This window comes from Nymphaea colorata, chromosome 12 (genome assembly GCF_008831285.2).
Source record: "Nymphaea colorata isolate Beijing-Zhang1983 chromosome 12, ASM883128v2, whole genome shotgun sequence".
In the NCBI taxonomy this organism is placed as follows: domain Eukaryota; kingdom Viridiplantae; phylum Streptophyta; class Magnoliopsida; order Nymphaeales; family Nymphaeaceae; genus Nymphaea; species Nymphaea colorata.
Window position 1 is genome coordinate 6,967,932 of NC_045149.1, and position 71,215 is coordinate 7,039,146.

General features: G+C 40.3%; 4 protein-coding genes and 4 non-coding genes across 10 annotated transcripts; 2 read left to right on the forward strand and 6 right to left on the reverse strand.

The window, feature by feature from the left end:
• Positions 1-413: 413 nt before the first annotated feature.
• TRNAS-GCU (transfer RNA serine (anticodon GCU)) lies at positions 414-495 on the reverse strand. Its single transcript has one exon. It is a non-coding gene; the product is annotated as a tRNA-Ser (tRNA).
• Positions 496-1,450: 955 nt separating this feature from the next.
• TRNAS-GCU (transfer RNA serine (anticodon GCU)) lies at positions 1,451-1,532 on the reverse strand. Its single transcript has one exon. It is a non-coding gene; the product is annotated as a tRNA-Ser (tRNA).
• A 294-nt stretch (positions 1,533-1,826) lies between these two features.
• On the forward strand, positions 1,827-4,245 carry LOC116265437 (pentatricopeptide repeat-containing protein At1g08070, chloroplastic-like). The gene has a single exon (XM_031646029.2). The coding sequence runs from the start codon at positions 2,025-2,027 to the stop codon at positions 4,116-4,118; it is 2,094 nt and encodes a 697-aa protein (XP_031501889.1). The 5' UTR covers positions 1,827-2,024; the 3' UTR covers positions 4,119-4,245.
• Positions 4,246-5,336: 1,091 nt separating this feature from the next.
• On the reverse strand, positions 5,337-5,418 carry TRNAS-GCU (transfer RNA serine (anticodon GCU)). The gene has a single exon. It is a non-coding gene; the product is annotated as a tRNA-Ser (tRNA).
• A 127-nt stretch (positions 5,419-5,545) lies between these two features.
• On the reverse strand, positions 5,546-5,627 carry TRNAS-GCU (transfer RNA serine (anticodon GCU)). Its single transcript has one exon. It is a non-coding gene; the product is annotated as a tRNA-Ser (tRNA).
• Positions 5,628-12,702: 7,075 nt separating this feature from the next.
• On the reverse strand, positions 12,703-15,783 carry LOC116265155 (late embryogenesis abundant protein At5g17165). Its single transcript, XM_031645680.2, has 2 exons — positions 15,320-15,783; positions 12,703-13,240 (listed from the first exon to the last, which is right to left on the reverse strand). Exons 1-2 carry the CDS (start codon positions 15,391-15,393, stop codon positions 12,949-12,951), a joined length of 366 nt encoding a protein of 121 aa, XP_031501540.1. The 5' UTR covers positions 15,394-15,783; the 3' UTR covers positions 12,703-12,948.
• A 9,877-nt stretch (positions 15,784-25,660) lies between these two features.
• LOC116265495 (protein NO VEIN) lies at positions 25,661-51,789 on the forward strand. 3 transcript variants are annotated; one of them, XM_031646118.2, is made up of 13 exons: positions 25,661-26,297; positions 28,489-28,826; positions 30,748-31,480; positions 34,960-35,070; positions 36,960-37,137; positions 38,767-40,553; positions 40,708-40,920; positions 41,180-43,417; positions 44,077-44,186; positions 47,831-48,230; positions 48,325-48,639; positions 48,756-49,013; positions 50,116-51,789. In XM_031646118.2, exons 1-13 carry the CDS (start codon positions 25,665-25,667, stop codon positions 51,181-51,183), a joined length of 8,382 nt encoding a protein of 2,793 aa, XP_031501978.1. In that variant the 5' UTR covers positions 25,661-25,664; the 3' UTR covers positions 51,184-51,789. The 3 variants fall into 3 exon arrangements, 2 of the variants coding, with proteins under 2 accessions (XP_031501978.1, XP_031501979.1); XR_004175079.2 differs by lacking the exon at positions 50,116-51,789 and having other exon boundaries at positions 48,443-48,639; positions 48,756-48,895; XM_031646119.2 differs by lacking the exon at positions 28,489-28,826 and having other exon boundaries at positions 26,185-26,297.
• A 15,486-nt stretch (positions 51,790-67,275) lies between these two features.
• Positions 67,276-70,038, reverse strand: LOC116266137 (uncharacterized). The gene is made up of 4 exons (XM_031647239.2): positions 69,452-70,038; positions 68,568-69,072; positions 68,269-68,470; positions 67,276-68,184 (listed from the first exon to the last, which is right to left on the reverse strand). Exons 1-4 carry the CDS (start codon positions 69,807-69,809, stop codon positions 67,387-67,389), a joined length of 1,863 nt encoding a protein of 620 aa, XP_031503099.1. The 5' UTR covers positions 69,810-70,038; the 3' UTR covers positions 67,276-67,386.
• Positions 70,039-71,215: the final 1,177 nt, after the last annotated feature.

Here is a 71,215-nt window from a genome sequence, read left to right on the forward strand (position 1 = left end):
CGTTTTTGAGGCAAGATGTTGTTTAGCTTGGCAATTAAATCGTATTCGGTGGTGGCCAAAATTGGGTTTGTGAAAAATCCAACTTTAACAAAACATCAAAATTCTGACATGCTGGAAGATTTTTACTCGAAATAGGAAACATTTCCATCTGAATTAACCAACCAAAAACAAATATCCAGTCTAATAAAGGGGAATCTGCTGATCCAGAAGAAAACATGATTGCCGGATTTTTCCTAAAACGAAAATAAGAAAAATAAATGTCTTGAAATAAGCAACGAAGAAAAAGCAAAAGATTGATTTAATGGACTTGGGTGCGTACTTATGAAGGGTAATAGTCTTCAAGTTACCATCACACACCTATTTGCGTAAAAATGGGAATAAGGTTTTGACAGCAAAAAAACTAAAAGAAGAAACGACGCCTGAGAGATTCGAACTCTCGCGGGGAAACCCCATGTACTTAGCAGGCACACGCCTTAACCACTCGGCCAAAGCGTCTACTGTTGATGTTTGATGTTTAATTTTTTATTTGATCCAATTGAACTTCTCCCCATCGTGAACCCATCTGCCTGCGATCACCATCCTCTTATCCTCCGAAGGAATAGCTCAAACAAATGCACGCCCCCCTTCTCACATCTAGCTTTGCTCACTCATTATATGCGTGGATGGTCTATAAAGTTTCAAAATGCCAAGTTGTAAAGTTCATCAAATTAATCCTCCACTGCTCTACATGAACTAAATGCTCTAGGGGTTGTTTGGCTGCAAGAATACACTATGAGTGTTACATAAATCTGCCTCAACAATTAAAGTAAATTTACAAAATGCTATTTTAGTGTTTCATGAATCTACTTTAAAAATTAAAGTAAATTTACAAGTCATTCATAAAGTATAAAGTGTTACATTTACCAAATAACTGTGTTAGCTCACTTCCAAACCTATGAAAGTGGTGCATAGCATCAGTACATTCTCCCAAACACATTCAGAGTTCACGTAAGAACACACATCAAGAACCCTCTAAAATGGCCAAATAAAAGTACACTCGTTTCTCTCATTTTGTTTAACTTTGTCTTTAGGGGCAAAGAGGAGGTTGGTTTTCCGACTACTCAACGAAGTACGTGTAACACTAACAAAAGCTTGTGTCTCATTTTGATGGGTTACCGAAAACTGCTTGTTCACGCTGCACAAATTTTAAGTGGGATTTGAAGTTGGCCATACAATGGGCGGCATTGTGTTCAAAGTACTCGCCATCATATCTCAATGTGTTCCTTTTCCATATTATAATAGGTTTTGAAATAACTCCTACAAACCTAAAGGAGGTGAAAGCAATGACCTTTTACACACAAAAAAAAAAAAAGAAAGAAAGAAACTGAATTAAAAAAATATTATGCACCGTCGGATTTTATAATACCATTTTACAAGAAAACGAACCTAAATTTTTTTAAAAAATGACATTCGACGCCTGAGAGATTCGAACTCTCGCGGGGAAACCCCATGTACTTAGCAGGCACACGCCTTAACCACTCGGCCAAAGCGTCGGTTGGTGGAGATCTAGCCAGCCGGTTGTTTTGTTATCAAATTTAAATATCCTAAAGTTTTCCACAAAAATGTAGTCTAAAAATTTGAGGAAAGTGTGAACCACGGATGCACGCATCTTTGGATCCCTTCATGGAGCCACTATCTTCATGACCGTCCTCTTGTCTTGGAAAGGAAAGTTTACATTTTGTACCCACACCAAAAAACCATTCAAGTGCTCTTTAACCAAAAAAAATTCTGGGTTCATGGTGACTCCAATGCTGTGAGTGAGGGACTAGTCTCTCTCTCACTCACACACATACTATCATCAAGGAAGGAAGAAGAAGACAAGAATACATAGAAATTTTTATGTGGTTTGAAGGCCAAACCGTCGGTTGGCGGTTGAATTTCCAGGATGAAACATCTTATATTCAATACACATATATATGTAATATACTTTTGCCCGGCGTAACCAGCATCGGTGTCCTTCGTGCCATATTTGGTGTGAAGCACGGATGGCTACGGCAACCAGCGGTGGACCATGTCTGGATCCCATCGTGAAGCCATTTTCCCCTCATCACCTTCCTTTCGTCCTCCAAAGGCTAGAATGCTGCAGAAGCATCGAAGAGCTCAAACAAATCCATGCTGCCCTTCTCAAATCCAGGTTTGCTCAATCCACTCTGGTCTTGAGCAAACTTGTGTCCTTGTGTGCCGTCTCGAAGCACAGGAACTTGGACTACGCCCGCATGGTCTTCAACCAAATCCACTGCCCAACTGTACACATATACAATTCCATGATCAGGGGCTTCTCTTTCGGCGAAAACCCAAGTGAGGCCATTTTGTTCTACAGGAAAATGGTCTGTCATGGGCTCTTTCCCGATAATTATACCTTCCCCTTTGTGTTCAGAGCTTGTGGTCAGTTGAGAGCTTTGAGGGAAGGGGAGGAGCTTCATGTTCATGCAATTAAACATGGTTTTGAGTCATACCCATATGTCAAGAACACTCTGATTCGGATGTATGCGATGTGTGGTGATCTGGGTGCTGCGCGGCAAGTGTTTGATAGGGTCGGTGAACCAGATTTAGTCTCCTGGACCACCATGGTTGGTGGGTACGCGAATATGGGGTTTCATAAGTTGGCAATTGAGATGTTCCTTCAGATGGAGAGGGCTAGAGTTGTAGGGGATGAGGTGACGATGGTGATTGTGCTTAGTACTTGTTCACAGCTAGGTGACTTGGATATGGGTAAGAAGGTACATAGGTACATTGTAGACAATGGTGTTAAGATGGACGTTTTTGTTGGAAATGCATTAGTGGATATGTACATTAAATGTGGGGACGTGGATTCTGCTTGCCAAGTGTTCGATCAAATGCGTGAGAAAAACATAGTTTCTTGGAACGCCATGATTGCTGGTTTGGCGCAACAAGGGCAGTACAAGGAGGCGTTGGCGATGTTCCGCAAAATGCAGGTCATTGGTTTTGAACCTGATACTGTCACGATGGTGGGGGTGCTGAGAGCCTGCGCCAGCTTAGGGGCACTTGAGTTGGGAAGATGGGTTCATGTGTATATGGACAAGAACCATACGAAGGCAGATGGTTATGTAGGAAATGCACTTGTTGACATGTATGCCAAATGTGGGAATATAGAGCAAGCAGAAGATGTCTTTAATGGCATGGCTAACAGGGACGTCTTCTCATACACTTCGATGATAGTTGGGTTTGCCATGCATGGGCTAGGGAAGAGGGCCTTGGCCCTTTTCAAAGAGATGTCTAAGGTTGGTGTAGCCCCTGATGAGATCACATTCATTGGTGTGCTGTCAGCATGCAGCCATGCTGGGTTGGTGGAAGAAGGCCGTCGGCACTTTGATGAGATGATCAAAGTTTATCGTCTTACACCTGAAATAGAGCATTATGGTTGTATGGTCGATCTCCTCGGTCGAGCAGGGCTTCTTGATGAAGCAGAAGAGTTCATCAAGGCCATGCCAATGCAACCAGACGCCTTTGTTTGGGGAGCTCTGTTGGGTGCCTGTAAAATTCATGGTAAAGTTGAACTGGGTGGACGCATCAGTCGCCTTCTCCTGGAGCTGGAACCGCAACGAGATGGCGCGTATGTCGTCATGTCCAACATATATGCCTCTGCTAGCAGGTGGCCGGATGTTGTGAACATCAGAAAAGAGATGAAAGCGCGCAAACTGAAGAAGACACCAGGGTGTAGCTTAATTGAACTGGATGGCATGGTGCATGAGTTCCGGATGGGCGATAGATCGCACCCCAAGACGAAAGAAATATACTTGATGTTGGAGGAAATCATAGACCGCTTGAAAGTTGAAGGATACAGGGCCTGTACCAGTGAGTCCTTGCTTGATGTAGATGAGGAGGAGAAGGAAAGCTCACTGCATCGTCATAGTGAGAAGCTAGCAATTGCTCTTGGTCTGATCAGCACAAGCGCGGGCACATCTCTTCGCATCGTGAAGAACCTCCGAATGTGTAGTGATTGTCATGCTGTGATTGAGATCGTTTCAAAGATCTACAGTCGCGAAATCGTCGTTAGAGATCGAAATAGATTCCACCACTTCCGGAATGGTTCGTGTTCTTGTTCAGATTACTGGTAATCACTTTCTGTTGTAATGCTGATTGTAATTATACCCGATGTAATGATTTCACCGAACCCAGCTGCTCATTGAAATTGATCAGACCCATCACAGGAAAAAGAATTGCAAAGCCTGAATTTGAACCCAACCTTTGGCATCCTTAGTGGAAGCATTTGGTTGATCCTCAAGGGTGTGAATTTTCTTATATTTAAAGTTCTAGTTGATTAGTCAATTTTAACAAAACTCGGAGCTTATGAACTTTCAAAAAAGTTTAGGTCTTTATATTGTTTGAGAATTTATCACACACTAAATGTTGAGGACACATTGATTTAGACAATTACTATTTCTTAAATATTTCAGTAGGCCTTAAAATTTAAAAATATCAACAAAATACTTTATTTATTAAAAAGCTAAATAACTGTGTCCTCCACGTCTATATCAAAACTCATTGATTTTTCTTTTCTTTGCAAAGAACAGATCTAAACAACATCCTTGAAAGGGATCTAATAACAAAATAGCACGATAAGGAAAAAGCTGTGGTTTGCCCTCTTATAGAACTGTGACAATAGGTTGTAGTAGACCCTCGACACCCAACCGAAATGCTTTCCCTCTGGAAGCGGAAGATGTAAGAGAAACTGATACTTGAACCGTCTTCATTTCCATATATCAACAAAAACTAGCAGATAACCAGTTAAAGAGATAATTGATCAGACAACTAAAAGTATGTTTTTGAATCTATTTAGCTGAGATTATACATTAGACTTCGAATTTATATCATCTAACATTATTCTTGGGTTGTAAAAACTAGCAGATAACCAGTTAAAGAGATAATTGATCAGACAACGAAAAGTAAGTTTTTGAATCTATTTAGCTGAGATTATACATTAGACTTCGAATTTATATCATCTAACATTATTCTTGGGTTGTGAATCCAATTTAAGCTTGTCAAATTGTTCACTTTCACAAGCCATCCTTGTTCTCCCTTGGTTCAATAACACTGACGAAGCTCAGAATCCAAGATGTCATAACTTTTCTGATCAGATTCCCAAATGGGCAAGTCTTTGGGCAACACAAATGAGGTTGTGTCGGAACATTAAAAATAGTTACGTTTGCTAGGGATTTGAATTGACAATCCCCTTATGTCTAGGCAAAATTTTTAAGTGGGATTTGAATTTGACCATCCAGAAAAATAAATCTGAATTCAATTTGTGTGTAATCTGATTTGAAAAAAGTTGAAAACGACGCCTGAGAGATTCGAACTCTCGCGGGGAAACCCCATGTACTTAGCAGGCACACGCCTTAACCACTCGGCCAAAGCGTCAATTCGTTGAGGTGAGGACTTGGTAGCAGGTGATCATCGATTTAGATTTAAAAAAAAAAAGTGTAGAGATAAGTGCATCGTTTTATGAATTGTCCAAAATATCAATCCTAAAAGTTAAAAATAGTAACGACGCCTGAGAGATTCGAACTCTCGCGGGGAAACCCCATGTACTTAGCAGGCACACGCCTTAACCACTCGGCCAAAGCGTCGATTGGTGGATGACCGGCCAGCCGATTCTTTGTCATCAAATTTAGACATCCTAAAGTTTTCCCCAGGCGTGCAGCCTAACAATTTGAGGAAAAAGTGAAGACGGCGCCTTATTGACGTTGATGCATGCATGATGTTCTCTAGATAGTGACTCCAATGCTGTCACACACATACTATATAAGGAAGAAGAAAAAGAAAACACAGAAATTTTTATGTGGTTCGAAGATCAAAGTTCTCCTATCCTATGTCTGTAGCGGCAGGAAGATATTCTTCCTTATGTTAGAATCTATGTTACTTGAGTGCGGGTGTCGGAGCGGGTGTAGCACATTTCAAAAAATTTAGGTGCGGCGGTGCAAGAAGAGTATTTTATTATTATTATTATTATTATTTATTTATTATTATTATTATTATTATTATCTTCTTTTATGGTTTTACCTTCAAAGTTCAAAATAAAAAATTTCAAATATAACAAATTTAAAATTAAATAGTCTGCATAGCACTTTCAATCATGAATGGACAAATGCACATGCACTTGAATAACACAATTACACAAGTACACATTAATTTACACAACCTGATTCATATACAAAAATCAAAATTAATTCAGTTAGTCTCCACCCAATAGTTTTGAAAGTTTGAAGACTAAGAAAAAAAGCATTCCAATAAAATCAAGATGATGTTATTAAGTAGCTAAAATCAGTTTCGTTATTGGGGAAAACTAAAAGAACATACAAGTTCGCCATTTATTTTATATTGTATAACAAATGACAACTAAAAGTAGTTTAAAATTCAGTAACAGGACATCGACAAAATTTTCTAACATATATTTCAAAGCACATCTAGGAGGAGCGAGGAAGACGCATGCGAGAGGCAAGGGGAGAGGTCGACGCGGGTGGTTGATTCTGTTAAAAATTAAAAAAAAAACCAAAAAAATTAGACGAAAATAGATTGACTCGCATTTGATCGCACCCAACTCGGGTCAAATGCGAGTCGGGTGCGAGTCGAAAAAGGACAATTTTAGTCGGGTGCGGTCAGCCGGTGCACCCGCGCCCGCACCGCGTCGACGCGGGTACGAGGCTAAGCAGGGCGCACCCTGGTGACTTAGGTTAGAACAAGAGTACAAAATATCCAGGTCTTCTTTTAACATAGAGTTTAAAGCAACACTGGAAAATAGTGTACTAAGCAGCAAGGTGGTCCACCTCTTATAAGGACTTGTGTTCAAATCTTGAAGTGGTCATTATCACATTTCAATGTGCTCTTCCTCTATACCATAAAAGGTTCCTAAACATGCTCCCCTAAACCCAGGGGGTGGGTACAAAGGAAACCAATGACCTCTGTCGGGAGCAGTGGAATGATACTCTCACCTTTTAAAAAAAACACTGGAAAACAACAAAATTTGGATCAGACTCCACAATCCAACAAATTCTATGTCTAATGTATGGACGAGATTTGAGCACCATGATTGATGGGTACTAACATTGGGCTTCATTGGTTGGCTGTATAATTGAGATGTTCCTTCAGCAGAAGACTATATTTTGAGGTGATGAAGGTAATGCACTAGAAATGTGTTTTCTTAAAGAAGTGGATAAATTTTGGGCTGCTAATTCTCTTTTTTTACTTGGGATTTCTGTTTAATTGAAGAGAAAGCTTTTGTCAAAGGAAAGTTAGTGTGCAGCTGAACCTTTTCTTTAGACAATTTTCTAGCGAAAGTTTGGTCATGTCTGACTGGAAGTAAAATAAATACGTAAAAAACTTTTCCCGTATTTGATTGAATGGGAATCTAGCCCTTAATGAAGAAGTAATTTCAGCTTTTCCCACTCAAAGAGTGCAAATCTTTTGGTCTAAAGTACGCCAAAAAAAATTATTTAGTAGAAATGTGAAAAGCTCATAATTTTTAATAATTTTTAATGATTTTATTTGGTACTAAAATTTTAAAATATCAGAAAATAATTAATTCATTAAAGTTCGTTAACTATACAAATTATTAACTATGCACCCCTCATTTCACATTCAGTCCTTTTTTCCATACTACCCACGAGTCTAGTGAATATCCTTCAACAACATCAAATAATAATATTATAATGATACCAAGAAAATTAGCGCGAGTCCTCAAAAAATCATATTCTCACCCTTGGTTTATGAAACCTGAAACATCAAAAAATTGACAGGAAGCCGGAATTCAGATCATTCTATGAAGTAATAGTTCAATTGGATTAAAAATATATATAACTGAAAATAGCAGCGGAAATTAAAATAGATTAATGAAACATGAAAATGAGTAATAAGTAACGTAAAAGTTATACAGTTAATCATGATAGCATAATCTGGTATCAAATATTGTGAAAAAACACAAATGCATCAAGAAAAAATTGATAAAACAACGTAAGAAATGAGAGAATGAACAACATGCATGCTTCTTTGAGCTTCCCTTATGGGAAAACATCATGCATGCTTTCGGTTCTTGAACCATGCTTTAGAAAATGTGTTTCTGCAAAACCAGGTTCCGGGGCGTTCGGTTATTTCAGATTTGATCTAACATGGATTTCATGTGGCATGATTTTGTTGATGGGGCAGAAAATCTAAAGTAAAATTTATACATCATCAAACTTAGGATCGTAGGTCTGTCCTGAGATCCACATTTGAAACTCCTACCTTCTCGCATTGAGAAAAAGAGTGATTTAAAATCAGAAGGGGAAGGGTCTGATTTTAAATCCATGTATTTTAAATCTTAAGGTTGTGTTTGTTTCACCACCGATTTGATATCCACAGTGATTTGAGATCCTTAGGATGCTAGATCTATGGATTTAAGGTCAGGTCTCCCCCCATCCGACCTTAAGTCCATAGCTTTTAAAATCCATGCTACTGAGATCCTCAATTTAAACAAACAATTGATCTCTCAAAACACATTTTTTTATGCAGCTTCGGATCTAAGATTTGAGGCTATCAAACGCAACCTAAGGGTGTATTCTATAGCTTCGGATCTCAAATCTGAGTTGCTTTGAGATTATTGTATTCGATGAATTGAGGTCAGACCCGCTCCCATCGGACGTGGAGGTTTTGGCAACATACTAAGGATTTCAAATCCTCATTTTTCTGCAGATCTGAAATCTGTTTGTTTATTATGTGGAGTCCACCTTAAAGGGATTTCAAATCAGCCTTGGATCTGAGATCCAAGGGCATCAATTTCACCCTAAGAATCTTAAATGATAGTCAATCAAAAGCCCCCCAAATGTTTCTGGTAACTATGATGTAAGATGCTTACACTAAAATGCTTCCAAGTACCATTTGATGAACTGTATAATCTTTTGTGGGTCCAATTGATGCATACTTTCTAGAAGATATTATGGAATATCCATGAATGCCCCAAACTAACCAAATCTAATTCAATCTTTCCCCATCCTCCAAAGAGAAACCGAAACAGAGAAAAGGAGCACAAAAAGCATCCTTGTTTTGTACTCCTACGAAACTATGACAGCATTATAGTAGACCCTCAAACACGTAGGACTATTTATTTATTTTTTTTGTTGGGATTGTTTCGATATAAAGTGAGTGAACGATAACTCTAGCTATTCATAGTCACCCAACCATCTCACAAGGTCGTCCATCCCCAAGTACATGGATGGTTGAGAGAAAAATAAAAAGAAAAATGTGTGAACTAATAATAGATAACAAAAAATGTCCACTTCTTATTTTTCTCTTAACCATCCATCACACACTCGATCGAATGGCTCTCGTTAGATGGCTGGGCGAATCTAAAAAACTAGAGTCGTCATTCAAATACGTATATAATACAAGTGAAATCCTCTGGCCTTCCATCCAATCACGGCCGCATAGTACATGCATCGGACGAGCGCGATTAACCATACCACTCAATGCAATGCATCAGGCGATGTATGCCTTATCTATGTGGCCCTGCCCATGTCTGCATAAAAATCAAGGAGTCAATTCCTTTGCAAATGAATCATTATAGTGTACAACATATTTTATTTTTCCACAAAAGTATTCTCCTTTTTTTTTTAAGTATTAAACTAGGGTATAGATAGACTCATACCAAACTATGGTACCTCTTGACCTTCTTTAACTTCAAGTTTTTAAGTCTTTAAGGGGGCATTTGGTAATGGGAGTGCTCGGTTAATCTTTGGAACACAGCATTCCATGAATGTCTTCTAAGGAAAACTAACAAACTAATGGAACTTAACATTCTAAAGAACACGGTGTTTATATTACCAAATGTCCCTAAAAAGTCGTTTGACCACACGGACATCTTGTAAGTGTTTCATGAATCTGCTTAGTCTCATTGAATAATAGTTCTAGTATCTAATGAACATGTCACTCAATCTTTGGGACAGATTCATGGGATACTTACAAAGTGTCTTTGTTGTCAAATGACCTCTTAGACACCCTTGTTGTCGCTTTTGTCTCTTAAGAAAAAAAAAACACTAAAAACTTGCTGCTGACATTGGAACAAATGGCACTTTTTGTTTCCTTATGACAGTAAGGGCTGCATGTGAGCTTTTGTTTTGATTACATCTCCACACTTTGTCTACATGAATAACCTTGGGACTCTATTCAAGTTTTTCTTAATTAAGCAAACTTCATCATGCCTTAAAGAAAGCGCTTAAGTCAGCTTAAGCCCAACAATCTATTAATTAAAATTTCATTAACACTGCATTGGGAAGACCGCCCACAGGTTTAATTAGCTTAAGTGGTAGCAGCAAACCTGTGGGCTGACCCACCTTGTTCTTCCCTAATCTATGGATCCCCAAAAGCTAAAACTGCTTTCACATTTTTCCTGTGACACTGACATCATGTGGCTGGCCTTTAGCTACTTGGACACAAGCCCTTCTTAATATGATGGTGTTGATTCCTTAAAACTGGCTTATATTCTGCCATACAAAATCATGAAGGGCCTACTTCATGCTATTTCCACTATATCTAACTACCTTTGTCTTTTTTCTCCACTGGCTGCAGGTAAGATTGAGAGGTTTTTTTATCATCTCAAGTCTTATGTGATCTGGGATACCTGAAAAGTTGAGATCTATGGAGCTAAGATCTGGAATGATTATGTTGTTTGCAACATTATGTATTAATGTAAAAAGTGGGGAAATGAAGTATGGATCTCCTTAATGTGATTCTTAGGTTTACAAAAATTGAATTTAAGAGTGTCTGTCAACATCAACCAATCTATTATCTATCAGATTCTCAGATTTAAAAAAATCTGCCAACAGAACCATATTCTTCAAAAGTGTGTTAAGAAATTTTCTCTCATTTAAGAAGTTGTTTGGCAAAAGTAACATGTTACTGTCTCATGAATCTGCCTTGTTTTTTAGAGCAGATTCATAGAATATTGCAACAAATGCCTCAAGAATCTGTGGTATTTTTTTGGGTGGATTCATGAAACAATAACAAGGTGCTAACGTTGTCAAACCATTCCGCAATGTTGCCTAACTAAAGGACGCTGAATAAGCTGCAAATAGGTCGGGCCTGTTATAGTGTTTATGTCATTCATAGCTTTAGATAGCCAGTTCAGTTCCTAAACAATAATGCATTTACCTATCACAAAAACTGCCACTATCTCTAATTATATGTTTTAGGATGTACATTTACACGGAATTTCTTGAATCAATCAGAGCTGAAAGAGTATTTCATCATACCATACAATTGAGAGCTGAAAGAGTATTTCGTCCTACCATCCGAAAGCTCCCACCTTTCTCCTCCATCACTCGTGAGTACTAGACATGCTTCTAACGAGTTGTGACGCAACTCTTAACAAGTCCTTCTCTCTCTCTCTCTCTCTCTCTCTCTCTCTCTCTCTCTATATATATATATATATATATAGGTAGACTCAAACTTGTAAGGTTGATAAACCAGCAATTATTTCGTCTACCACTTGGTGCATCTGGTCATCTTTTTTTTTATACAATATTAATTTTATAGATACGTTTCAAGAGAAATGTGCTCAGAAACATATTTTTTTAGTAATTAAATTGAAATTGTTTTTATAACATTAAAATTTTGATAATAAAAAGATCAATTTTTTGACAAAAATAATTGTTCTAGCTAAAGCTTATAACCTCCAAAAGCTCATCTGCGCGCAAGGTTGTACGCATCCTGTGAAACATAATTTGTTTAAATAGAAAGCTAATATGTCTAGTTCTTATCCCCGTTCTGGTGTTTACCAATTAATTCTTTTTATTACATATATTATTAAAAATGAAAGAAAATAAAATAATTAATTAACTAGATTTAAATTAATCAAGTAAAAAACAAGTAACATATCACACTTGCGCCTCCTAAATTTAATGTGCAATCGCCACCAAAGTCGATTCCAGTTGTCTGGTACCGGCAACATCGGCATTGCCGACCAGAATGATACGTCCAGTCTAATGTATATCGAGCCTTATCAACCGATTCTGTCTTCTCTATATAAAAAACAAAAACCCGATATGAACTAAAAAAAAAAAAAAAGCGAAAGGAATTTTCGAAGAGGGTCCACGAAAATGAGAGAACGAAGAAACCCATAGGAGGGAATTTATCATCAAGATGACCGGCGAATAAGATCCGACCCCAACTTAAAAAAGATAACGTCCCGCTATTGCCAAGGCCGACATGATTGTAACAGACGGCGACCGGACACGGATATCATTCTTGGTTTACCAAGACGACGATACGATCGCGGTGAAAGATGGCACGTCCTTCACAAGGCCAACCAAAGACGTGACATTTTGATAAACCCCGATCTCTCGAAATTGTCGCCTGGTACGTCAGACCGTCAGATAGCACGGCTTTGACCCAACGCTACGACTTTTGGATAGCACGCAGTACGCACCGGAAAACTTTAACGACCAATCCTGGTGGCCGGATCCCCGGCCTAAGATACCGGCGGTCATCCCTTCCCTGCCACATCTCCAACTAGATAAACGTCGAGTTGCTGCTCGCGAAAAGAATAGGGATCCCCCGGATCAGATCTTAGGTAAAGCCTCCGCAGGCTAATTTACCGAGAGAAACGTTCATTAAGAAGCAAACCAAGGAAGAACATCAAACCACTCTCTGTATCATCGCCACCAACCCCGTCCATAAGAAAAGGGACACAAGCAGAAGAGATAGTAGATAGGTACAAGTACATAGTTCGCCCGTACAGAACGACGGCCGGAGGACCATCGACGGACTTTAATGAAGCAAAAGAACGCAGAGCGTCTAGTGCAGGGTATATGCAACACACATAGTAAACAGTAACAGTAGCAAGATGGGAATAGTAACCGCAGCGGCGAGACTAAGGAACTACAGAAAAGACAGAACGGCGGCGGAAGGCGGTCGATCCATTTATCCCTCTTGGGTGTAGTGGCCGGCGTTCCTATCGATGTCCACGTCGCTGTTGGTGCGGAACCAGGCCTGCTGCTCGAGAGTGGAGCCCTGAGCCAACTGCGGAATTGGGGAGGAGGTCAGGCGTTCCCCGCGGTCCAGGTTGGTTGGAGGGCCGCCAGCCTTCTCCGGTGGGCCGAAAACGCCCGTCTTCGAGTGCGGAGCCCAGTACTTCTCCGCCTGTTGGCCGATCACATCGTCCGGCGTCGGATGGTCCTCCGGGTTCTTGTCATACGCCGACTGATGGATGTGGCTGCAAGCAACGAGTGGTCGGAAAAGGGTAGTGTCAGCAGATTGCCCAGTTGCAGGGAGAAACGGACAAAGCAAAAAAGCAAGAGAAGAGAGGACAAAACAAAATATCCTTTTGTAGCATTATCCTCTTCCCACACTTTGAAACGGCAGAAAAAATAACAGAGAAAGAATGGGTCCTTCATTTCACGAGCGGAAGACGCCATTTTCGTGGGTTTCTTTTTGCTTGGGAAAATCGATTAGGTCCAGAGTTACGCGAGTCTCGAAACAAAGTAAATTGCGTCGTGGCGGCCTTATCCCAAAGGCTAGAAGCTCACGACGAAGCTCCAAAAACAAGTCAATAATAAGATCAAAAACTCATCACGGGTATAAAGATATGACTCGCTAATAGAAACCTGAAATACGTGTAGCGGAAGAAACGGCAGACAAAGAAGAAGAAAAAGCAACGTGGTACCGTACGACCAGCGGTAGCGCGACAAAACTTGAGAAACCAATAGCGCAAAAGCTCACAAAGACAGCTTCCCGTCGACTGGCCAGCTTTCTGGTACCATTTTCTTCAGGATCGGTTTTAAAAGAACCAAAAAGCCAAGAAGGAGAGATAATTGCTGATTGATCCAATGGTTTAGATACTACATGAGCTTATTATCCAACATGGCAACCGGCAAATGAGATGAGAAAGAAAAGATTATTCATGACTGCCTGCTTTCTCAAAACTTCGTTGGCACCTAAAATTCATTGGATAATTGTTGGGAAAACGGATGATCAAGCAAGTGAGATTCCCGGGAGTTTGAGAGGGATTGCCTTCCAAACGGAGATGGATTATTGCAACCAATTTTCTTCTTGGTCCACTTTCCCCCGCGACAATTTTTGACAGGAGTGATTAGTGCAGAGGAATCCGAGTGTGAATGAAGCCAATTTCATTCCCAACGAAAGAACAAGGTGAAAAGGAAAAAGACACAACGGTCGAGGAATTAGTTCGAGAGGACGACGGTGAAGATCAAGCACCGAGTATCAAGGAGCCAAGAAAGGCGAGCAAAATGAGGGCCAGCCTGAAGTCTGAATAACAAATTCAAGAAATGGCCTACCAAAGTAGGGGAAACGCCAGCAACAAGAAGTCCGCATAAGAAATTTTAAAAATGGCCTGCAAAAGTAGGGGAACCGCCAGAAATCTCTGGAAGTATTGTCTACAATTTTAAAGCTTAAAGCAGAGAAATCAAGAGACACGTGGGACAGTTTAACGTGCTTGCGTGTCGGCAACAGCCAGAAGGTGGACGTAAAACGAAGGAAGTAGAATAAAAAACTGATTTCAAAAAAAATAAATGCAGAAAGTTCTACCATCATCAGCGCACTACCCTGTGGCTGGTGTCATGAAAAGCTCGGATCCGTAGTAATGGCGAAAGAAACCACAAGAGCTTTTAAGTTACGAAGAAAGAATTGACAGATAAGAACAAGAGCGCATGAAATCCAGTTCTCCGTTTGGGTGAAGAAAAAAGAGCTCATGGTTCTGTGAAGATCCGTCCATCTAGGAGCCGGAAAGCAAACCAAGAGGATCTCCCTAAATTTTTGTCGTTCTGCCAACAAAACAAGGTGTAAATAAAAAATAACCATTTCAAAAGCCGACGTTCTAGCAAGAGTTCTCTTCAAATCCGCTTAGTATCGCGACTAAGAAGAGAATAGATGAATAAACACACAGAAATAGAAGGAAAATTCACCAGCTTAAAGCTCCTCTTTCCTCTCCTCGAAGGCTGAGAACTATTCAGCATTTAAATATGATCACAGAGCGCGGAAAATTACGAACATTGATCCGAAGAAACAAAGAAGAAGAAAGCTTTCATACCGCAGTTGAAGCAAATTCTTCACAGGATCTCAACAACTAAAAAGCAAAAAAAAAAAAAAAAGGACCTTCTTCGCTAACAGAAAGAAGTCCTACATGCAAGGAAGCAGAACGAAAGCAAAGAAGCAAACAGCAAATATCCCGTCAGCGGCCCACTTGAACAAGATCTAAAGCTCTTAAGCCTAAAGCAGAAGCGATCAACAAGAAAAATGTAATCGGACAGAGAGAGATAGAGAAACAGAGGAGTACCGAGACGCCGAGATCTGAGCGAAGCGCCTGCAAATCCCGACGGAACCTCCCTTACGAAGAGTAATGGCGGCCATACAATACGCACGCAGGCTCTCTGCTTCTTCCTTTTCTTCTCGAGAGAGGGATTCCTTCCCCTGTCACTCACTCACCCGCTGACTTAAGAGTGGAGGAATCGAGAGAGAGCGACCCCGGAGATCGCCTCACCCGCTTCGCATTTATAGGCGAACGGAGGAGGGAAGGGCACTCGATGGGACGCGCTCCCGGTACTCCACCTACCCTCGTAACTGCCTGCCCGAGGAGAGGGGGTAGGAGTGCAGAGTTAACTGTTAAGTAATGGGGTTGGCAGCTCCGCCGTCCCACCACCGCCGGCGAACAGAATTCCGCCGTCCCTCTTGACGGTGACGAGCAGGTTCCGTCCGCCTCGGGGACCCTCGGCCGTCGAATATTCCGTCCAAATATGCGGGCCTCGCTGGCTACCGCCTTTCGCGCTACTTTGGAGTACGGCAGTTCCGGTACGGCTCAGCGCCATCGGACGGGGTTGATTTCGTTCACCTTAAATGACATTTATACCCCCCGCCCAATACCTTTGGCCTTTTCCTTTTTTGGATATTTAAGTAATTTCCAAAATGCTATTAATAAAGTTCGGTGCAGTAAAATATTAACATTACCACTTTTTTAAGACAAAATCCTTTTCGTAGTTGTCATAGTTCGTCAATCTTAAATAATTACATAGCATGAAATTTTAAAAAAGTTTTTTAGTTTATGATAATTTATTGAACATTTTATTTGCAGGTCCACGTAAAATCTTTTTCGAGTGGACCACGTGCATTTTGGCTTTGTAGACGGGTAATGTGCTGTCACAATTTCAATTTTAAAAATTAATTTAAAATTTTAATTTTAAAGGAAATTGTGTATAGTTATTTTTATTATATTCTTTTAAGGTTGCGTTTGATAGCCTTTAACATACTCAAGATATCTCAGCTGTATAGATTTTAAATTCATGCTATATATTAAAAACTATAAATTTAAATAAATTCATCAATGTGATGTTTGTGGTGAAACAAACACAAACACAAGAATTCCACTTTAGATAAATCTTGACTTTCTTTATATTGAAAGCTGAAAAACCATGTTTTGATAAGTCACTAAAATTATATATGTAAATTGAATTATCAGAACTCATTAAAAAAACTTGGTTACATATTGATATAATCAAAAAGCCCACTCAATGTTTTTTTTTGCATTTAAAAAATTAGAAACCAGGTTTAAACAAATCACGATTTCAAACCCATCCAAACGCTATCTTAAAAATATGGACATGCAATGATAATATGTACCAGCCAACATACCGAATCGAGATGACATTACTAGTAGTGAGTGATATTGACAACATTGATTGGCAACCTCTTATTTGAAGAAGAGGTTAGGTTGTTGACGAGGCTGAAAGCGATGTGGGCACCATGAAATGTTGACTTAAGAACAGCATTAATACGACTGCGCCCAATTCCTGAGCAACCCTTGGTTTGTCGTATTATTTGTAAGACCATTTTTGCTAAACAAGTCCATTAAATCATCACGACACATAACTGCCCATGGGCATTTAATTCAACCTTATCAAAAAATTCAAATATCTGTATTTTATTTATAAATATATAAGAAACAATATTTATAAAATTAACAATAATATTTTTGTCGGACTGAGCCTGACCCAGCCTGATTCATTCTATGGCCTAAGCTGGCCCGGGCCTGGGCCCTGGTGCCCATTAAACACAACAGGCTCAAGCCGAATTACAATAAAAAAAACATTTAAAACATACAAATTTAATGTATAAACACTTATTTATGAGGATATATATATATATTAAAAATATTTTTTAAATACATAAATTAGCAAACCGACCCAAAGCAAATTTTCAACCCAAACTCAAGCCAAGCACCTGAGGCACCTAGCCCGATGTCCACTCTTAATCCTGTCAGGTATGTAGGTATGTATTAACACAAACACATGGTAGATTCATAAAACATGGGCTCTATTTTTTTCGAGAATAGTTTCATTGAACCGTAACAATTTGTTATTGGTGCCAAACTCTCTCAAAAATTACAATTTAAAGGATTAGTATCTGTTAGTAAAAAAGAAATTAGCTCCAAAAGTGACTTGAATTCATTCAAAATTTCCACAAAATCGGCCATATTTGAAACATGCATGATGTCTGTTCTTGTCATGAGTTTGCATGGGCATGTAGGGCGCACCCAGGGGTGGAGCGAAAGGGAGCCTGCATGGACCTGGCCCCACTTCTTTTTTTTTTTTTGTAATTTACATATAAATTTTAAAAAATTTCACTTGTTCTATATAAAATTTTTTGAAAATGATATTTCGGCCACCGTTAAAGTTTAGAAACTTTAATTCGGTCGAATTGAAGGAAATTCCTTGATGAATTGTTATTAAAGTGTGAACAAATGAGAGCGAGGAACTGAAATGAGATGGGAGCAAGGGGAATGGGAATTTCATAAACAAATGCTCTCACTTGTTTTCGATTCCATCTGCAACAGATTGAGTGCATAATGACGTGCGTCTCCACGGCTTACTAATAGAGAGATTAAATAGCGAATCCTCTGGTGGAGAATCGGTCTCTTCAAAAAGAGAAAATTCCTCCGTTGCAAATGAATGATGGAAAGGCATTCATTTGGTGCAACTTCCTCCCTTGCTTTTTCTGAGTCGGTGTTTGCTTTCACTTCCTCGAACGGAAGAGTTCCTATTCTTGTTCCTTGCTGTCAAGATCAAAGATCTATCGTTGGTAATCAATCTTTTGTATCTCTCTTCCATTGCCACTTGCCGAAGCCAAGATCTTCCTTACTTGTTGCCACCACTATGGTTCTTGTCAGCAAGGGCTGAGCCAGGATTTTTTCTAGGGTCGAGCCAATACGATTTGCGGACCGGGCCAAGAGGAGCGACCGGTCGGGTCAAACTAAAAAAAATTGATTTTTTCAATGTCCCGGGCGAGCCCCCCCCTCCCTCCGCCCCTGCTTGTCAGTGACCAGAGGCGGAGGTAGGAATTTTTCATTAGGAGGGCCGAAACAATGATTTTAAACTTTTGCTTGGAACCAAAATATCAATTTTTCGAAATTTTTATATAGGCCGTGTTTTTTTTTTCCTTTTTTTGGAAAATTTTCTGGAGGGGGCAATGGCCCGTGCAGCTGGCTCCGCCCAAGCCAATGGCGAAGTTAGGTGTGAGCATGTGTAGACCAACTTATTTTCAGTAATAGGTTTGGACTGGCTACATGGTGTGCCTCCTAACCCATCTCAAAGCCTTATAACTGACCATTGGCAAATAGGGATGTCAGCGGTTTGAATCAAATATCTGATCAAAATGAAAAAATCAGCTATAAAAATTTAATATTCAATAAGAAATCAGATCGATGTAGGATTTAAGAAATGACATTCGGTTGGGTTCGGATCGGTTTTGGTTTTAAATAAATATTATATATCCAATGCTTTTATATTTTGAAAATTGACAAGATTCTATTCAAAATTCGAATTCAGTTCAAATGTGAAAAACCAGATTTGGATTGTGAAATCGGATTTTGGATTTGAATATGATTTTTCTTTATTTGAAATCGAATATGTCAATATCCAGAAAAACAGCTGAAGCTAAAGATATATCCTAATCGAACCTTGATCCATTGGCATTTCTATTGGCAAATGATTGTATCACCATTAGTCCATTCTAAATTATTATTCGTTTTTATTGCTATTATTTCTCTAAGTCTACCTTCAAAAGTTCAGTGGATGAATACAAATATTCTTATAATTTTAGATTTCTTCAATTATGATTTTTCAATGTAAGAGTTTTACAAAATTGTCATGAACTCAAAATTTGATTTTGTAAGTCCAGAAAATAAGAAAATATTATTTTAATCATGGTTAATATGTGTTGACTGGCACACTGTATTGTTTAGGATTATCAAATTGTATCAAATCATAAACAAACATATATATATATACATATATATAAACTTGAGTTGCACTAGTGACTATTTTTCAGAATTTTAAATAAGAGGCTGTGTTCACCCCACATGTGTTTGGCTTAGTAGTGTTGGACTTCAATTATAAATAGTCATGGCCCAAATTCCGTAACGAGTCAGTTCTTTCACAAAGTCAAAGCATGCATAGAGTCTCTCGGACAAAGGTATTTGAATATTACTTCGAACAAAGGTATTTGAATATTACTTCTGTCTTAAAGCAAGTCAAAACCTCGAAAACATAAGAATATGGTTAAGAGTTTTATACGGAATGTGGTTTCCCTTAAAAAAACATTAAATAAAAGTTTTTGGACCAAAATGATAGTAAAAAAAAAATCAGGAAGTCTAAGTATTGACATGTTACATTTTGTGACAACTACAACCATGGCTATAGTTGAGATGAATCATAGAGACGATTGAAATTCAATTATTCTACAGTTTTTTAACTTTACATTCATATATATCTAACATGGTTTTTTTACTCTCTTCTTAAAAGTAGGTTTCACAAAAAACGGGTTCATTCTTTGTATCATGCAAACTCTTTTGAACTAAAGCTTTGGAAGAATGCATATCATACTCATGCCATTAGATTTTTCAAATCATGTTTTGAAACAACATTTTGGTGAAACTCATTTTTTGCATCCAAATGTGTTTTATATCTTTTAAGCACTCATGAATTATCATACTCACACCATTAGATTCGTCAAGTGAAGCTTAAAAACTCGAATTTGGGGGATAATGAGAAAGAACAAGAGATTGATCTCATTCAAGCGTCGAGCCAGGCAAGGGCGGAGCCATAAATGTTTCATGAGGAGGGCGAATTAAAGTTTATAAATTTTTTTTACTATGAATGAAATATCATTTTTCAAAAATTTTATATAAAACAGGTAATTTTTTTAAATTTACATGTAATTTTTTTTTTTAAATTTTGAGGTGGGGCCACAGACCATACAGGCCCTACCTTGACTCTGCCCCTGGAGCCTGGGGTCCACCAGGTGCCATATCCTCCCCTTTTCCTTCCCCCTCAAAATAAAAAATGTATACATGTTAGCATATTTAAAATGTGTCAAAATTTATATTTAGGCCCTGTTTAAATTTAAAAACTATAGTTCCGCCCTCTTAATGAAAAGGACTTGATCAATCATGCCACTTAGTTGGTGGTGGAGTGATGTTTTTTTTTTTATAGGGGGCCAGTAAAATTTTTGAAGATTTTTTGCCAGAACCAACCGACATTTTTGAAAAATTTTAGAAAGGCCATGCTGACTTTTTGTGCCTCCAAAGGTCCAAAATGTTCCCTGCCCGCCCCTTGTTCTTTGGTGCTGAAACTTTTCCCAATTCCATGTGTCATTATTCTTTTCTTTCGAAAAATAAAATATAAAAGTTTATTTCTTCGGTCCTTTTCATTCTAGTTGTGCATATGGCAATCTTCATTGGCATCTGAAGAGAAGAGGGTGAAACAAAAAATTGTCAAATTGCATCAAATAGAACGAAATTGGTCGAGTTTTGAATCCGAAAATATTATTAATATATTTATCTAAAATTACATAAAATCTATATAAATAAGTGTAAAAAGTGTTTTCAAATTATTTATAAATAAAATAAGAACTATATATAGCATGTGAGGCTGGGCGGGCCGGTCGAATTCGGGCTTGGGCAGGGAAAAATCAGGCCCGATAGGCCGGCTTGGGTCAGCCCGGTTCGGCCCATTTAACCTGTTTAGATTAAAAAAAAATTATTTTTTTTGTTTTGATAATATATATTTATTATTAATAATATATTTTATAATTAAAACTTTATTTTTTAATTTTAAATGGCCCGAGCCCGGACCGAGACCCAGGCTCACAGGCCTACCCTTACCCGTATCAGCTTATGAATCAAACGGATTTGCCAATATTTTGATTGAGATAAGTCGATTCAGGCATTTTTACAGTAATTATGAACACATGCCATGGTAGTTGTTGTGATTAATGTGTCCGCACAAGACATTTTCCGGGGGACCATGCTATTTGAAAGGTACTACTGCAATTAAATGGTGAGGAAGAAATGGTTCCCTAAGACTTTAGATATGGTAAATAAGAAAAAACTAATAATTTAAGAAGTATGTGAGAGCTATTTGAATGAGTGAGGGAAATCTACGGCCTCGGACAAAGTCGAAGCTCCCACCTAACCCTTAATTAAGGTTAAACATGACGTTGGATTTTTCACAAGAAGAGGGAATATATAAATCGTGTGCACAACGATTATGTTGGAAAATAAAAATTAAAAACCTGATATAATAGCCATTAAAAAGGTAAAAATGTTGTCTTATTCTATTAATTAAGGGTGTGATTTCGCATTAGGACAATTTGTGATAATTTTTTGTGGCATGCCCTTAAGCTCAAGCCTTAAATTTTGTAAGCAAGGGGATTTTTTTTTTTATTTTCTCACCAACATTTTGCCTATGATTGTAGAAAAGAAATTCTTATTTATTTATTTTTTAATAAGGATCACATTTTTAATAAAGAGTGTCAAATAAAGTTTCTTTGTTCTCCTCCCTCTACCAGTTCTCAAAAATTATGGTCTTTTCATTGTACCATTATCAGGTGTGACCACAAGAGCGGGTGAGAACAAGTAGTGTCAAATAAAGTTTAAAGTGAACATGAACAAGAGAATACTTTAGCTGCAATTTTTTTTTTCAATACTACCTTTTACCACTCAATATATTCTCATCACTTTATCTTTCTCTCTTTTTTTTTACATAAAAATCTATTGAACTGTGATATATTTCATTGATTTTTAGCTTCCAAATTAATTTAGCTCCAACTTTTCTTGTTCAAGGTAAACTAATAAGAGACATTTATCACTTGCTTATAAAAGTATCGACAATCAATTGCGCAGTTTTTGTTAATTATAATCTAAATAAGCCTTAGCAGTTTTTGCTTGCTAAGGCATAGTTCGATTTTGAGTCGGGTTGCCCCTAGAGGCGTATCATAGTTGGTCAAACTAGCGAGCTGGTGAAAATCTAGTCGTTAGTTCAATTTTTATAGGCGCTACTTCTTTGTACTACAAACAATCGACATGCAACGTTCCAGCATATTACTCCCCACTTGTGTCTCGAAACAACCCCGAACCCCATGAATAGGAGGAAGGAAGGAAGGGCTTTGGCATCTTGGGCGGGTTTGCTTATTTGATCACCACTACTTTAAGTTCAATTCGTTTACCAAACGGCCCAGAGTTCCTAATTGCCCACAAAAGCAACTTTCTAGTAAATCTAAGACAAGAGGTGATATTTTTTTTTTCAGCTCTTCCCTGCTTTTATTGAAAAGAAAAAAAGACTAATGGCGCCTTTTCATTTGCTCTAAAGTTTGAGTCCTTAGCAACATAGTGGTGGAGCCAAAAAATTTTTAGAGAATATAAAATTTTAAAGAACACCAATATATAAATGAAAAAAAAGCTGAGAAATATCAATATAAAATGTTTTTGCCCTACCTACCTCTGCCCCTCTGTTAACACATAAAACCCTACCTCACTTGTGGAGTTTGAACTACGAACACGAGTTAAATGCCGATGTCATGATGTCGCTAAATTGTGGCTCATAACAAGCTTTTTGTTAGTCAAAAGAGAGTTACCTTTACGATTAATTGGTGCAGTTCATTTTCTCATATAATATTTAAAGAAGACATTCAATAATTCTATGGTCCGGTGTGCTTGATAAATTTCAAACATCTTACATAAAGCCTTACGATTTTATAGTGACATGTGTCCCCGGAAAACGAAACCTGCTACCTGACCATGTCTTTGTTTGCCTATAACTGTTTGCCTAAAACGTCTTCTCCCTAACATTTCTTGTTGTATTGATTTTTGGTGAACAGAAATAGTATTTTATTTTACGACATAAGCCCTCTTTCCAAGGGAGTCAAGGCTTGTTTTTGTTGATTTCAAATGCATGTACAACACTAATTTCTGGTAAATTGGTGTCCCAATGATTTAAAACGAGAATTGATCACCTACTAATCTTTTTTTGTTCCAACCATTGTGTCAACCCCCCGAAAAATAAAAAAAAAAAAAAAGTATTAACTTAATGCCTCAATGGAGCTTAGGGCGGCTTGAGTCACACATTACTTAGGTCGAGGTCAAATCGAACTTTATGAGGTGAGCTTGAGCTAGAGCTCGACTTTGTAAAAGAGATTGAGCTGGCCTTGATTCATGTATTTTAATTTATTATTAAAAGTAGTTGATTTTTTTTATTATTATGTATTTTAATTTATTAAAAAATAAAAAAAATAATTTTGTATGTAACCGATCGTCGAATCTACTCATCCAGCGTTCTGGCCAATTCCGTTCAAGCTCTCGCTTCGAAACCGGATGAGAGTAAATACCAAGAAAAAATCGACAGAGAGAGAGAGAGAGAGAGAGAGAGAGAGAGAGAGAAGGGTGGAGCAGATGAACGAAAATAGTGAGAAGGGGAGGACGACCGGACAGAGCTCGAGCGGTTTATGAGTTCTTCACTTTCTGCATTAATTTGTATCTCAATGCGCTTCTGCAGTAATTCAAGATCGGATTTATGGGTTTGAATGCGAAAACGAAGAAAAATATGTAGTTTCAGAGAATGGATCACCGGTGTTCATACCTTCTGGTCCATCGGCGATTCATTTCCCAACGAATTCCGTGAGTAGCAACGGCCCTTTCATATTTTTTCCGGTGAATACATCGTTGGACTTTTCGAGTCCGGCCTAACCTCCCCCATCTGCGCGTGGTAGATATGCTTTCTGAATCGTTACCGCTTCTTCTGATTCTGCTAAACCCTAACCAGGGTGTCTGCTCGTCCGCCTTTTCTTCAAACCATGAACATATTCTCAAATTCACTCTACTTGTCCTAACCTCCCCCAACCGGGTGGATGCCCATTGAATTCAGTTATGCATATGAAAGCCAGTGGCTTATAAATGATGCACTCGACGTGTTCGATAAAATGTCTGAGAACAATGACATCTCATGGAATGCAATGATCGATTGGCTATGTTCAAGTTGGCGATCTTCATGGAGCAATGAAATTATTTAAGAAAATAAACATACTGGTATGAGTATTTAACAACTTCCGATTTAAAAAAGGCGTGATCTCACAAATTTGCCGATGTTATTTTTTTTTCATATTGTCAACAAACACTTGATAGAAACCAGGTAGATTATAATCCAAACTAAACAAACACATCCACCTTTTGGAATAGGGATGCAAATCCCCATTCTAATGGTTCCACAAAATCCTAGCATTTTAATCTTGGAGCCGTCTAGGACTACTGTAATGGTAAATGCCAAGGGCGAATCAGGTTCTACATTTGGCCCCTAACATGGGATCGTGTGTTAGGAACCCGAATGAGACGAATTAACCTTTATGGTGTGTTTGATTGTTTAGAATCTTGATTCAATAATGAAAGTTTCAGAATCATAGTTTCTCCTTAAACTGAAATGGAACCAAAATTTCAGGTTTTAGTTTCTTAGTTTCGTAAACAAATTACCTTGTTTCTTTAATAGTTTAAATTTCTTAAAAAATAAGCATTTTGGTTCCAAAATTCTATGACTATGCGTATATTAAACTCTCCCCAATGTTAAAAAATACGTGGAACCCCTTGTAAGGACAGAGATAGGACATGAATGATATTTCTTAAATCAACACAATAAATGCCCTTCATCTAAGGCAACCGAACACGAGCCTCTGTTTCAGGCACCGAAGCCGTTCTTCTAGGTGCGCTTGCTCTGGCCAAGGCCAACCAAACTAGAGAGCTGTCCACGTCATATAAAAAAAAAAAAGATACGTATGTTAGTAAATTAATACTAATTAACAATGTTTTATCGTTGTTTTTACTTCAACCATCTATTTTGGAAAGATTAACAACCAATATAATTCTTTTCAAGCATAGCATCTAAAAAGTTTGGTATTCACACATGCATTTATAGTTCGCGATGATGATTGTCATTGCCCATCTTGCTTAATTCACATTTTTGATATTTCTTTTACAAATTCAATGATCATGGTGCCACCATCCTTAATTAAACTTTTATGGTATTTTACAAATTTAATTGCATAGATAAATGTAATGTAAAATCTTGAACACCATCCTTTTTTATTGATGTTTGCTATAGATCCAATATATATATTTATATATATATATATGACAATACGACGGATCGTTAACAACGAAAGTTCCCAACCGAATCGTCTCGCTGAGATGCCTTTAATTATCGGCCTTCGGCTAAGAGAGTGTGGCGTAAACCGTCTCACCGAGACGTGAAATAACGTTAAAGTTTTCCCTCCTTTCAAAAGGCGGCAGAACTTCGCGCCTCTCTCTCATGGCCGACCGTCGAGGCTTCTCGCGGCCGAGAACTGCCGGACCGCCACCACAACTACCGTACATACCGGCGCCGCTGCAACCACCAAGCTTATTGCCGTCGCAACCACCAGGCATAGAGACCCTGCTTCACAACACTCTCTTGTACTCGACTTCCGGAAACCCTAACTTCATTATCCCTTCCAGAACCTTCGCCGTTCCGCAGCCTCCCTTCGGCTCCACAGCCACCACCCCCAATGGCCTCCCTTTACCAGTCGGGGTGGTGGGGCCTGTTGGTTCCTCTCAGTTCTTCGGAAATCCTAATTCTAGTTTTAGCCCCACGGATGCTGTTGGCGCGTCTTTTCGTCCCTCGCCAACATCTGCTGGCGGCGTTCCTCCGTCCTGTCCCGGTGGTACCCCTGGCCTTCGCTTTCCTAATTCTAACCATAGAGCTAAGAGCAAGGAGGTTCTTGATGCAATTGACCGTGCGGTCCAGGAGGCTCAGCAGGAGGTCCTGGCTGCCGGGGAGTGCGTATCTACTTGGAAAATCACGCAGGCTGCACTTCTTAGGCTCAGCGCCGACTCTCTCGAATCGCTTGGGTTTCATTTTCAGGAAATTCCAACGTTAAGGAAGATCATGTCGTTGGAGTCGAAGGTAAGTCCTTAAGTTGTTGTTTACGCATCTGAATTTTGTTTATTTGTCGCCCTTGTCATTCTCTGCGTTGCTTATCCTCTATCATGCGTTAGAAATTACCGGGATTCAGTAGGTGGCGTTAATGCTTGAAAGTGCCGGGGCCAAGACATGGTGGCTGAAGTTTGTCCGCGGTGTTGGTGTCTGTGGCGTCCTGTTGCCGATGGGTTATTCCCATGGTGTTCTTCGTTTCACGTTGTGTATGCTGTCTCAATGGTTTTAAAATAGGTGGACGTGGAGATGAATGCGTTGATGGCTACCATATTAAGTTGTTCTAGAGGTTGGTCTGTTGAAGGGTTGTGGTATTGGTCTTCTCATGGCTGCTGAATTTAAATGCATTGCGTACCTCTTGCTTATAAGTTCGTTGAATGTGCTGGAAGAATTGAGAAGGATATGCTCTGAAATGAGTAAGTCGGTGGATTTAGGCAAGTAAAAGCTAAGAAGGAACAGGAATTGCTTTCATGGAGAAAGGATGATAGAAAATAAATAATGGTTTTGTTGAAGAACTGCAGATGATTGGGCTCAATGAGTAGTACAGACTTGAGTTACTGCTTAAGCTTGGTTGGTTGCGCACACAAATTAAGCTGGGACGAAGTTCAAGTAGATTAACTCGCTGTGCAACTTTAATTGTGTGCATCTTTCTGTCAAAAAGACTGTTGCGTGCGCCTGAACCTGATTGTGTCTGCATTTTATGCACGTCTCCAGGCCCACAGTTTGAGGTTGATATACAATAGAATGTTGTGTCTGTGTTTCTGATAACATGCAGACATGCGTGCAGGTTTGATGAAAAACACAACCATGGTTCTGTCAACGACTCAACATTCACTTGTCCATGTATGTTTTTATATGTGGCATATTGGGGGCGTCCTTTCGTTGTCAACCTGGTTCCCTAGATACGCCCATCATTTCCTATTTGCAACTTGAATAGTACTTTTACAAGCCAACGTCCGTATTAGTTGAAAGAAAGGGTACAAAAAGTGATTGTTTAATCAAGTTCTTAAAAGTTGTAGGTTCAGGTGGTCACCTGAACCAAAACATGTCTTTTACTTGTATAACTGTGTAGATCACATATTTAATGCCTTCACAACTATATGATCAATTGATTGAATCAAAACATGGTGCAAATCTCTCTCCCTCTCTCTCACATTTGATGTTTAGTTGCTTATCCTGTTCATAGATTCATACAGAATTGGAGATACATGTAGACGCTCTAGCCAAGTTGGTCATGTCTTTTTAAGAGTTGCATCATGAATCTGTAAATTTAGCAATAATTTATTCTTTGGCTGTGAGTGTTTGGGCATTTTGACTTTGACAGTTTTGGTCGCCTTACACACGAAAAAGCATCAGGACTTCACCTAGGGGCTAGTAGCTCTAGGCAGTCCAGAACAAATAAGAGCATGGTAAAATGTTATAACTTGCTGTCGATGCCATATAGTCATATGACATGCATGCCAAATCCAGCGAGTTTAAAAATCTAGCAAATGGTCCAACAGTTTATCACACATGACACAACAGATCAATCTAGAAATAGAAGCAATATAGGTTGGTGAATTTGTTCATTGGACACATACACCTTGATCATAGGTAGAATCATAGAACAGAAAAATCTATGCATATTATATTACCGATATTTTTCAAACATCTAGTAGTCACACTGAATAAAACTGAGCATACAGGCATTTAACAGCATAGAACAATACAAAATTAGGTTACTTGAACAGCTATATAGAAGGTTAGTAGTCTTGGAAAATCTGAACAATATACTATGTATTAGCAAATAAATTGAAAAGTTAATATCAATAAATAACTAACATGCCTCATTTGGTAATAGTAATCTAAAAAACTCTAACAAACGAATATTTGACTAGATGAAGTAGTTATGCAAAAAAGATGTGAATTCATCTGTGCACAAATATCTACATTTTGTAAAAATGCATGACAATAACATTTGTGCATGTAAATGTGTATATATTCTCACGCTTGAGAGAAAGTATAGTTTTGTCCATGTGTCTGCATGTGCATGTGATTTTATTGTGAAATCTGATGTGACAGTGGGTGTGCTGCTCTCCTAGGGAGCTTCTTATGGCGTGTGTTTTTCCCTTCTTGTTTTATATGTTGTATAAGTTGTTAAATCTCATATTTTCATTGAGTGTAGGTCAATGCATTTATACATTGCTTTGTTGCGGTGAGGAGAATAGTTAGTCTGCATGATCTGGACGTTGAAATTTGCAAGAGAGAAGGTGTGGGGAAATTTGAAGAACTTGGGATGGGTTCATTGCTTCGTCAACCACTCATTAAACATTACTTTTCAGTTCCTTCAGATACGAAAGAAATTTTCAAGATTTCAAGCGACCAGATAATTTATTACCTTTCTGAATTCATAATTACTTGTAAAGAAAAAGATATCCCCATCAATAAATTTTTGGAATTCATGATGGGGAAATTTTCGATTAGTACACCAGAAAAGCTATGTATACGGATCCATGGTCTGGGGTATGTATTTCCTCCCTGGTATGCTTTATATGGTTGAATTTGTGAAACTATCAGCTTTTTGGGCTTATATTGAGCACATTGTGAGAAGATTACCTCTTCTGAAGTGTTCCAAGATGTTGGGATTTCTTGTCCTTTGCTGTTTATAATTTTTTACAGTCTACAGTATCATCAACATTATTTGCAATGTTATGTCATGGGAATTTGGAATGCACTTTGGAGAATTAAGTTCTGATTTGGTTTGTGAACTTAAGCTTTCCTTTTGGTTGAAGCTTCATACCGGTTTCACTAACTAATTAGATAACCCATTGCATTGCATGTGTCTGGCCAAGCTTTCTATTTGTCTGCATGTAACAATTAAACATACATTTCTTGCATACAGACACCCTACATGAACACATACTCATTTATTGGCATGTATGTAACTCTGTGTGTGCGCATGCATGTGTCTCTGCTTGCATGCATATGTATGTATGTATGTATGTATGTATGTATATATATATATATATATATGTATACAACAACAGACACACAGATATATACACATAAATACATATGTGTATATTATATTAAGATAGAGAGAGAGAGAGTGATTGATAACTAATGGAGCAACAGTACAAAAACAAAATGGACACCGCTTGTTTTCTTGGTTCCATTTGATTTTGCAATTGTAAGTGAAGGAGGAAAGTTGAACACCTTAAACATGTGGACATGATTGAGGCATAGAAGCAAAAGGTGGACCAAAAAAGATAAAATGCTGCCATTGCTAACTGGATTTTGGCTGGGAGTGACTTGAATTTGCTCATCATCTCACCTCCATAGTTATATTCTAATGGAGTGATGAAGGATATATATTAACAGATCAACTTGCTCAGTTGCTCTGCTAACTTTCAGAAACTGGGCTTTAAAGTTTAAAGGTAAACCAAAACCAGGCTTTTCTCAGATGTCAACCAAACAACGTTCAAATGCAATCTAATGTCTAATGACTGGTGTTTTGATTCTAAAGCTAGTCCAAACAGGGCCAAGTATGCATAATACTTCATCAGAGGATGGATTATTAGTTTTAGAGGTGTAAATAGAGGGACAACATGTAGAATGGTAAAAGAAATCTGATGATGATGGAAATGACAATGCATGCACGCAGATGTAGAACCTTCATCTTATATTGTATTCAGGATTTGCTACAGCCTTAATACATGAGATTTTAGGTTATATTGTCCACATCTCTGGGATGCTTCTTAGAGCACATATAGTACTGGATGGTGCTGATTTCTATTGGTTATTCAACACATTTTCTTGCCATGTCCATTCTTGTTTGTAAACCACAATTTTATATGTTATTTCATACTGTTCTTTTATCACATTTTCAGGAAGGCAACCCCTTCTTAGTAATTCATTCTACTTGAATAACACCCTAATAAACTTGTAACTTATAAGTAGCAGGATGTGCTTTCTAATACGTTAGATAAGTAGAAAGTACAAAATTGTCAATTTCATGAGTTATTTGTTGAGCTCATTGCATGTAAATGAACAAGTTTGTCTTTCTGCAGATTGTTCATTTTGTATGTTACTCATAAGGAGGACAGTTGCTGATTTTGACTTCTCACTTTCTATTTTGCAAAATTGGCATCATGCCATTACATAGTTGAGAGGAAATGTAGCAAGATAAGAGCATGATTATGAATATCTATTATTGTTAATGGGAACACGATAATTCTCAGGCATGTGGTTCCTTGTTTTGCATAACTACTTATCTAGAGCCTGGAGATACCATATATACTGTTTGTGAAGCTATTCTCCAATTATATGGTTATTGACAGCATTGATTTTGGTTAAGGTGGTTTTAGTTTTCCTTCTTCTGTTATTCAGTGGTTTGTTAATGTGTTAGTTGCTCCAATAATTTGCTGTCTTTGTGTGCTTACAGGTTGTATATTTCTTTGATTAAAGAAGCAAGGAAGAGTGAAAGAACTGCATATGAGAAATTCCTTCAGACATTAAAACATGACTTTGATGCACGAGCCCACAATGTTGATAAGGCAAGACCACCTTCCAAATATACTCAGTCACAGAAACAAAAACTTGACAAACGATTCAATGCCATGTCTGAGCGTATCATGTCATTTTCCTCTATCAATAAGGATTTTAAGCCAAAACATATAAGATTTGTTTCTTCTAGCTCAGACAACTCCAGTGATGATGTTGAAGATGATGACAGTGATGAAAATAATTATTCATGTGGAGTTGAGGTAAAATCATCTGGAACTAAAAGTAGCTGCCCTTATCCATCAGCAGAAGAGGAGAGGACACGGCTTGGACTGAATGCTGGAAATCATGGTTCAAATGATGACAGTCTGAAAAATGGAAAATTCTCCGGTAAGAAGAGAAAATGTGATGGTGGTGTCAATAATTCTTATTCCAAAAAGAAGACGTCTGAAAAGGGTAAAGCCGATGCAGTTGTATCTGACTTCAAAGTGCGAACTGACAAAATTGTTAAGGCATCTGGGGTGAAAATTCTCCAGAAGAAAGATGAAGACCCTAATAATTTTATGGCCTGCAAAGTACCAGATGAACAGGATATTTTCGATCTCACAGATAAATCTCTTCAAAAGTTCATCACTACCTGGAAAGAGTCTTGTAGAGAGCAGTCCACTTTAGAGGTTTGCCGAGCATACTTGTTCTAGAGAATTGTTCCTTGTGTTTGATTTCTTCTGTTTATGCATCTTTTCTGTTTGCAACTATATGATTTGCATATCAGATGTAAATAAGAATCCTTTTCCTGATGCTGCTTTGTTCTCTTGAAGGTTTTAAAACTCAGAGACTGGGGACTTTATTAAGGGTGAATTGACTTGTACTTACAACTGCATTTTTCACATCAAGAATATTTTTCATATGTATATGGTAGTGTGTTTAGTTCATCTCGACATTGATATATGATATATACGTATAATGTATATGTTCACGTGGAATACAATTTCTGGCAATATATATTTACTAGATCCACATTGTTAGTATATGAATATGCATCTTTTATGTCTACTTGAATCTTTGGTTGAGTGTATATACTCAGGCATGGGCACAAACATGTATACATAGTTACCTATGTGTGTGTGGGATGCCATATTTACCCAAGTCACCCTCAATCACTTCCCTTTTAAAAAAACATATCAAAACAGCAAAAATTCTTTGTATTTTATGTCTAATATGCACACTTATGTTGTATACATGAATGACTTGATTAAACCAACCTGTGATTAGGCTGACTAAAACTGGGCTGACTGGGATGAAACTCGGATTACTCAGCCAAGTCTTGTCAATTGCCATTTTTTCTATTTCCTTCACCAGGTTGAGCACCGATTCACTTTGTTGGCTTGAGTGATTTTTTAAACGTTGGTTCTGTTTGTCTTTTATCAGCATTCAGGATAATCATTCAAGGCCTATGTAACACAGACACTTCTAAAAGGTAGAAATACACGTCAATGCGATACACAACACTAGTGCTGGTATGGGCCACTGCTTGGACATGGCAGACTTAATTTTTGTAACTTTTTGATACATTTTTGTATTTTTTATGTGTCTTGCACCCAAATTTTTTGAAAGTAATTTGCAGCCTTACCCATACGAGCACCCGTACTGGCCACCATATCTGTACCCATGTGACATAGGCCAAGGCACATTTTCTTCAGGCATGAAGAACAGAGAGGGGTAGGCAAACTATGGCTGCCTTTTTTCCAACATGAATGCCCTATAATTTTATGCATTTATTTTGGTTGAGGCATCAAGTTTTACATCTATTGTGTTTAAGATGATTTATGTATCAAATTAATATGTAGATATGACTTTTAGTGTATCATAAAATTAAAGAACATAAGTCACAAAAGTGAGGATAATTCATAAATGGTTCAAAGGATCAGAAATCATGTTGAACTCAATAAAGTGCGAATCCCTTTTTGTATAGGAGAAAATTGGGGCAGCGGAACTGATTAACACTTACTAGACCTGGAATACTAGATTTTTTATCTTTTGCTCTGTTTTTGTTATTTTCTTGCACATTGAATTGTATTCTGCTTCCCAGTGCCACTGCTTGCTTTTGTAAATAGGAATGAAAATGGTTCAGATATAGCTGAAATCTTCAACCGATCAGAATTCGTTTATTTATATTTGGTACGTCATTTCAAGTATGGTACCCAATCTTGTTGCGTTTGTCAAAAAAAAAAAAAATTGGAGTTACCTCTGGCTTCAGATTTGGATGTATTGCTGGATCTCATGTTATGGTTAGTAATCCGTGTATGAAAATGGGAACTACATATATCCTACTTAATGCTAGAACAGATGTTGTTACATATCCAGAAAACCAATAGATTGGTGGATCTGGAACGCTAGTAAGAACATTATACATTTAGACAGAAATATTGAGCATAAAGAAAGTAATAGGTCCAACAATTTTCTGGAAGATTATTAAGTGCAGTGCATAATCTGATAAGGCAAAAGTCATATTTTATACCTGAGGAATGTTGTGAAATACATGAGGACCGTTCGTCTAATGGTTTTTAGATTCAAGAGCTGGAAAAGTGATGCAACCAGTCAGATTTGAATCTGAGTACTGACTATCAATTTACAGCACGATTTGGTCTTGATAGAACTAAGATTCCTTAAGACTCCAAATCCACATCCTGGTCCATTGATAAAAGAACTTCAATTAGTCAGATTTGGTATAGCTTATATCTAAATGAAGTGTTATATGTCTACACTCGACTATAAACCCTGTCTCTTATGAGAGGAACAGATGAAACGTTGTGGATTATATGTCTGTGTGGGGGGTTTATTTTATGTTCTTCTTTGCTGATGTTCCTAAGCAGTGTTCTGGACTCTGGTAGTCTAAACGGTGTATCTGATGTGAATCCTATTTGAGGAAGGGGAAATAGATGCAGTGGGAAAGGCTAATGCTTAATGGATGAGGATCAGTCTAGCAGTTGATGCATATTGAATGGCTGACACTTTTACTCAAGGGCTTGCTTTTGGTTCACTTTGACTTTTGAAGAAGTGTGCTTCAAACAGGCTAATATAATTTTCATGTGGTGGGAACTTTTTATATTTGGTTGCCGACTTTCAAGGACCTTCATGCTGGCCAATATTTCACATGTCTTTCATATGCTAGGCTTTAACTGTCACAGTTGTCACGAGATTTTCGAAAATTTCCCAATATTTATGAGAAAAACAAATAAAATGAAAATATCAAGAAAATCTTACGAGGTGTTCATTTTCAAAATCTCACAAAAATGAATATCTCGTGATTTTTTGCTATTTATTGATGATTTTTTTTGTTTTTATTAGTTTTTCATTTATTTTATTTTTTTCTCAGTTTAACGATTTTTATTTTTAAAATCTGCCTACATTTTTTCCCAATTTTTTTGAGAAAAATAACTTTGCCAAAAAATACCTGAGAAAAACCTTGCTGATATTTTCTCGAGGACGAGATTTTGTGACAATGCCTTTAGTTCACAATTTTAATGATTGTTGTCAAAATTCCTTGATAATTGTTGGAAATGGTTGCTGTATTCTTCAGTATTGTCAGGCAGCAGTTATCCTTCGCTAATATACACATGATGGATACTGTACGGAATGAGTGAAACTGGAGTCTTAGAGCACAGCAGAGTGACTAAATAGTTGGACTAGGACGAGACATTTGTCTTCATTGTCATGATCCTAAACGGTATTACATTAACCACTTTATCTTGTTTATCCGGTTGCTAATTTGACTTGATTATTGAAGGTTATGATGCCTTTTGGGGTATGTATGAGATTCATATTATGTGTTATTTATTCTCTTTGTGTTTTTCAGTGTGTGGGAGCATTTTGCTTTTTGTCTCACACTTTAGTGCTTGCTGGAATCTCATTTTCTTTGGTTGGGATCCTGCAATTGAAATGGCTTAGATTTGTGCAACTATATATTCTCTTTTTCTCCAATTTTGTCAATTTGTGTTTTTTTTTGTTTTTTACTTTCCTATATTCAGCAAATTGCTTTTTCCTCTTTTGAGGTTTTCAATAATATGCTGCTATACATTCTTTTTTTTTTCCAACTTTGTCAATTTGTTTTTTACATTCCTACATTCAGCAAATTGCTTTTTCCTCTTTTCAGGTTTTCAATAATATGCTGCTCTTCTACAAGTTATCATCTAGCCAAAGTGAACACAGAAAGATCAGGAGGCTATTTTCCTCGTATCCTGGGCTTGGCTTGCTAAATGTTGCGGTAAGCCTGCTTGGGTTGCCATCAATTAAGGTTGCTCATCACTTATTTGTGTATCGGCCGTCCACGTAGACGCTCATCACTTATTTGTGTCCCACCCATCCACTTAGGCCACACATTTTCTCTGGCTAGAATTTGGACAGGTGGGACTACACAGACAATCAGACGAAGCACTTGTAATTAAACAAATTAGCAAAGTAAAATGGGTGGTGACCAGATGTCTGCTTATTGCTGTCTTGTTCATGAAGTGATCTAGTCACAATTGCTTATGTAGTCATTTGTAGATTTTGTGAAGCAAACTTTGGGCTTTATATTGAAGGTTAGTACCATAGGTCTAGATGTCGATTATGTTTTCCAGAACATGCAACATTAAGGCGATTAATTCAAACATTTTTAGGGAGAAAAATTATGTTGAGAATATTAAAAAGTACATGTATATAGACGTATTTATATGAATACTAACTAGTCAACTCTCTTTAGATTCTGTTTTGATGGCAATGAATAAAATAAATCTGTTAAAAATTAAAATTCAAAAATGCACTTGGAGCGCTGACTGTTATAAAAACACACTTAAGATTTTGCTATTGTTAGATTCTCCAATTTTTCCCATGGTTAAATAAACAGAGTGTTCTTTGGTCATTTTTGCTGGACCGTTGTGGTGGTAAAAATATCCATTTGCCCATAAAGCACAAAATACAAAACACTTTACGTTTCCATGAGAGGAACAGATGATTGGCCTTTTTTCTTTTTTCTTTAACTGTTAATAGTAAATGAGAAGACGATGAAGCAAGAGCTGTAGCATACCTAATATATTGCAAAAGTTGAAGAGATGAGTAATGAGGAATTTGAGAACCCAATAGTGAACAATGATAAAAACTTAATTTAAGGATATTTTTGTCAATTTGTTCAATTCACTTTAGGTTTAAAGTGCTCAAGGTTGAGCTTACAGAAATTGATTCTGATTAGGTTACAAACCTTTAGGTGACTTCTTAACAATGTTGAAACCTTAAGCGTGCTATCAATCATCTCTAAAATGTTAAGGCATGTTTTGAAAATTTCCCACTAAATATTTAGTGGAGCCTGGGTCTCTCTTCTCTCTCTCTCGCTTCCTCCTCCCTCCTTTCATACAAACATACGATTAATAGCAACATCATATTTTTGTAACTGTAATTGTGGATGAGTTTCTAGGAGTTTCGACCAATAAGAATGGGTTCAGTCCTACTGAGTCATTATCTTGTATCTCTAATTGTTCATTTTTCAATTGTAGTATAAGTGTAAACTAAGTCAGACAAGTAAGTGTGATTTGCCCATGTACCGGTGTCGATACGTGGGTATGGCGACACAGGTACGTGGGTATGGCTGCATTTTACATATAAAATTATATTCTGAACTTAATTTTTTCTTTACTTTTGATTTTTCCCTTCTTTTATATTTCTCTTCCACCAACATGCTATATTTCCTCTCATTTTTCTTTAGTTTTGATAATTTTTGTGGATTATTATATATAATGTGTATATTGATATGTACAGTTTGTTGTATCCCTGTACCCAAATTTTCTAAATCGCCATACCCCTACCCTACCCACATCTTTGTTCCCGTACACATATCCTGCCCATACCCATGTGACTCAGGTAGTAAATTTCAGCTTTTGATGATCTTTATTTTCCTTTTATTTTCTGATCCTTTGACTTTTTTGGTATCTTGTTTGGCTAATTCTCCATCTTTAGCAACAATTTATTGTGCCATATGGGTACTTGTGATTTCCCTTGCAATCAAGTTTTATTTTCTGTGCTTCTTCGTCTAAGGCATACAAGCATGTGGAATTGCCTCCCATCACCTTGGCTGACCAAAGGATGGTAGAAGTTGAAAATGGGTTTGTGTTGATCTTGTAGGTGACTTCGATGAAGCGAGGAATGTGGGATAGTTTATATGATTCATTCCAAGTTATTGATGTCAATGGACTTACCAAAGAAAGAAGCACTCGGTCCATTGAAGCCATAGAGGTGGAACCTTCTGCTAAGTGTGAGGTGCCATCGAGCGGAAGTGATCACTTTAAATCACATGAAATTAGTAAGTCCATCTCTTCTTTTTATGTGAATTGAGAAGGATTGTTGCAAGTCCATCTCCAGGCCAGAAAATATCTGTTCCCATTAAGAAGAAATGAACACATCCAGTCATGCAGACCTGGTGACATGTTTCATGTTTGCATTGTTTTTGCTTTTCTACAAAGTTAATGTTTGAAAAGGGCAAGTTCTCTATATTACCATATACTTTATGCAACTTGAAAAGCAAATGTGCACATAAAGGTGGACTATGGTCAATGTTGTGAAGTGCGTATTTGTTTGAGCCAATAGGTACACTGTGTCTTGTCATATTGTAAACGTATTTTTCTTAGTTCAATGAAAATAAAAAAAAATCTGGGAAAATCAGGAGAAGTGTTCTATGGAAAATGCATATCACACATAAATATAGGCCTGTAGCAATGAACATTCATCAATTCAACATAACATAATCATAATGTCGTGAGACTTCAATGAGAAAGAGGGAGAGAGAAACTACAGGCCCATAGACAGAAGCGACTGTGCGCAATGGCATAAACTTTCCATCTTTGCCTCAGGAACATGGGAAGCCTGAGCTAACTTGCTTTGTGCTCGGGTACTCAAGTGCCTGACAGGTACTCAGCCTGCCCAGTCTTAAACCATATACCATATTCCTTTTGATGATGAGAGAAGTACTCTTGCTTCTTGGATATGTTGAATTCTTGGATAAGAGTGGTGCTTGTTTACCATGTCTTGTTTCAATTGCCATTGATGTAGGCTAGCTCGCTCCTTAGCTTAGGAAGTTTGTCTATTCCTTCATCCTTATAGCGAGGGCATGCAGACCCAGTATTGACCTTTCGGCCGCCACGAACATAAAAGGCTTAAATTGATCCACCAAGTGAGGTCTGTGGACTGAGTGTTTGTAACCAGTCTCATGCTATGACATAAATATTCATGTTTATCATTTAAAACGATAAAACATGGATGTCTTTTTTAAATGCAGATTCTCGAACAACATTATTCTTCAATAATTAATAAAAAATTAACATTAGACTCTAAATAAATAAATTGAATATATTATGATTAATGAGGCAGTGATAGGAAGATGCAAGTATGGAATATAGGATCAAAATCCTAACTACGGTCTGACATTCATGACATCATCTGCATTGCATATAATTCAACTTTAACTGTATGTGCAGAATATGTTGGTGGATCCAATGCTCTGGACGTAGTCTAGCAGAGTTCTCTTTATTCTCTTTGTCCCACTTGCTATTCCTGTTTGAACTCTAGACCTAGCTTTGTTTGCCCTACCCTATCTACCAGTCCTAGCCTTTACATGTTTCTTATGCTCAGGGCGGAAATGGATGCGCAACATTGCCCAGCATCAGTGTCCTGTTTGCTCATCTATCAGTGGCTAAATATCTTGCCGCTTACCAGGAGCTGCAGGAGAGAATACACTATTGATTACCTTCTAATCTTAATCCACAGCATGAAATTTCCTTACTTAGGTTTTAGGCTACGGTGAATTAAGTTGGTTAAACATCCCTTGTTGACTATCCATGCTGAGTGTCTTGGATCGTCTGTGTGATTATATGTTATGGCCATGTGTGTTTTTTTATAAAATTTTTGTATATAACTGTTTCTCATTGGATTTCAGGTGTTTGTGCTGATGACATATGTAAAATGATCATTGAGTACTTTAGTTTTGATAGATACATGCAAGGAGAAAGGACTGATGCTTCAGAAAAGAAATTAATATCTTTGAGAGGGATTCTGGGGTGTGAGACATGGATCGCAAAAAAATTTTCTGTTGAAAAATTTGCTCTTTTAGGCTATGGTGAATTTATTGAATTCTTAGACAAGTATATGCCTTCATTTTCATCTGAATTTTGTAATCACCTTCTTGGAGGGGAACATAAAAGGAATCCTATTTCAGTTTCTATGAATAATGAACAGTTGTCAGAATTTATTTCTCAGACCATGGCTGATGTAAATAGCAGCAATATTTTGACCACGGGAAGCGTCTCCATCCTTCTTAAGAAACAATTTCCTTCAATGAGTTTGCAGGTAATGGGAAACAATTCAGATGAGTTCGTAGATCTTTTGAAACAGAAGAAACTTCATGCTTCTAGAAATGTTGTATATTCTGCTGCACTATTGGAAAGTTCATCATACCTTGTTGATTCTTTGGTTCCTAGAAATGGTCTTGCACCCGACCCAGATGGTATGGTTGGAGAATTTAAACAGAAGGTGGGCTCTCATGGAGCAGCTTCTGGAAAAGATGCTATCGAGTGCTTACTTAAAGCACCCATGTTCTCAGATCTTCTTGCTTGGTCTCACTGGGACATCCTATATGCTCCTTCCCTAGGACCTTTATTGGAATGGCTGTCAAGTGAGTGCTACAATAAAGATTTGCTCTGTCTAGTGACAAAAGATGGGAAGGTTATCCGGATTGATCATTCAGCCACTGTCGATCAGTTCCTTGAAGCTGCAATTCATGCTTCCTCCTTCAAAACAGCAGTTAGTTTTTTGTCCATTTTGGCTTTGTATGGGGGGATGCATCATGCACCGGTGTCCCTTTTGAAGTGCCATGCATGCCATGCAATTGAAGTAATACTAAAGAATGCCAAAGATCTCCAGGAAGTTAATTGCAAGTACAAGTTCTCTGTTCTTGGTAAGCCTTCTCCAGGGTCAAGTATCTATGAGACTTCCAGTTACAGCTCTTTCACGTTTGAAGGAAGTCATTCAAAAGTTAAACTAAAACATGCTTTAACTGAAAATATAAATAAATTAGATGAAGGAGTTACTCTGGTTGCTAGGTTTATTCTGGATTTCCTATTTTATCTGCCATCTGAATTTCGTGCTTGTGCTGGTGAGGTCTTCCTTTCTGGTTTGCGTTCCACAATTCCAGATGCTTATTCAGTCATTTTAGATGAGTGCTTACAAGTTGATCAGTTTATGATGCTTCACGACCTTGGCCTTTCACTTGGAATAATAGACTGGATTAGTCATTACCATGCGTTCACCACTTCAGAACATCATGCTGTTTCCTCTGATTGTCATACTAATAGATACTTCAAGGATCCTGCTCATAGTGCAGATCATGCATGTGAAAGATTTAATGGAGCTGTATCTAAGGGATTTCCATTTGCCGATGAGGATGAATCTCATACTGGAGCTTGTAATCTGGACAATGGAAAGGATATGAGTGCAGATTGCATTGTGAAACATGGTCATGATCTAATTCTTTCCTCAAAGTCAGCTAATGAAGAAGATGCCTATTATGTCATAGAATCCATTCGAAGGGAAGAGTTTGGACTAGATTCGAGTCTCGCTTGTGCAGAGGCTAGCTTGCTGAAAAAGCAGCATGCCCGTCTCGGCCGAGCTCTATGTTGCCTCTCAAGGGACTTGTATTCACAGGATTCACATTTTATACTTGAACTGGTAAAATATTAAATATTATTTGCTGATAACTGATTTTTCTGTAATTCTTTCTTTAATGTTTTCATGAAGGCAATACTCCATGGAATTTATGGTTTATCTTGCTGTCTTGTTTTGCACTAGAGCTGTTGAGATTTTTTTTTTAAAATTTATACAGGTTCAAAATGCTGATGATAACATATACTCCAAAGACGTGGATGCTGCACTTGCTTTTATTCTTCAGCCCAACGGAATTGTTGTACTGAACAATGAGGAAGGTTTTACGGCTGAGAATATCAGAGCACTTTGTGATGTTGGAAACTCAACCAAGAAAGGATCTGCTACTGGATACATTGGTCATAAGGGTATTGGCTTCAAATCTGTGTTTCGGGTGGGTAAGAAGGCTTTTTCTCAATTATGTTTCCTTTGTTGTTAAAGGTACTTGATTGTTACTCAGAGACAGGTTGATGTTATAAGCATCACTAGTGTCCTTTGGCTATTACTATATGATCAATCATCAAAGAGATCAATTGGATTATGTGACAGTGAAAGCATGCAGCTGTTGGTTCGTTTGCTACTTCTTTTTCCAGCTGTTGAATATTTAAGCTTGTTATAGTTTTCTTTGATGTGCTATGATCTGATATTTGCAGGTTACAGATGCTCCTGAGATTCATTCAAATGGATATCATGTCAAGTTTGATATAAGTGAAGGCCAGATAGGTTTTGTACTACCAACAGCTATTCCTCCTTGTGATGTCAACCTGGTTGGAATGCTTGTATCTGCTGATAATCAAGCAGATGATGCTTCCTGGAATACTTGCATTGTGCTTCCTTTCAAGCCAGCATTTCAAGAAGCTGCTGCTATGAGAGCGATTTTGTCAATGTTTTCGGATCTCCATCCTTCTCTGTTGCTTTTTCTTCATCGCCTCCAATGTATAAAACTGAAGAACATGATAAATGATTCACTTATAGTGTTCAGAAGAGAGAGAGTTGGTAATGGCCTTGTTACTGTTACTCATGGAGATGAGAAGATGACTTGGTTGGTTGTCCAATCGAAGCTGAAGGCGAACAGTATCCGTCCTGGTGTACAAACAACTGAGATTGCACTAGCTTTTACCCTGAAAGAATCTAGTAATGGAGAGTATGTGCCACAACTAATTCAGCAACCTGTTTTTGCTTTTCTCCCTCTTAGAACATATGGCTTAAAATTCATTCTTCAGGGTGACTTTGTGCTGCCATCTTCTAGAGAGGAAGTGGACGGAAATAGTGCTTGGAATCAGTGGTTGCTATCAGAATTCCCAGGCTTATTCCTTATTTCAGAAAGATCCTTTTGTGATCTTCCTTGCTTTAAGGACAATCCAGCAAAAGCTGTATCAGTGTATATGGCATTTGTTCCACTGATGGGCGAAGTTCATGGTTTTTTCTCCAATCTTCCTCAATTCATTATTTCAAGATTACGCATGTCAAACTGCCTTCTTTTAGATACACAGGATGTTGAATGGGTTCCTCCTTGTCGAGTGCTAAAGGGCTGGAATGATGAGGTTCGGCTACTTTTGCCTGATAAGCTGTTGCATGACCATCTTGGGCTTGGTTATTTGCACAAGGACATTGTTCTTTCAGATCCACTTTCAGAGGCACTTGGTGTCCAAAGTTACGGACCCAGCATCCTTATTGATATAATGAGATCTGTATGCACCAAAGATGAAGTGAAATTATTGGGTCTGAATTGGTTAGTTTCATGGTTGTGCATTTTGCATGACTCCCTATTAGTATGTTCTTCTGACTTCCAAATTGCTTTCAACAGTCGAAAAGAACCTCACTATATCAATGACCTTAAAAGAATGCCATTCCTTCCACTCTCAGATGGTTCATGCAGTTCACTTTCTGAAGGTCCAATTTGGTTACCTTGTGACATGCTATTTAGTGGTCATGAAGATGATCAGCTTTCCAAATGTTTCCCCACTCTGTATGCCAAGCTTCGTACTGTGAATCCTGCCCTTTTTACCGAAAGAATTAGAAATTCTGACACTAAAGAATCGCAGCTCTCTATCCTTGTACAGATGCTTCTCAAAATTGGAGTCCAACGAATGTCAGCACATGAATTGGTTTGGACACATATCTTGCCCACAATTTCTGGTGGTGGGGTACTGGGCAAGGAGAAGGAATTGATGGTCGAATACTTGGTATTTATAATGCACCATATGCAATCATGCAGCAGTTGCAAGGTTGAAAGAACTGACATAATAGCAAAACTGCAGAAGGAAGCTGTTGTTTTAACAAACAATGGTTTTAAATGCCCTCTTTTGGAACCAGTGCACTTTGGGAAAGAGTTCAAAAATCCTGTTGACATGTCAAAATTGATTGGAGACTTGGATCTTAAATGGAATGAAGTGGACTGCATATATTTGAATCATTCTGGCATTCAATCTCTTTCACTTGGAGTTGAAAAATGGAGGGAGTTCTTTGAGCAGTTGGGTATAACTGATTTTGTGCAAATCAAGCATGCATGTGGGAATTCAAGTAATTCAAAATGGTCAGCAAACCTGGATATGGTAGCGATAAATGTTGAAGATTGGGAATGTCCTGAGTTGTGGGACTTATTGTCTGCCTTGTCCTCAAAAAAAGATCGGGAAAAGTGTATGTATCTTTTGTCTACTTTAGATATGCTTTGGGATGACATCTTTGGAGCACAAGTGTCAGGCTACTGTGCTTCCAATTCAGTTGCTGAGAAAATACAAACCAAATCCTGTTTCCTCAAAAGCATACATCAATTTAGGTGGATAGCATCTAGCTTGGATAAAGAACTCCATTTTCCTGCTAATATGTTTTACAATTGTGAAGCTGTCCAATCTATTTTTGGAGCACATGCACCATATGCTGTTCCACAGGTAGGTCACTTATTTTGTCATATAAACCCTTGTATGAGTTGATCCAAGCAATCTTCGTTTAAAATAGAGTTGAGTTACTTCTAATATGTGTTTATTTCGAAGATATGATCAACTGAGCCTGTTTATAGTTCCAATTCGTTTTTGATTGGTTAAATTTCAGATGTTGACAACAGCGATGTCTGGAGTTTTTTCATAAATACAAGTGATATTCTCAAAATATCAGGATGATATCACAACAAATGGAATTTATTGTGACATTTGAAAATTACCAGATGAAAATAGGACTATTTGGAGAAGTTTTTTGTGAGTCCTTGTAAAGAGCATATTTTTACTCTATTTTAAACTCTTTCTTGTTTTTTTTATCATTTTAATAACTCTTTGAAATTTTATTAGTCTCTTATAAGGAAATTTGAAATATTTCTTTGCCATTAAGGTTCATACCTTTTATTATTTTTGTATTATTTTTTAATTTGTAATTCCTAAGATACTCTCAGAGAAAACAAAATTTCCAATTAATACCCGTGGAAATTCTTTCCAGTGAAGGCCAGGAAGAATATTGGACAATGATCTGAAGAAGAAATTGATTAATGGTGTAGATAAAGTCTCTACAGATGCTTCTTTTTCACATTCTGATCATGTCGCTTTTTCATGTTGATCAGGTGAATAACAGAGGACTTATGAACGCACTTGGATTCAAGATTCAAGTTACAATTCGTGATGCTCTGATGATGCTTCATTCTTGGCAGGCATCTAAGCATTTCATTGCCAGGTATCAATGTCCTGTTGATATTTGTTCCTTTTTTTTCTTTTTCTCTTGATCTTTTTGGTGGCAGTTGGCACAACATCCTTCATATGTTTTATTTTGCTTGACTAATGAGATTAATCATTAATCACTTGAAGGTAGCTTCCTGTATCGGGAATATTTTTCTTTTACGTATGTCTGATGGAATTCACATCTTGCTTATGGTGTTCGTTTCATTCTAGGGAAATGCTTTTCATTTCATAGTATTCTTAGAGCTTCACATTGATATCATATAGGCATATATTGTCTGATTTGTATAAGAGCATGACCAGGCTACCCAAAGGGAAATATGTATAAGGTTTTCAACTCAAAGTCGTAGTATCGGTGAAATTGGGTATGTAGGTTTGAAGCCTCTGAAAACCGAATGCAGCAGCTAGATAATGAATTTTTCTTCTGTTTTTTCTGGAAAAAAGTTTTGAACTGAAAGCTTCTCAAATCTTAACTAATAAAGAATATTTATTTAAATCGTTTTACTAAAAATATTAATCATAGAATAGTTATATCTACTTATCTGTCAGTTGTATAAGCAAATTAAATTGTCATATCCAAATGTAAATTTTGAATAACAGACAACAATGTTTGAAACATTAAAACATGATGAAGATGCTGCACATGTTGTCTTGAATATGATTGATTGAGTATAAGGTTCTTTGTCATCAAACTCCTCTAATACATATTGTAGCGTTGTTCTTCAATGCTTATTCATTTATCTTCTCCAGTTCCTTTAGTTTGTGTGTTTTGTTCGGTAAATAAATGCTCAGTCCATAACATTCTTGAAACTTCAGTCAGCTTTGCCTTTTAAATGAGTTCTACAGTGCATCTAAAAGATAGAATCCTGAGGGGGACAAGGGATATAAGGTCATTCTTATGTTCATGAATTTAATTATTTACAAAGCGTTACCTTGATGAACAAAACTGTAGCACTTGTTATTTGCTGCAAGTTGACGAGCTTACTTTAAGGTTGGGTCATAATTCTTAAATTGGATGAGAGTAGATGGAGTGCCTAAGTTTAGGAAATATGTAAAACTGACTTCAGTCGTAGTCTGTGAATTAATATGAAGTTATGAACTATTCAAAATGCTGAAGCGAAATACATCTCCTTGTTATTCTCTGTTCCATATGTGTGAGAGCTGTATGGAATATGAGCATGTGAGGGTCCATGCACTAGTTTAGCAAAGTTCTAGAGAAGTGTGAATCTTTTTCCCTGTTTACATTTGTCTGGAAAATATGACTAATGTTTTCTTGATCCTGTGAACATCTTGTAGCCCTTGTGAGAGGCTTACTTTTGCATGACTAGAGGGCTCGTTGAAAAAATCCTACTAACCTTGGAACTTAAGAGGAAAAAAACTGATGTTGTTTAAGAAGTTAGCATATTAGGTCAAGAATGCAAGCTAGAAATGTGTTGTGTGGCAGTCAGTTCCCCATGTTGTTTGTTTTGTTTTTGTTGTTGTGAGAAGACAAAATGCATTCATACCTTTTAGGATTTGAATGATTTTTCCAGTATGATGAGTCTTACAGGTTACTTAAAAAAAGGGTAAAAATAAAAAGGCGCAAAATGTTCAATTTTGGTTCGGGGGCGTCAAGTATAATATTTGAATATTATAATGGCAAAAAGAGAAAAATATGCTAGCAAAAAGGTTGACTTCACCGCCTAAGGCTGAAGTCAAGTTGAGTTCTTTGGGCATGGTTTATGACTTTATTCTCAGTTTTGGGAGGATGAGCTTTCTAGGGTTTTGGATTTGGGGAAGACTAAAAGCTCGACAGGTTTGGGGGCTTTTGCCTCTGTTGGATATTTGCTGACGAACATCTTATGCTGTTGCTCCTCATATTTTTTATTTTTTTTCTTCTGGCTTTCCACACCATTTGCAGTTTTCTCAGTCTGTTTTGCTCCTTGTTCTGCCATAACAGGTATTTTAACCTTTTTTGACTCATTTTGATAGGAGAAAGTAGCAAAACATGTTGTCCTCTTATGGATGGTGCTTGTTGTTTGATTTTTAATTGTTTTATTCTCTTATTGACCTATCCTATGTTACATGGGTGCGGGTACGTTACGAGTACGGGTACGCGGACGCGGCAATTTTCAAAATTTTTGGATACGTAGACACATTGAATTTTATATTCTAAAAAATTAAATATGATAAAATAAGGGAAAACATTAAATTAAAAACATGTCCCTCCCTCTCTCCGCTGCCTTAGGACGAGGAACGCTCCCTTGGAGTCCACGAGTAACACAAAACAACATAATCCCCAAATCGAGAAATCGGCAAACCACTTACCTGTCTGCTGCTGGACACCACTGGACGTCACCGTGGATCGCCGGATCTCGTCGCCCGCCATTGCTGTCGCCGGTTACAAGCAGTAGCAGCCGTCGCAAAGGTTGAGCGTGAAACAGGACGCAAAAAGAAATTTAGGGTTAAAGAATGTAGGGTTAGAAAAGTGGTTCGGATCGGGTCTGACCCAGACCCGATCCAGAACGTCTCCTGCCATGTCGGAGTGTCGGGATCCGCGTGTCGGAGTGTCGACACGGGTACTTGGCCCATTTTGCCGTGTCCGTGTGTCGTAGTTATTGACGTTGTTTTCTGCCTAGTTTTTTTTTGGTTCTCATTGGACTGCTTCTTGCTTCATTTTTATTTTTTTTGCAATCTTATTGACATTGTTTTTTGTCTGGGTTTTTTATTCGGTTCTGCATAAGGCTTATGAGCTTATAATATTATATATGTTTGGCTACTTATTCATATTTCATAAGTTGTAACTTATTACGGTTATTTATTTTTACTATATATTATTTTAATTATTATATATATTCTCTTTATTTTATTATTTTATTATTCCCTAATTTTTAGGAAGCTTTTAATATTTTTTCCATTTTTTTGAAGATTGCCGTATTATATCCTAGAAAAACCTCACCAAAAACGATATTTGTGACTGGGTTATTCTCTTCAAAAACTTTAGATATGAGGCCATTCCCAACCGTGGGATGTTACAGTTAAGTCCTTCCTTGAGGAACACTTGTCTTTATATGTTGGACCTAGGTCTGAGAATTGGTCTATGAATTTAATACCAGGTGTAAAAGTAGACCCAATTTTTATATGAATGTTCAGACAGGCAGATTTCAGTTTGTGGCCTGTTTCAGTCTGGCACCTGAAAGAGCTACAAAATACAAACAGTTGGACACATATAGCACAGAAGTATATATGGAGATCGTTTTGTTTGAAAATCTTACATGTGAAATTCAGCTAACGTAATTCACTAATGTTGCTCCAAAGTTGTTCCAAAAGTTGGTACACATTGTCTTTGATTCTCTGACGTTGCACCAGGTACTATCATCATCTAGTCTACTTTCCATTTTGGGACTAGTATCTTTCACCCTTTTGGTTCGTATGATCAACTTGATGCATTATCTACTTCTACTTGGATTATAGCTTTGGCTTTGTGTAAGATGTTTCAATGACATATTTGTCCTGTATTTGCCTTATTGTTATGTACCTAACTTTTTTTCAGGATTTTCCCTCTTTCTTGGCAATTTATGTATAGGAAACTCAATTAAAATCGTCTGCATTGCATTTTGTTTTTTTAATAGAACTAAGAAGTTGTGATTTTGTTATTGCCAGCGTTGGACAAATGTCAAAGTTCTATTCATTTATTTGGAATGAGATCTCTAGGGGGAATATGGCAGAACTGGAGCTGTTATCAGGTCCCTTTGTTTTCGTTCCACTTACTAGTTCCTCCAACAATGATGAGGTCATAGCTGGTGCCTTTTTGTCTCCTCAAGAGTTATGTTGGCAAGATCCGGCTGGTGCTATGGACCTAATAAGGGAGTTAAACTTTGAAAATGCTTTGATAGGTCGCTCAAAATATGCTTCCTGCTTGAGCTTATGTCATGTATACCCTCATCTTCATGACTTCTTTGTAAAACAGTGTCTTGTAACTGAAACACCCAAATTTGGTGATTATGTGAAGATTCTTAGAAAATTATCAAGTTGTGCATTACCTTCACAGGCAGCTGCATGTGTAAGTTCCATTCTGGCCATGCCAATCCATTTTTCTGCTGGTACACGTTGTGCAGCTTTATAATAGGCACTTAATTTTGTTTCTATGTTATCAGGTTTTACGTGTTCTTCAGAAATGGGCTGATGACATCAAGTTCGGATTGGTGGGGCCCACAGAAATTTCTCAATTGAAAGAATGTCTTTCTAGATCTGAAAATACCGTGCTTCCTACAGTGCAGGACAAATGGGTTTCCCTCCACCCAGATTTTGGGTTTATCTGCTGGTGTGATGATGAGGACTTGAAGCAGCAATTTAACGACAATAATATATATTTTTTGTATTTTGGCCTCACAAATAATGAAGAAAATAAATTAGTGCCTGAAAAGCTTGCAGCTTTCATGCAAGCTGTTGGTATTCCCGCCCTATCAGAGGTATATCTATAATCTTATTCTAGTATTATTGCAAAATTATGTTACTGGTGGAGCAATTTCACTTCTTACATTTACCGTGTTTTTTCCCTGAATCTTGCACTTGGTCCATTTGGCAGATAGTTTCTCGTGAAGCAGTATTCTATGGTTTGATAGAGGGTGAAGGAAAGTTCCCACTTATTTCTTGGCTTCTTCCATATGCACAACGTTATCTATACAGATTTCATCGTGAAACATATAGTTCACTAAAAAAATCAGAGTTCCACAGTCCAAGTCATCTAAGGGTTATCACAGTTGAAAGTTTGTTTTATAGGCGTGTTCTGAAAGGATGTGAAAATACTTCAAAAAAGAGATTTGAATGCAGCTGTCTTTTGCAGGTATGGAGTTTGTTGTACTTGTTTTTATTTTTTCACATTTGCTCTACTATACAATTTTCTTTTTGTTGGCTGATTCTTTGTATCTATGTTGTTGAAAGTTTTTTCTGATATTGCTATTTTTAAGATATAGTACTGTCATCCAATTGAAACCATTAATTTTTATTGTCCATTGCCTTTTTTCTTATTGACTGGTTGGTTGCACAGGAAAAGTCTGTTGCAGGGGTTTCACTGACATAGTCGCATACCTTGTCAGCTTGTTATTGAGCTGTAGACATTTTACTGCCCTTCATAAGCACAAGAACAACTATCACGTATTTTCCTACTGTTGTCGGAGCATTGATTTTGATGGTGTTTATTTTGTAACAATAAATTTGTTTGTTGTTATTGGTTAAGTGTGTTTTAGGTAGCGCTCCAATTTTGCTGCAAAAATTTGGAGTTCTAATGTCTCCATTTTTACATGCTGATGGTGGATGAACTGTATGTGTGTATATTTCCAGCTTTTCTTTTAGGGGGTGAGAGCTTTTATCAGGAAACAAATGCATGTGTTACACACATATGCTGTTATGCATAACTTTTAATTTTTAGCATTATTAATCTTCTTGGTTATGTATTGTCTGCAGCATCCACATAATGTGGATCATCAGCCTGAGTCTATTACCAACCTGCTTGATAGTATGAAAGTTGGAACCATAACAACCTCGCACTTGCCTGGTTGATTCAAGTTTTCTGTATGGTTTACAACTTTATGTGTTGAACTGCATGTAATGTCCATAATTGGCCCCAACATTCAGCTTGGCAGATTCCAACTCATACTGTAACTTGCTTTATTTGGCACCCAAGAAGGCTAAACATTGATATGCAACATCAATGATTGGGTCTATATATGGTACATCTACTTCAGAATATGATAGATGTATTCCCAAGTCCCCACATTTGGGATGTTTTGCTGCAAGGACTAGATTTTACTATGTTGGTCATCTTCCAGTTCTGAAATGATACTGGCGAATTCTCCTAGTCTTTTTTCATTTGTTATTTCTTTCCTTTATGCATGTTGAAAGTTTTCTATTGCTACTATTCACTTATATTGAAAAACACATTTCAGGGGAACATATTGTACGTAACCAAGGCTGCAGATTATCACTCCATATTCTTGGAGCTTTCTCGCCTTTTCTTTGGTGGTTCTTCAGATTTGCACCTTGCAAATTTTCTCCACATGGTCACAAGCATGGCTGAATGTGGAAGTACTGAGGAGCAGATTGAGTTATTTGTTGTCAACAGTCAGATGGTTCCAAAAATTCCTGATGATGAGCAGGCCTGGGTTCTAGATTATCCTTCATCATCGCAGGTCCTGAATACTTCAATTCCATCATTAACTTTGCCGCCCACTGTTGAAGCCTCTTCAATTTCAAAACACAAGCTGTTGAAGCCTGGAATCAGTTTGCATTGGCCCCCTACAGATTGGAGAACATGTCCAAGCTTTAGACGCACACATGAACATGGTGAGCCTGATACAAGTAGGCCATATCAAGCAGATACACTGGAAGAGAAACTGACAATTCAGATTGATAATTTACTGGCAGAGTATGACTCCTCAACTGCGTATGCTGCATCAACATCAAAAAATGTACATCATACTGAAGGTTTGCTGGAGATGGAGGCTCCAAAAGGTGAGCAGAAGAAGAAACAAGCTTTCCATTCAACTGAGTTACTGATTGGAGATACTACTTTACATTTAGACACTGGTTCCTCAACATTTAATGACAGAGATCAGCTTCAGACTGGAAATCCAAGTGTTGAGCATACTCATAGAACAGGAAGGATTGGTGAACTAATTGCATTTAAGTACTTCACGGAGAAGCATGGCTATTCTGCAATAAAATGGGTCAATGAAGATGTGGAAACAGGTCTGCCCTACGATATTATGATCACTGAGGAGGATGACTCTGTACAATATATTGAAGTTAAAACTACTAGCTCTCCTAAAAAAGATTGGTTTGAGATGTCAGCAAACGAGTGGCTTTTTGCAGTGCAGAATGGTGATTCGTACAGCATTGCACGTGTTGTTCTTAGTCCACCGGAACAAGCAAGGATCTCCCTGTTTAAGAATCCAGTGAAGCTTTGTCAGAAAGATGTATTGCGGCTGGCTATTTTGATGCCTAGAAATCAATAGGTTGGCCATACACCCGTTTTCTGCAGGAGGATGGTCCATTATGCCATCTGTACAGGAAACTTGCCGGCATGTCAGGTACAATTTATTTTTTTCACGGATTATCACTTCACTCGATCGAATGGTGCTGCAATAGCCAACAGCCTCCAGTCTAGTTTAGTGATACATTTTCATGTATATTGCATCATTTATTATATGGGCTGAATAATAATAGGCCGCAACATGATTTGATTTTTTTTCTTACCCTGTATATAGAAGTATATGTTATCATGAGCGAGTAATTTTTGGAAACTACACAATCCATGACATGATCTGGATTGTGTGTGTATTATTTCTTTGGTGGATATCATGGTGAATGTTATTAGATTGTGCATGTTATGCACTTTTTTTGAAAATTCAGAGAATCAAAGCAAGTGTAAACCTTGGTGTTCGGTGCTGGAACTAGGCAAACAAAAACTAACATTCTATGTTGAGTGGAAATCCTTACGATGTTTATTTGTTAAGCATTTTTTAGGTTTGGAGGATTTTTCCAGTTCGAATCAGTCCTTAGATATGTGCAGTATTTCTCTTGAGGTTGCAAACAGCCGCTATCATTAAAGTTGTGTCAGACATCGCCTTGCATTGTTGCTGGTTCTGTAAGATTGTGACAAGTCTGATAAAGACTTTATTTTCATATTCGTCCCGTATTTCTGTTCACATACTCATCTCCTATTGCTATTACAAATCCATTAACCCTTGGTTATTCCAATTTGTTTCCGATACAATGAGATAGAGGTAAGAACATAGAAATAGGTAGAAAATAATGAACTGAGCATGTTTTAACAGAATTTTTCGACTCACAAACTCAATTTTATTGAATGTGTAGCGCCAGTAAGCTGTAAACCGTGAGTTAAAAGTGAACAAGACTTGTTTTTTAACTGTAAGGAATTCTCGATCACAATCATAGGAAGGCAGCAATTAGTATTGTGGGAGTCAATCAAATTTTAAATCCTTAAAAAAAATTTTGAATTTTCCCATATACGGTACAATGGCACCGACATAAAAAGAGTGAAAGCCCTAAACAGTTTGTGTTGGTCTGTGTGGGTAATTGCCTATATACAAGTCCACCTCGGCCTAGGCCACTTGATGAATTTGTCAGTTGTTCATGAGTTAGGGTCGATACTTAGTTATTAAAAAGTAACCAGGCGTTGGGGTCTGTTTGGAGATGTCCAAGATTGTTGTCTTTTAACGAACTCTTCGTTAGACATGTTCAAGCACCGTTTTGTATTTCACAAAGTTAGATAATCCAAAAATTTCACAAAACCCAGTTTGTCCAAAATCAGGATTTTATGGACGGCATCCTAATGGCGCTGCCAGCAGATATGAACTAAGCCATGAATTATTCGTTTAAGTTTTATGATAGTAAAAGCATGGTTCAAAGATTTATTCACTAGATTTGCACGTTGCATATTGTAAAGCGGTTTTCCTGTTAAAAAAGTGACATTTACGCCGATTAAAGCGTTTATTGTGATTCATTCGTTCAAATAAAGATAACCGTTCAATGTGTTCCTGGTAGGATCTAACCTGACGTCGACCAAACTCCACGCCGACGGTCGTGCCTACCCCCAAGATCACCATTGACACAACCTAACGCTAAACTTAAAACAAACTAAGTACAAGGACACTACCCAGTCGGACAGAAACCTCGACTTAAATCCTAATAGGTATAGGTGTACAAGTGAGGTTAACCCAACCCCAAAGCCAATCCTATTACAAGAAAATAAGATATGTGAGGCTAGTACAATGCGCGTGCGATACAATGATTAAAACTCTCACAACTCATTCAAGCAAACCATCAAACCAAACCTAATCGAACAAACCACACCCACTTAGAGGAGGCTAAGTTGGCTAGAGGGCGTGTCTTCGGCTTGGAGCCTCCGAGGTACCTCTATGCACAACAATGGCCGTAGCCGGACTAAAAGCAAATAACGAAAGTAAAAACTACCACCCACGAGTCTATAGGGGTTCATAAAGTACCGGCCAAGGCTAACTTGGCGTGGGAGAAACCAAGACCACGATGTGAGATTCCACGCTCGGGTAATGCAGCTATGGAGCAGAGAAATCCCGGTCCAAATGCCTATTGAGACTGAAGAAGTCGCGGCCCCAAGCTGGCTGGAAAGTGTAGAAAGTCGCCCGCCGCAAGGAAGAAGACGGTTTGGTCGCTGTCCGAAGGCAGGGACTGTCAGGCCGTGGGTGGCAGGTAGCAGTAGGCAGATCTGGCGGCAATGGCTAGCCGCGGATGGCTGGCAAGGCTTGGCTGCTAACGCTGGTCGATCACAGGCGTCGACAGAAGAAGCCGCAGGTGACAGGCTGGGGCAGGCCACGGGCGGAAGGCACAGGCCGCAGATGTGGCCGACCGAAGGCAAGACGCGGCACGGGAGCCGACTCTAGCCTCGGGACGCCTGGCTGCGGGAGGCTATGGCGGACGCTGTTGATGCTGATGACCTCGTCCCACCTGGCCGCTGCTGAAGTTGAAGGCTCGGCCCTCCTGGCCGAGGGCGGTAGAGAGGTGGACGACGGGCACGGCCCGTCTGTCCGCACGCTGAGCTGGCTACGTGCACAAGGCCGACAGCGTTGGTGTGAGCTGTGGACTAAGATCCACCGGCCACAAGATGGCCAAGGCTGTGAAGATGTTCACGGGCTGCCTTGGGTGCTAAGGTTGTGGCCGCCTAGGGGGTGGACCAAGGTGGGCTCGGGCAATCTAGGCTAGGCTCGGGTTAGGTAGCTCCACTAATGACTAAGTCCGAATTGAGCTGTAACTGGGACACGAGGTAGGTTAGGTGAACTAGGTTCAAGGGTCCAAGTCTAGGTTCAATCAAATGTGGGCTCGAGAGTCAATAGTCAACTTCTAAAATCTAGGAAGGGTAGGTTTATGTGCGTCTTAGTTAGGGAAAAATGAAAATGGATGAGGGTGGTGGCCAAATGCGAATGGCGGCTGGCTAAGGACGAGTGAGAGGTCTTGGGCGAATATCTAGGAAGGGAATCCGGCTGAGAATTGGGATACTATAATGTTGGCTGAGGTGGAGGATGCGTGGAGGCTACCTTCCCCGAGTTTAGGAAGGGAGGCTGAGGTGACGCCAACAAATGTGGGCGACTAGGCAAAGGTGGGACACACGAGAGTGGGGCTAGGGACAAGTGGCTGAGTTAAGGGTTTCAACAGCCTAAAATGATGGTCACTAGTCTAAAATCTTGAGATCTAGAATCCCACTCGATTCCACAAGGAGGGCGAGCCCAACAAATGTGGAAGAAGATCCCTTGGCTCAATCTCAATGGATCTCTAACACTCCCGATGCTTGCCACATAGGCTAGGTGTACGGTGGAGATGGCGAAGGGCCCAAAAGCAGATCCACTTTCCTCGAAAACAGGAAAGATGACTGGAAACTCCAAGTGCACCGGCGGTTAGGCGTGAACACCTAGGAGATCCTCCACAATCCACATGATATTCTCAAATGAAGTCGAGATTTTTGGAGATTCTCTAGGGCAGCTCGAGATCAGTCGAGTGCCTTGGTCGGATGCCCCAAATGAACGCCGAAAGGTGCCAAATGGCTGTCGGAATAGTAGCAGCGATGGCCGGAATATGCAAATTCCGGCCGGCCCTTAAAATAGACCGAACTTGCGATTTTCTCAATTCATTCTTTTGGGCGTTTTCTTTTTCTTTTCGCGCCCTTTTTCTTTCTTTATCTTTTTCACTTTTTCTTTTCTGATTTTTTCGGTAAGATTACAAGTTAAAACCGAGAGCAAAAGATGACCTTTTGGTCACAATTAACCGATGAAACTACTTCAATCCGTGGAAGCAAGCACGAGTAATCAAGGGGATTCCTTGTGGCTCGTAAAGGTATATTTGGGGAAAGCTTCTGCCAAGGGAAAGCAATGACTCCCACAGCTGGAATCGAGAGGATTTCAAGACTCCCTATGGTCGAATCTTAATTCAAATCAACCCAACAAAATACACAATTGCACATCTTAAACTAACGTCCTAACCTTGCAACGGGAATCCGTGTAGTCGATTGCTCAAACTCGCCTAGTTGCCTAGATGAGAAAGAGCCTTCCCGAGGACGATGTGGCCTTTATCCTTCACGGTGGTGAAGTGATGGCTGCACCTTGATCGCCGAGCTGAAGTGGGGAACTCCGTGGATCGTGGAGAACTCTTCACGTCGGAGCAAGAGGAGATCTTCAAGCCGTCAATCCTTGGGCGAGTGGACGAGTAGAGAAGAAGAGAATTAGGCAAAGAGAGAGGAAAAGCCCGCTGGTTTTGAGAATACCTTTGAAGAATTCGACATTGGAGGTCGATTTCCCCAAATGTGTAGCGCGAAGGAGATGAAGACAAGAGGCGCAGGGGAAGAGAGTGCGCAAGGGGAGAGATGAGAGCCGTGATGAGAGAGAGAGAGACAAGAAACAAATGAACTCAATTCTTAATTTTTGCATACTAAATCAAATGTCTACAAAGTATTTATAGTCTGGACTAAACAACGGATCTAAACACTTAATCCGGATCAAAGATGGAATCCAAAAGCAAAACGAAATAGCGCAAAAGCAATAGTTTAAACAAAATGTGTCAAAGCAAAGTTCGAGACCTATTATCTCAATTCCTAACCGGATCCTCCTCCTTCCCGCGCTAGTCCGGGCATGGATTGGACCCCATTCGCCTAGGCGTTGCCCTAAGCTGGCCCTAAGTGTCTAGGCTCGACCCGACCCCTAGGTGGACTCGATCTAGACCGGGTTATACCCACCGCCTTGGTATTCAAGTGTCGTGCCTGGGTCACCTCCTTGTCCTTGAACATTACCTAGAGCCGTTGCAATTTCTCCCTCTCCTCCCTCTGCATCAACTCTAAATTTGACATTAACCTCACAAGTGGTGATTTGGTCTTGGTCTGTGCCACCCACTCCTCCCTCTTGACCCACATTTGGGTCAGCATGGCCTCGGTCGGCCTCAGTGCTCTGTAGGGCGGGCTGGTCCTGCCCACGGTGACTGCTCTTGGCCTCCTCTGTGGCCTCTCTCGGCATTATTGAAGGTTTGACCGTATTAGATCCACCCACCTTAGATTGAGCTTGACCCCAAGCTCTTGTAGTAGGAAACTGAGTCTTAATACGATCAAACAGCTCCCGAGACGTACCACCATCAATTCATTCCCACTCAATGAGTACCTCGTGTCTTGCCCGACCTTCCCTGGTAACCCATATGTGCTTCAAAATTCTGTACGGCCTCGGCCTAACATCTGGTAAGGGCTCCTCTTGTTCAGGGACGGGCCCATGGTGAGGCTTAACCCGAGACACATGCAAAGCCGGGTGCACTAGTGCCGTGGAAGGTAACGCAATTCTGTAGGCAGCTTTTCCCACTTACTGTAGAACCCGAAATGGCCCGTAGTATCTGGGCAAAAGTTTTGAGTAAGGCTAACCTAACAATGACTTCTGCCTCATTGGCAGTCTTTTCAACCAGACCATATCGCTGACTTCAAACTCCCTCTCTTTCCGCCTTTTATCGTGAGCTTTCTTCATTCTTGCTTGGGTTTTTTCAATGTTCTTCTTCAAAGTAGCCAGGATTTCATCGCGATTGCGCAGAGCACAATCCACTTCGTCCTTCCTAGCTGTATCAACTTCATAGCGCATGATTGAAGTTGGCGGGTATCCATATAATGCCTCATGAGGCATCATGCCGGTTTCTGAATGATGGCTAGTGTTATAAGACCACTCAGCCCAAGATAGATGTTTGACTCATGTGTTAGGCCTTTCATCAGCATAGCACCTCAAGTATGTCTCCAGAGTCATAATTATTACCTCACTCTGCCCATCCGTTTGTGGGTGGTGTGCCATACTGAAATTTATGATCGTTCCTGCCATTTTCATATATTCATTCCAAAAAGCGCTGAGAAAAATAGAGTCTCGATCACACACACAATGGTTTGGGGCATGCCGTGCAGTTTCCCCACATAATCCTGGTAGACCTTCGCAACCATTGGCCCATGGTAGTTCTTGGGTAGGGCCATGAAATGGCTGTACTTAGTTAGACAATCTACCACCACCAGGACTGCTTCCTTCCCCTCTGCTCGGGGCATAGTATCAATAAGGTCCATTGAAACATCCTTCCAAGGCCTGTCGGGAATGGGCAAAGGGTTCATGTGTCATGGAGGCTTAGTTGCCTCGTACTTCTCCCGTTGGCAGATGGTACACGATTTGACATACCTTCATACGTCTGCCTTAAGGTCTTCCCACCAAAACTGGGACTTTATGCGTGCCATGGTCTTGGCTACCCCTTCGTGCGTAGCAGCACTCGTGTCATGAAAGTGCTTTAGTAGTTCCTGTCTCATGGTTGAGTTCTTGGGCACTACTACTTTCCTCTTCCTGTACAGAACGTCACCCCTCAACTTGTAATGGGGTATTGAATCTGGGCTCTACCTAAGTGATTACTTTAGCAATCTCAAATTCAGATCCTTATCCTGATAATGAACGAGACGTTCCCAAATGTCTGATTCCAGAACCGGCAAGTTCATCAAATGCTCGGGCATGCGCGACAAGGAGTCCGCGGCAGAGTTCTCGGTCCCCTTTTTGTACTCTATGGTAAAATCATAGCCAAGAAGCTTGACTAACCATCTCTGTTGAATTGGGGTTGAGACTCGTTGTTTGACCATATAGTGCAGACTGCTATGGTCGGTTCTGACAATGAACTTCCGCACGATGAGATAGGGCCTCCACTTATCAACGGCCAATACTATGGCCAACAATTCCTTTTCATAGGTAGACAACGGGCGGGCCCTGCTGGTCAGGCTATGAGGTGGCCATCCTGACTCAATACCGCGCCAACCCCAACATTGCTAGCGTCCGTTTCTACTACGAAATCTTTCGTGAAATCTGGCAAGGCAAGTACAGGCACGCTCATCATTGCCGCCTTCAACTTAGTAAAGGCTTCTTTTGCCTTATCTGTCCGCTTGAATTCCCCATTCTTTAACATGTGCGTTAAGGGAGATGCTATCAACCCATACCCCTTAATGAATCGTCGGTAGTAGCCTGTGAGGCCTAGAAAACCTCTCATCCCTCGCGGGTCTTTTGGCAAAGGCCACTGGTCCATCGCTTGAAGCTTCTCAGGGTCAGCCTTGACTCCTTCCTTGGACACAATGTGCCCCAGATACCCAATGGATGTCTCTCCAAAACTACATTTGGACCTTTTGGCGAACAGGGTATTGTAAATCAAAACTTGCAACACCGTGCGAAGATGGTCCACATGTTGCTCTATACACTGGCTGTAGACCAAGATGTCATAAAAAAATACTAGAATAAAGTCACGAAGATACTGCCGAAATACGTCGTTCATATATCTCTGAAATGTAGCTGGGGCGTTGGTCAAACCAAAGGGCATTACCAAGAACTCGTAATGACCATCACAAGTTCGGAATGCTGTTTTTGACACATCCTCCTCTTTCATATGTATCTGATGATATCTTGCTCAAAGATCTAGCTTAAAGTAGATGGAAGCTCCCGTCAATTCATCTAACAGTTCATCGATGACGACGGGGATGGGGTGTTGGTCTTTACTGTGGCTTCGTTCAAAGCGCGATAGTCCACACAGAATCTCCATGTGTTGTCTTTCTTTTTGACAAGAAAGACTTGTGATGAAAATGGACTTGTGCTCGGTCTAATAATCTCACTCTCTTTCATTTCTTTGACCAATCTCTCAATCTCAGTTTTTTGTGCATATCCATAATGGTATGGTCGCACATTCACAGGCTCTGCCCCATTAGTTAGGACTATGCGATGGTCATAAGATCTCTTAGGTGGCAACCCTGTGGGTTCTGCAAAAATATCCCCAAACTCTTCCAATACTGATTGAATCAGACTTGGTACCTCTTCTTCTGACTTTGGCTCTGGAACCACATCCTTGGCCACAGAGACTAACCACATCGCGGGTTGCTGAATATCAAGCGCCCTAAGTACGGTCCTTGGTTCCACACTTAAGTTGACTGCCTTCAGGGTAACATGCCCCACGCCACCCTCCTTAGGAAACCTCATGGTCATTTTGGCGAAGTCCCATGAGATTATCCCGAGAGTCTCTAGCAATTGAACTCCCAACACTACGTCAACGCTCGACAAAGGCACAACTAATAAATCCACACGAAAGGGAACCTTCTGTAAGGTGAACTCTACATTGGTGCACTTGCGATTGCAGGTGAGGCTTGCTCCATTGGCCACTAGAACCCTGAGAGTTGGATGCTCTTCAGTTATGCAGTCTAGATCCTCTGCCACGTGATCCCCCACGATGTTGTGGGTGGCTCCTGAGTCGAGTAACACAAGCACTTGCCTATCCCCTAACTGTCTTGGTACCCTCATAGCGTTGGGCCGGTTTGGGTCAGCCAACAAGTGACAGACACCATCAGATTGGCCCTCAGGTTCAGGCTCTTTCGTTGGTTCAGGGTCATGTATCTCTTCAATCTTAGGAGGCTGGTCCTCCTCATCCTCGCTGCTATCCTCAACCACTGCGTAAACCCGGATGTGCTTGCACTTATGCGTGGGATCCCACTTTTCCTTGCACCAGAAACATTGCTTATTTTTAATCATTTCTTCCCTCCCTTCTTGAGTTAAGGAGGGAGGTGCTCTACCCTTATACGCGGGTCTGGGTTCTTCTTTTCGAGGGGGTGGAAGGTACTTGTGTTGAGGGGCTTCCCTCAGTCGAATGACCATTTGGTTTCTCCATGGACGATGAAGTGCCTGTTTATGTTGTTGCCGTTCCTCGATAGATCGTGCATTGGCAAAACACTTCACCAGTTCGGTGTTCTTTTCTGCCCGCATGTCAATCTGTATTTCCTTATTTAATCCCCCTATGAATGCAGCAATAAGAGACTTTGGCGTCCACTCCACCATGCTCGCTAGGTTCTCAAACCTACTCTGGTACTCTTGAACTGTTGAGGTTTGTTTCCAATTACGCAGTTCAATGTCGTAGTCCACATAGGTTGACTCACCAAATCTGATTAACAGGGCTTCTTTGAAGTCTTCCCAATTTGTGGTTGGCTCATTATGTTTGAACTACCTGTACCATCTTCTTGCTTCTCCATCAAAATGGAGGATGGAGGTCTGAAGCCATTACTCTTCTGGAATGCACTGACAAGTGAAATAATCTTTCACTTGGAAGATCCAATCTCTAGCTTCCTTACCATTAAACCTTAGAACGTCTATTCGAACAAGAGGAATACGAGGCTGATTCCTAAGCGCTGCTTGGTGCTCCCTGTAAGGTTCCCACATGGGTTGGTCGTGTTCGACCCTGTCTCCCCATCTACGACTATGCTCTCCCTGATTATATGTGGGCCCGCCGAATCTGGGGCGATGCAGACTTCCTTGAGGTCCGAATGGGTCTCGATTCTCCAATTCGGGAGAGGAGTAGTGTTGCCCATTATGGCCGTTATGTCCTCCTGGAGGTGGCCTATTTGGTCCCGCCCCATAGTGTGAAGGGTTTGGGTCTCCATTCGAGGGTCCGTTTAATATACCATTCCCTTTGTCATTATTGGGAGGTGGGGGTCCTTGATTACTTCTCTTGCTAGCCTCTTGACTAGTAGAAATGATCCTTATCATCTCTTTAATCTCCTCCAATTCGTTGAGTTTGGAGCTATGTTTCTTGTAGTCACTCATCTCATGTCGTATCCTGAGAACTTCGTTCTCAATATGGACCATTCTCTCAATTGCATGAGCCTCGAGTTCTGCCGAGGGTTGTTCCTCACGTGCAGACGTGTCCTCTTCCTCTATCTCAAGGGAATCTATCATGAGGTTTTGCTTCTTCTTGCCCATTGTTGAGGCGGGCAGGGAACAAACTACTCAAAAACTAAAAGGAAAAACTGCTGAAAACTGACCATAACACGGGAAGTCTAGAAAACCAAAAACTGAAACTGCTCAATCAAGAAAACCGAAGCTCAAATCTGTCATGTTGATGAAGCCGAAAGTAGATATCTTCTCCAAAAGTGTACCGAACTCCTCTGACTGCGTCCAAGGCGGCTCTGATACCAAATTGGTAGGATCTAACCCGACGTCGACCAAACTCCATGCCGACGGTCGTGCCTACCCCCAAGATCACCCTTGACACATCCTAATGCTAAACTTAAAACAAACTAAGTACAAGGACACTACCCAGTCGGACAGAAACCCCGACTTAAATCCCAATAGGTATAAGTGTACAAGTGAGGTTAACCCAACCCCAAAGCCAATCCTACTACAAGAAACTAAGAGATGTGAGGCTAGTACAATGCGCGTGCGATACAATGATTAAAACTCACACAACTCACTCAAGCAACCATCAAACCAAACTAATCGAACAAACTACACCCACCCGTAGGAAGCTAACTTGGCTAGAGGGCGTGTCTTCAGCTTGGAGCCTCCGAGGTACCTCTATGCACAATAATGGCCGTAGCCGGGCTAAAAGCAAATATCGAAAGAAAAAACTACCACCCACGAGTCTATAGGGGGTTCAAAAAGTACAAGGCCAAGGCTAGTTTGGTGTGCCAGAAACGAAGACCACAAGGTGAGATTCCACGCTCGGGTAATGCAGCTACGGAGCAGAGAAATCCTGGTCCAAATGCCTATTGAGATTGAAGAAGTCGTGGCCCCAAGCTGGCTGGAAAGTGTAGAAAGTCGCCCGCTGCAAGGAAGAAGACGGTCTGGTCGTTGTCCGAAGGCAGGGACTGTCAGGCCGTAGGTGGTAGGCAGCAGTAGGTGGATCTGGCGGCAATGGCTAGCCGCGGATGGCTAGCTGGGCTTGGCTGCTGAAGCTGGCTGCTAGTCGATCATAGGCGTCGGCAAAAGAAGCCGCAGGTTACAGGCTGTGGCAGATAGGGGTAGGCCACGGGCGGAAGGCACAGGCCGCATATGTGGCCGACCGCAGGCAAGACGCGGCACAGGAGCCAACTCCAGCCTCGGGACGCCTGGCTGCGGGAGGATATGGCGGACACTGTTGATGCTGATGACGTCGTCCCTCCTGGCCGCTGCTGAAGTCGAAGGCTCGGCCCTCCTGGCTGAGCACGGTCCGCCTGGCCGCACGCTGGGCTGGCTACGTGCACAAGGCCGGCTGCGTTGGTGTGAGCTGCGGGCTGAGATCCACCGGCCACAAGATGGCCAAGGCTGTGAAGATGTTCACGGGCTGCCTTGGGTGCTAAGGCTGTGGCCGCCTAGGGGGTGGACCAAGGTGGGCTCGGGTTAGGAAGGTCCACTAATGACTAAGTCCGAATTGAGCTATAACTGGAACACGAGGTAGGTTAGGTATCCTAGGTTCGAAGGTCCAAGTCTAGGTTCAATTAAATGTGGGCTCGAGGGTCAATAGTCAACTCCTAAAATTTAGGAAAGGTAGGTTTATGTGCGTCTTAGCTAGGGAAAAATGAAAATGAATGAGGGTGGTGGCCAAATGCGAATGGCGGCTGGCTAAGGACAAGTGAGAGGTCTTGGGCAAATATCTAGGAAGGGAATCCGGTTGGGAATTGGGATCCTAAAATGTTGGCTGAGGTGGAGGATGCGTGGAGGCTACCTTCCCCGAGTTTAGGAAGGGAGGCTGAGGTGACGCCAACAAATGTGGGCGACTAGGCGAAGGTGGGACACACGAGAGTGGGGCTAGGGACAAGTGGCTGAGTTAAGGGTTTCAACAGCCTAAAATGATGGTCACTAGTCTAAAATCTTGAGATCTAGAATCCCACTCGATTCCACAAGGAGGGCGAGCCCAACAAATGTGGAAGAAGATCCCTTGGCTCAATCTCAATGGATCTCTAACACTCCCGATGCTTGCCACATAGGCTAGGTGTACGGTGAAGATGGCGAAGGGCCCAAAAGCAGGTCCACTTTCCTCGAAAACAGGAGAGATGACTGGAAACTCCAAGTGCACCGGCGGTTAGGCGTGAACACCTAGGAGATCCTCCACAATCCACACGATATTCCCAAATGAAGTCGAGTTTTTGGAGATTCTCTAAGGCAGCTCGAGATCAGTCGAGTGCCTTGGTCGGATGCCCCAAATGAACGCCGGAAGGTGCCAAATGGCTGCCGATATAGTAGCAGTGGTGGCCGGAATCTGCAAATTCCGGCCGGCCCTTAAAATGGACCGAACTTGCCTAACTTGCCGTTTTCTCAATTCATTTTTTTAGGTGTTTTCTTTTTCTTTCTTTTTCTTTTCGCACCCCTTTTCTTTCTTTCTCTTTCAGTTTTTCTTTTCTGATTTTTCAGGCAAGATTATAAGCTAAAACCGAGAGCAAAAGATGACCTTTTGGTCACAATTAACCGATGAAATTACTTCAATCCGTGGAAGCAAGCACGAGTAATCAAGGGGATTCCTTGTGGCTTGTAAAGGTAGATTTGGGGAAAGCTTCTGCCAAGGGAAAGTAATGAATCTCACGGCTGGAAACGAGAGGATTTCAAGACTCCCTATGGTCGAATCTTAATTCAAATCAACCAAACAAAATACACAATTGCACCTCTTAAACTAACGTACTGACCTTGCAACAAGAATCTGTGTAGTCGATTGCTCAAACTCGCCTAATTGCCTAGATGAGAAAGAGCCTTCCCGGGGACGATGTGGCCTTTATCCTTCACGGTGGTGAAGTGATGGCTGCACCTTGATCGCCGAGCTGAAGTGGGGAATTCCGCGGATCGTGGAGAACCCTTCACGCTGGAGCAAGAGGAGATCTTCAAGCCGTCAATCCTTGGGAGAGTGGTCAAGTAGAGAAGAAGGGAATTAGGCAAAGAGAGAGGAAAAGCCCGCTGGTTTTGAGAATACCTTTGAAGAATTCGACATTGGAGGTCGATTTCCCCAAATGTGTAGCACAAAGGAGATGAAGACAAGAGGCGCGGGGGAAGAGAGTGCGCAAGGGGAGAGATGGAAGCCATGATGAGAGAGAGAGAGACAAGAAACAAATGAACTCAATTCTAATTTTTGCATACTAAATCAAATGTCTACAAAGTATTTATAGTCTGCACTAAACAACGGATCTAAACACTTAATCCGGATCAAAGATGAAATCCAAAAGCAAAACGAAATAGCGCAAAAGCAACAGCTTAAACAAAATGCGTCAAAGCAAAGTTCGAGACCTATTGTCTCAATTCCTAACCGGATCCTCCTCCTTCCCGCACTAGTCCGGGCATGGATTTGGACCCCATTCGCCTAGGCGTTGCCCTAAGCTGGCCCTAAGTGTCTAGGCTCGACCCGACCCCTAGGTGGACTCGATCTAGACCGGGTTATACCCCCGCCTTGGTATTCAAGTGTCGTGCCTGGGTCACCTCATTGTCCTTGAACATTACCTAGAGCTGTTGCAATTTCTCCCTCTCCTCCCTTTGTATCAACTCTAAGTTTGACATTAACCTCACAAGTGGTGATGTGGTCTTGGTCTGCGCCACCCACTCCTCCCTCTTGACCCACATTTGGGTCAACATGGTCTCGGTCGGCCTCAGTGCTCTGTAGGGCAGGCTGGTCCCGCCCACGGTGATTGCTTTCGGCCTCCTCTGCAGCCTCTCTCGGCATTATTGAAGGTCTGACCGTATCAGTTCCCCTGTCTCACCCCTTTCCTTTGTTTGAAGGCTAACGGCAACTAAATTCTTGCCGGGCTGCACAGATTGAAGGCATCCACCCGTGACACAATGGCTCTGCTGCTTAATTGGCTTGCACTTTTGGGAGGTAGATGCAGAGTGTCCAGCTTGTTTGTATGAGGATAAATAATGGGAAAGCCGATGTTGCATCAACTTCTTTAGAGCCTCGATCCCGTATGAACAACACAAGTTTGAGGAAGAACACAAAAATTTTTATTTATATTTTACTATGGCACATATCGGCGTCCTATCCGTATGTTTTGGCAGGAATCAGGACTTAAAGTTCCAATTTTAATAGGACATTTTTCAGCCACCTGGCGTGCCGCCACCCCCTCCCCTTTTGGAAATATCATGGTTCAAAAGTCATTTTTAGCAAATGCACCATACATGTTTACATTGGTTTAGATGAGTGGGGTTTGACCCATTGTCCAAAGAAGGCCTAAGCTTCAACCCAACCCCTCATTCCTCAAGGTATAGAGTCGGTCTCGGTTTCTTGAGATACTGATATGCTGTATTTCAACTTTCGTATCAGTAGTCCCTCGTTTGCAGCACAGAAAGTCGACCTTCAAGGATTTGAAATGGATACCAGTCGCATGGTTGCCCCTACCTGATCCCATTATGCAAACCCCTTTGATATGTTTACATTGGTTGGGTAGCTGGAAATATTTGGCAGTTATGTAACGTTTTTAAACTTATGGCATATTAGTTGCTAACAATGTTGTTGGTATCGCCCGTATTCTCTGATATCCATCATCATTGGCTGCAAAATGGTAGAAAAATGTGCGAAAACGGCCCTTTTCGAAAATTAGCTTACATGGGGCCCTTATAAAAAAAAAAGGCTTGCATCAGCTCATCAGCCTTGTTTTAGCTGATATATTTATAAAATATATAATTTAATTTCGATTTTTTATGGTTGGTATGGCCTGATACAGGCCAATGCATATTGGTGATACGCATCCTTTTCGTGGATCCCATTATGGAACAAAATCTGATAATGATTCATAGAATGAGGGCATCAATGTATGCACATATAAGTGCATGCCAGGTCTCAGAATAAAAAATCAGATAGCAAAACATACAAAATGCAAAAAAAAAAGGAAAAAAGAAAAAGAAAAGAAAACAAACAAACATAGAACATTCCTTAAGGGATAGAACATTCCTTAAGGGGCATAGCGCGTAGCTGGTTGAGTTAGGAATGAGTGAGGAAGCATGTCTCTTGTAGCTGGTTGAGTTAGGAATGAGTGAGGAAGCATGTCTCTTGTTTGATTCCTATAAGTATTACAACTCCATATCTTAACTATCAAAATATGAAGCACTGCTACCATTGATGCCAACACAACCTAAAACCGTGGAAACGGGTAATTAAGAAAGGGAGAGATTTCTCACTCTCTTTTTTTTGGAGTGGGTCATAAGTCTCCCACTCATATGAAAAAAAAAACGTAGCACACATCCTTTCAAATGATATCTTATGTCGAATAGAAAAGGTTCGAAACTGAATGTGAATCAGCGAAGCGTGATGATATCAGCAGCGGTGGGTTTAGTATCTCATTGATGTTATGTTATTTTTTAGTGGAAAATATGGTTCCTTCGAATATTCAAGGCTCTCTCTCTCTCTCTATATATATATATATATATATGTCTTGTAATTAGATAACAAGGCACCATTTCTGAAGTGAGACTTGGTCACGCTGGTTTAACCTGCCATAGCCGTCATGTTTTCAATGCAAACTTGCAGGAGTTTTGGGTCCCATCTCTTACTTTTATTGAGAAATGAACTTATTGAAGAACAAACACAAAAAAGACAAAAGAAAAAAAAAATAAAAAACAGGATATATACCCCTTGAAAGAGCGAGACCACATAAGGCAGCCAGCCAGGTATCCACAGGAATGGACAAATCAAAGTGACCTACTTCGGAAAGAGTTGAACATCATCTCTTCTCTAGAAGAGCAAGAGTTTCCTTGAATGGACTGCTGTCAAAGAAAACAAACTCTTCCCAACATCTTCGTGCTAGTGCACCAACTAGTAGGTGCTACCTCTCATTTTAAGATCCCTTGAAACCAAAAGATCTCAATTCCACAAAAAGCAATTATCAAGCTTCGACTAAAAAATACATTATACAACTAAATTTTTTTAATTTTTTTAATATATATATTTTTTTCAGGTGGGGCGATGGCCTAGACAGGCCAATTTTTTATATTCCATGAACTTGTCCTAATTTAAAATTAAAGTAAATTTCTTATAAAATACAGTGTTTCATAAATTTGTCCAAACTTTTAAAGCAAATTAATAACGAACTATTCTCATTCTCATTACTAAACGGCCCCTTATAACCTTCAAACTTCAACTCTCCAAATTTATGTGGACAGAATTCTCATGCTTGAGAGTTGTTAGCTCATTATTTTTCATGGTTTTCCTTCCTGACATTACTCAAACTGATGATATGTGTAAGAACGAGGATTACAATCTACACATGATTGAAAACTTCTCGGGTGTATTAACATTTTGAATAAACCCTCCAACGAACGGAATCCACCCAAAGAAAAGAAAAATTCAGTGTGTGTTTCTCGATCACACGTGGTTCGTATCTCACCGCCATTATATATGTACATGGCTGCCGTTGTTTAAACTGTGGACTAGACGATGAAATCCACGAGCTCTGGATCAATGACTTCCGGTGTCTTCCTGTTGGTCGGAAAATCTGGAAGCGCCATGGCTACCCGCTTCGCTGCTTCCATGCATTCCGCATACTCAACATCCGTAGCTCCTGGTCCTTCGCACCTTGTCGACCTTTCCTCAACCCGTCCCAGCAATTTGATCATCTGGGTATACTCCGCACCCATCTTCTTGAAACTCCAGTCGCCGGACTTCCAGTCGAACCGGTAAAGGTTGAGGAAGCGGTGACCATAAGCAGCCACGAGCTCGACGGCGTCGATCACGAAGTGAATCTCCTCCATGGGCATGTAGTAGCAGAAGCTCACCCTCGTCCACCCGGGCTTCACCGCGGTGTAACCCTTCTCAATGGTCTCCCGGATGGCCGTGGACCGCGCCCTGTCGATGCCGAGGAGCGCGTGGCCGTAAGGGCCGGCGCAGGCGCAGCCGCCGCGCGCTTGTATACCGAACAGATCGTTGAGGAGCGTGGTGACGAAGCGGCAGTGGAGGTGCTTTCCTCCGGCTGCGGCGCCGGCGGGGTAGATGAGGAAGGAGATGGTGGGCAGGCGCTCCTTGATGGCGGAGTTGCCGAGAAGGCGGATGCGGCCGTTCTTCCCCAGCCGGGAGATGGCGACATCCAGGAACGCCCGCTCTCGGGAGCAGATGAGGTCGTGGCCCATGTATTCCTTCACGGCGAAGGCGAGCGCCGCCCGTATCTTCTGCACGATTCCCGGCGTCCCGGCGTCCTCCCTTTCTTCCACGTCCTTGCAGTACAGTGTGTCCTGTTTCATGGGCACAATTTTCCGTCAGCGGACGCAAGATGTGAATGCAAATCGCGATGTCTTATAAGGGAGAATTGTTCTTACCTCTTCGCAGTAGCCATTGACGAAGAGAACGGTGCCTCCGCCGCTGGTGGAGGGAGGGGCACCCTTGAGGCGGTAGAGGGCATTGTTGACGACCAGAATGCCAGGGCTGCCGGGGCCGCCGAGGAACTTGTGCGGGCTGATGAAGATCGCGTCGTACCCGTCTATTTCCCCCGTCTTCATCTCGATATCCACATAAGGACCACTGCAAGAAGCAGCAGAACACAAGTCAGAGAACTGAGAAGACTCAGAACCAGAAAGCTTCCCCGAAGAGGGGCATTTAGGCAGCAGCCATTACCGACCTGGAGGCGAAGTCGAAGCAGGCAAAGGCACCGTGCTCGTGCAGCACGCGGGCGATGGCCCTGGTATCAGTACAGATGCCGGTGACGTTGCTGCAGGCGGAGAAGGAGCCGAGCTTGGGGCGCGCGGCGTACTGTGGGGAGGCGAGGGCAGAGGCCAAGGCGCGAACGTCGATGCGGCCGGAGTCGTCGAGGCCGATCTCGACGACGTCGGCGAGGCTCTGGCGCCAGGAAAGGAGGTTGGAGTGGTGCTCGTAGGGGCCGGTAAAGACGACCCACCTGGCGGATTCCGGGAGGCAGCTGAGAACGCATCTCCGCACCACCGACGGCACCGTCACCCCCATCACCTCCTGCAGCCGCTTGATGGCTGCCGTCGAGCCCGTGCCGCAGAAGATTAGGGAGGCGTCGCCGTCGGTCGCCCCCAGGCACCGCTTTACGTACTCGCCCGCCTCGTGCACCGCCGCCGTCGTCCTCAGCCCTACATGACTGTCCACTGTGTGCGTGTTCCCTGTCAAGAATTCAGAGCGGTCCTCCATTTTTCAGCTTCTCCATCAACAAGGAACGAATCGAACAAATTGCTAAATTTGAATGAATGCTCAAATCTAACTACTTCCAATGTGATCTCCATTCACGTTCAAACAAGAAAAAGCGGCTTCGAACATCATATTTCGGAACAAAAATCTAGCGATTACTCCATGGGAAGGCATTAATTCTTAAAATTGGGTTTAGAAATTGCTCTTTACCTCTCCACTTAATTTCAAAGCATTTACCAAATTTGGAAAAATTTTTAAATTGAATACACGCTCTGATCTTGGTCATGGACTGACTTGGATTTAAAACTGATACCAGAAGAACGTCGCCATCAAACGACACGGGCATGAACTCACCATAGAATGGAAGCACCTCCCTGCTGATATAATCCTCAACGCACTGCAGGAACCTCCCAGAAGCCGTGAAATCAGCGTACGTTATCTGGCGCCGGCCGAACGGGGTCTCGAACGCGGCGCCGTTGCCGATGATCTGTTTCTGCAGCCACGCGCACTTCTTCGCGTAATCATCGCCTACCCCCTTATCAAACAAGGCAAAGGGATCGAACCCGGCACCGCTGGTTGCGGTCTGCCCACCATCGTCTTCGTCGATGTACGAATCAAAGAGAGCCAACTTCACGCTTTCGAGATCGAACGGCTTGGCGGACTCGGAAAGGGTGGAGACCGTCATGGATTGTTCAAGAAGGAGAGGACTCATTAGAGAAGAAGAAGAAGAAGATCGAAAGAGAAAGAAGAGGAAAGGGTGGTAATAAAGAAGAAGAGATCAGAAACGGACTGTGCTGGTGATCAGGAGACGCCGTGGAGCTGGGGAAATATAGATGCGAAGGGCGAGGGGGGAAGAAAGACGCCATAGAAGCAAGCGGTGGGCGAGGCTGCGGGGAGCTCGCAGGCAGTAATCTCGCCCCTGTTTTCCGCCAAAAACAGCGACCTCGGAAAGGTGGCGGTGGTGGAGGTAGCAAGGAATGGGCAGTAATGGAGGCCAAGTATCTGCGTTCTCGAGTCTGGCCGTGCGTGGGACCCACGGCCCACGTTCTTCACCAAGGGGACAACGTGTTCTCGGGGTTCTCCGCCGTCCATCCGACGGCCGTTCGTCGTTACGTGCGGCTGTGATTCGCCGGAACTTGAAAAAAAAAATATTTCGCCGGGAGTGGCGGTCAACTCGGTTGACTCAAAATAAAGCAGCAAAGTATCTTGAATTAATACGTTTCTCTCAACTTCCTTCCGGCGAGGTCGCCGCTTTTTCGGTTCCATGGATGGGGCCGACCCTGGGATTCGATCTAGGGCTTAAACGGGTTGGATCTTAGCTAGTCAGATGTATTAATTGAAATTAAATTTAGTCTATCCAATTCAAGCGTGGTTAATTGGATCAGCAGCTGGTATTGCTAGGCAGTTAGTTGTTTGCTTAATTGCGTCAACTTTCGATTTACAGTAAACTAATTTTCGTAGCATCATCTTCTTAAATGTGGATGCCCAAAAAGAAGGAAGTAAACTAATTATCGTCGCATCATCTTCTTAAATGTGGATACCCAAAAAAAAGGAGATATATATCCGTTCATATCGACCTCTATCGGTAAAATTTTTTATTTTTTAGAAAATTAATTGATTTATTACTTTATTGTATGATATCCAATATATATATATATATATATATATATATATATATATATATATATATATATATACTTTTTCATAAGAAAATATGAAGAGGAAAATCGTGAAGGAATCCCGATCATCTTGCAAATACAAGGACAGCGTAGGTTGAACGTGAATTCAGCTTCTCGCAAGTGTATGAAAATGTTTCGCCTCTTTGATTTTGACGATAACGCGTAAAATGACTTCCCACCTCCTCCGATGGGTTATACATTTTCCACTTTGGAACCTTTCTTCTGGGATCAATTCAGTTTGGTGGTCTAAGTTTTAGAGCTTATCCCAAAAAGAGGCCTCAAATTTATAAATTTCACATTCACGACCACAATTTTGGTGGCAATTATTAGTTTGGAAGCATGGGCGCAGATAGTTGGGGGCTTTGTGGAGCGTATGCTCTACATAAGTTAATCTAAAACTTTGAATTTACTTGTTAGATTTCGGTAAATTTGGGTTCAA

Bases quoted from the DNA above. Each gene is read 5' to 3' on its own strand.
- LOC116265437 (XM_031646029.2), top strand. From the start codon at position 2,025: ATGGCTACGGCAACCAGCGGTGGACCATGTCTGGATCCCATCGTGAAG.
- LOC116265155 (XM_031645680.2), bottom strand. From the start codon at position 15,393: ATGGCCGCCATTACTCTTCGTAAGGGAGGTTCCGTCGGGATTTGCAGG. The intron at 13,241-15,319 runs GTACTCCTCTGT...CGTTGCTTGCAG, and splicing joins GCTCAGATCTCGGCGTCTCG to CCACATCCATCAGTCGGCGT.
- LOC116265495 (XM_031646118.2), top strand. From the start codon at position 25,665: ATGGCCGACCGTCGAGGCTTCTCGCGGCCGAGAACTGCCGGACCGCCA. The intron at 37,138-38,766 runs GTAAGTCCATCT...ATTGGATTTCAG, and splicing joins CTTTAAATCACATGAAATTA to GTGTTTGTGCTGATGACATA. The intron at 43,418-44,076 runs GTAGGTCACTTA...CATGTTGATCAG, and splicing joins CACCATATGCTGTTCCACAG to GTGAATAACAGAGGACTTAT.
- LOC116266137 (XM_031647239.2), bottom strand. From the start codon at position 69,809: ATGAGTCCTCTCCTTCTTGAACAATCCATGACGGTCTCCACCCTTTCC. The intron at 68,471-68,567 runs GTCGGTAATGGC...TGCTTCTTGCAG, and splicing joins TGCTTCGACTTCGCCTCCAG to TGGTCCTTATGTGGATATCG. The intron at 68,185-68,268 runs GTAAGAACAATT...CCCATGAAACAG, and splicing joins TCAATGGCTACTGCGAAGAG to GACACACTGTACTGCAAGGA.